Source organism: Narcine bancroftii, unplaced genomic scaffold (genome assembly GCF_036971445.1).
Source record: "Narcine bancroftii isolate sNarBan1 unplaced genomic scaffold, sNarBan1.hap1 Scaffold_165, whole genome shotgun sequence".
NCBI lineage: Eukaryota > Metazoa > Chordata > Chondrichthyes > Torpediniformes > Narcinidae > Narcine > Narcine bancroftii.
The window spans coordinates 781,163-853,251 of NW_027211900.1; the positions used below are offsets into that span (position 1 = coordinate 781,163).

Below are 72,089 nucleotides of genomic sequence, written 5' to 3' on the forward strand. Positions count from 1 at the left end.
TCTGGTGTTCCATAAATGGAAGAGAGGTATTTCAGCCCCTGAATGCTGCTGTCCTGGTCAACCTGCCCGAAGGGCAGTGCCCACAGAACACCTGTGTAGGATTCCACTATTGTCCTGGGAGTTGGGGCTTAATGGGTTAGAGAAGAACACATTGTCGATGTTGACCACGGCATACCAGGGTTTGTCGCCCCTGCCCGTGATATCCTCCACCAATTTAACCACATCGAAAACGACCGGAGCAAGAGTGAGTAGGGGGGGGGGTGGGGGTGGGGGGGTGGGGAGTGAATTTGTCCAATTTACAGTATCATACACCACGTGCCATTTTTATTACAGACAGGCCAGATTGGGCTGTCTTATCACACCCCCTCATAGAGGAGGGTATCAATCACTTCCCCGATCTCCTTATAGCCCCCTGGCACCCGATCCAGGTGGGTGCAGACTACCTGGGAGGGAGGGGCAATGACAAGAGGAGTCCACCTGGCTGCCCCGACAACAATGGTTGGCGGGAGACCCTCAAATATAAACTGCCCCTTGAGTACATTCATTCCGAGAATGTGGGGGGGTTGGGGTCTCATTGTGACATCATAGCGAGAGAGTAAATATTGGGAGATTGCCATGGTTTCACTTGTCTTTCTGTATTATTGTGTAACAATAAACCCATTGATGACATCACACAGCCAGCAAACCCAGTTGCTGAGACTGCAGTCGTGTTCATTGTGAGGGTTGAACGTGGTGCGAGCGCGTGGCACAGTCTTTGCCGAATACCAGGGCTTTTTGGCCAAGTGAGGCTCACGGTGGTGACGTATTTGAATTACTACATCACACGTCACTGGAAACACCTCGCGTGTGACTTGCAGGAAAATGGGCAATGCCTTGTGCTGTCTACGAGTGGCACGAGTGGCTGGGGAAGAGGAGCAGAGTAGGAGATCCCTCACTCCTCGGAAAAGAATGACGTGCAACTGCTGCAAGAAGATCAGAGGCAGGTGGTTTCATTCCCGAGTTGCTGCGGAGGAATCGTCAGACTTCAATGTCGACCGCAGGGAAGAAAACACGCAGCAGGTACTCTCGGTCACGTGTGAACCCTTCTATGAGGCAATGTCGAAATGAACATAAGTTGTACTGTGTGCACAAGGTTCATTACTCACGTAAACATCAGACACTCATCCTATAAGGAGAGTTTGGTGTTTCGCAGCTAATTACCTCCAATTCAGTGTTGGTAAATCAGTTATGCTTTGTCTTATCTTTTTCCAAAGCATCTACAGATTGGGTGCTTCATTTATTCTGAAACTTAAACAAGGTCATCAACAAGTGAATCCTACTTGGAATTTATACATTCCTACTTAATAAATGGGTCCAGATAGTCTTATTTTTGTAAATTAAAATGAAAAACATTCTCTTTCCTTTCACAGCACAAAGGATCCCCAAGGTTTAAAGTGTAAATGATAAAACTGGAATTACTGGATATTTCAATAAGAACAGAAAAGGCTGGAAACTCCCAGCAAGTCAGGAGGTGACCAACCTGCTGACTATTTCCAACATTTTCTGTTGTTACATTTGAAGTATAATTATTTTTAATATTTCTTCTGGGAACAATTGGCTGTCAAAGGCAGGAATTAAATTCTCTTTATTGTTTTGGAGTAGGGAGAGTTTAGTGCTTTTTTTAGGAAGGAATATATGGGTTGGCACAACATCAAGGGCTGAAGGGCCTGTACTATGCTGCAGTGTTCTATGTTCTGTGTTTCTGCCATGGTGATTTAAGAGTAAATATTAACCAAGGACCCCCAGAAGAATGTGCCCTTTCCTTTGGTTTCTGCCCTGGAAGAAAGACTGATGAAAGACTGGAGTCCTGGTTTTCTAGCTGAAATCAAAACAAGAGTGTTCTTCGTAAAGATGCACCAAGAATCTGTGGTTTGCCTTTCATCAAATTCAAGTCAGAAACCTCAGCCTTGAGTGTATAGGTGTAAAATCTGAATGTCTCTGGGGATTGACCCTGTGCCATGTGTTCAGTTGCAATGCCTTCAGCAACCCTTGAACCAATGTTCATTGGGCCAATCCTGAAAGGTGTTTTGCCTTGCTTTTTCCAGATACTTTTGTTCTGTTCACTGCCATGGTTCACATGATGAAGATAATGCTTTGCAGTGGATTTGAAAATAGTCATAAAGTTTTAACTGTGACTTTTACCTTCACGACCACATGCTTGTTCTTGGTAAAATGTTTTTATTGAGTTTAACATATAAGCATACATACAGAAATCTGAAAACCACGTGACAATTCATTCCATTACGAGTAAGGACACGCGAAGAAAACAAAGTTAATGAAACTACATTCAGGATGACTTGTTAACCTCCAAAACAATTACACTCCAACTCCAATCATCCAAAATCAGATTCGCTGAAATCCTCATTTATCCAAAAGTTTACAAAAATTCAAATAAATGAAGATATCCAAAACAAATCAGGAATCTGCATTTATCTGAAATATTTTTCAGAGACAAACTAACCTCTCAGGTTGAAAAAAAAATTATTGCACGTGAAATTAGAACATCGATTGTTCTCGTTTCAGGTAACTCCCTCCCCTCTCTTTTTCTATTCCTTCTTTACCTTCCCCTATTGACTTTTCTCTCCAACTCTCCCATCAAACTGCACACCACTCACTCCCAGCAAGTGGTTGGAAGAATCCTTTGTCCTGCCGTCATCCAGGAGAGCGGCCTCTCGGCAGCAGCCGGTTGGTCACAGCCCTTTCAGATAATCGGAGTTGTAATGTAATAAGAAATAATCTATATGGTGAACCCATTTATTGAAATAAATTGTACAAAACAAAAGAATAAAAAGAAAAAGAAAACAACTCGAAAAATTAAATCTAAAAAATACATCTAATCTAATGCCTCTCTCTAATCAAGGTTACCTTGCAGACAGAGTAAAATGGGGATTTTTGTTTAAGGTATTGGAAAAATTTAAATTTGGGCCACTCTTTATTGGTTGGGTGAAGGCCTTATATAAAAATCCATTGGCTAGAGTGGTGACAAATGGACAAGTATCTTCTTCCTTTATATTATCTAGATCAACTTGACAGGGTGTCCTTTGTCACCGGCTTTATTTGCTTTGGTTATTGAACCGTTAGCGCGAATGATTAGACAAGATGGTGATATTAAAGATATTAAGGCAAATGAGGAAGAGTATAAAATGAATTTATTTGCCGATGATGCTTTGATATATTTAACAAATCCTACGCAGTCGTTAGGAAGGTTACATGCAAGGTTGGAACAGTGTGGTGCATTATCAGGATATAAGGTTAATTGGGATAAGAGTGAAATGATGCCTTTGACAAGAATGGATTATGCAAACTGCAGATATTGTTACATTTAAGCGGTTGGATAAAATTAAGTATTTTGGGATAAATGTAGATGATAATTATAATCATTTATATGAGTTGAATTATAGACTATTATAGCATAAAATTAAATTAGATTTAAATAGGAGGAAAGATTTACTGATAACTTTAATAGGGCGATGTGGCGGCGCAGTCTCCCATGGTGTATAACGCCACATGGTGGAGCAGCCATGGGAAGATGGCGCTGTCAAGGTTTTCTCCCTGCCTCAAGTCACCTGCCCAGCGCACGCCTGGGGCAGCGATTCTGATATCACAATGCACGAGGTGACTGAGCTTAGGCTGCCCTTAAGCGGGCGCGGGCTGAATTTGAATAAAAACGTCATTAATGGCTTTCAATGTGGTGGCTGAGTCTTTCTTGGTTGTGTCCATCACGACAGTGTTTTAAAATGAATGTTTTCCCCCGTATTCAGTATTTTTGTCAATCAATTACATGTGGGATTCCTAAAAGGTTTTAAGGATTTCCATGTGCTGGGAAGATCTTTATTATGAACAGGTAAATTGGCAAGAGTATCTATACAAAAATTGACTTGGAGTTTTATAATTACCACATTTTCAGGATTATTATGAAGCGGCACAATTCAAGTTTATTAATAGAATGGTTGGATCACAACAATCTTTACGTTGGGCTAAAATCCAAATGGCTCAGCTTCATGAACAAAGAATGCAACAGTTTATTTATAAATGGAATGCTCAACTTTTCCAAAATTATCCTTTACCGGTGTTAAAACATTTCATGGAAATATGGTATCGGACCAACGTTGCTATTGGTGCTGAGGGCAAAATTTCGGCTAAAACCCTTTGTATTAAAATAAGCTTTGTATAAAAATAAATCACGTATTCCTGAATATTTGGGAAAAGAAAGGTATTATCTTGGCCGAAGATTGTTATGAAGCTGGAAATTTTGTTTCATATCAGTGATAGAATGAAAAAATGGATCAGGTCCATGCTTAGTAACTTTGTTACTAGATAATTTTGGACACAGTTTGAGATTACCTCGAAGGAAGAGATTTGAATGTTCAATTATTGAAGGAGGGGAAAGGGGATTGATTACACAAATGTATGCTTTATTACAAAATAAGATGCCTAAGTCGGATATTTATAAAGTGAGAAGTAAAAGGAAGAAGGATCTGTCGGTTTTAATTTCTCAGGATGATTGGATGACATTATGTGAGGACAGTGTGACTAAGCCAGTAAACGTAAGATAAAGATTCGTTCATTATAATTTTATTCATCAACTTTACTTAACACCTGAGAAGTTGAAGAGGTATAGATTTATCTCTTTGGATATGTGTTTTCAATGTGGGGAATAGATAGGGTCTTTTTTACATTCAGTATGGTTAGGTGATCAGGTGAAACCCTTTCTGAATGGAATTATGGAATTTTTATTGGGACATATGAAGTAAATTGGAGTTTGGAAATGAAATTGGATACATTTCAAATTGCATTTATTCAGTTGGAATAGGCAGTAGCGAGAAAATGTAAAGCTATAACCTGGAAAGATTAAATTGAATTAAGTATTCAGAGATGGCACATGGACTTGCAATCATGTATTCCATTGGAAAAGATAACTTACAATTTACGCTATGCGTCTACCATTTTTGTTAATGTGCGGGTCCCTCTGTGAAATGTATGGGTCTAAATATGTCATGGTTGATTGGTGACATCAAACCCGACTATGATGGTTTGTTTCTTTAGTTTGAGGTTGTAGAGGATGGGAGGGAGCTAAGAGAGGGGGTGGGAGGGGGGTATATATGGGGGAAATTTTTGTATGTTAATATGATGTATTTTATTGTGGATTTTGAATTTGATTTTAAATAAAGTATACAAAAAGGTTACTTTGTAGACCACATGCTAATAGTTCCTTTCATTGTTGTTCAATAACATCTGATCCTTTCCTGCTTCTAAACTGTATTTCTGTGAAATCTCCACACAGCGGCTTCTCTGTGTATTTCCGGCACTACCTGATCCAATGCACTAATTGATAAAGTGGTGTCTGCAACCTATCTTAAGGAAGGCTGAGACGACCACAGATCGCTAGTGATTGTTGTTTACTTTCAAGCAAAGTTGGCTCGGCCAAGGGTTCTTCTCAGATCTCTGAATGTGCAGTGTGACAAGAGTTTTAGAGGTAGCTTGGAATGAATTACTCGAGCAGCTTCCACACACACACATTTGAAAAGCCAGAATTTTAGCAGGATTATTGCATCCTGCTTTTTGCAAAGGAGCAACAAAGTATCCACATACAGCTTGCCTAGGAGAGCATGTGGCGTTAGCAGGCAGAGTTAGAACAGCTTTGCTCTCAGAGAGGGAGGGAGTGAGAGAGAAGGAGTCAGAGAAATCTGTTCCAGAGGGACAAGCTGCCAAACTTTGGAAGGCTGCCTGGTCAAAGGAGAAGACTGTAGGTCTGAAAGATGACCTGAAAGAAAAAGGATCATCCGGAGAACCCTGAAGGGGGCAAGTTCTGTCAGAAAGACAGAATTAAGAAGAAATCAGTTGCAGATGCTCTGGAAATGGAATCTCTCTCTCTGAAAACCAGCAAGAGCCCTTCTGAGTGGTAACCATATGTCTGTTAAACACCAAAGCTTGGTGAACTTTGTTAATGCTAATGTATGAGCACTGTTGCAAGAATTGCCTGCAACCAGTGAGATTGGACTGTGATCCAAAGAACTTTTCTAATCTTCAATACACATTACACTCACCTGCACTTAGTATTTGAGGGCGGATTAAGTGGGTTAGGTAGGTTAAGTAATAAGTTAAAGTTCAATTCTGTTTTCATGTTCAAATAAAATTCTAAACTACTTTTGTTTAAATAACCCTGTGTTGTCGTGCATATCTATTGCTACTGGTTTTTGGGGTCATCTGGACTCCGTAACATTTTATGGGGGCTCATCCTTTAGGATTTGAACATTGCAGTTTCATGATTTATTAGTTGATTGGGATGTTTTTGCAGGCTATTTTTACAAGCTTACAGAAAGCTTGTGTCTGGAAAAACTGCAGCAATGGATGTTGATACATTTTTGTTACAACCATCACCTGCAGAACTGCAGAAGGTGAGAAAATAGGAAGTGATGGCTATTTCTGAGGCATTGAAAATTGTTGAAGTTAAACATTGGATGAGAAAAGTACAAACGTAGAGGATTATAATAGTGAAATATTACATGTGAAGGAAAATTTGTTGAGGAAGACTCACAAAAGGACATTCCAGAATAATAGGCATTTTCAGAGAGCTCATGTGGACCAGATTAATAAACCTGTTCATAAGGTTAGGATGGAGCAGGATAGTAGGGCTGAAATAAAGTCTGGAGAAAATGTTCAGTAAAAAGATGAAGGAAAGGTAGGAAAGGACAGAACTTCTGTATTTATATGCCATTTGTGTAAGAAAGCTGGTCGTGTGACTGTCTAGTCTTGAAACAGAAAAGGTAAAAACAGGTTTAACCAGATCCATGTATACAGAAACAGTGGAATTTAAGGAGAGCAGAGGTGCATAACCTGATCAGTAGGTCATGGATGTTTTCAAGCCTTTTGTGTCAGAGGGCTTTGTCTCAATAAAGGAGGGAGAACCACAGGTTCCAGTTAACATTCTTAGAGATACTGAGGCTGCTCAGTCATTGTTGTTAGAAACCGTTTTAACTGTGGATCAAAGGACAGACACAGAGGAGACAACTTTGATTAAAGGTGTTGGAGATGAGGTAGGGTCAATATTGCTTCACAAGGTTGTGCTAAATTCAGAATTAGTCAAAGGAACTGTTGTAGTAGGAGTTACCCATGCAAGGTGTCTCGTTTTTGCTGGGGAATGATTTGTCAGAGAATAAAGTTGGGTCAGTTTTAAGATTGACAAATTGGCCTAGTAAGGATGTGGTTAGAGAGGATGGTGAGATATATCCTGCATGTGCGGTAACTAGGTCTGTGACTAAGAAAATGATGACAGCTGAAGATGATCCAGTTGGGGGAGTCACGTGATGGAGTAGTGGCCGGTCAGGGAATTCCAGCCCTCTCCGGAAAAGTTTAAAAAAAACGCACAAAATACAAAGGTACAAGATTAAAATTTAAAACAAAGTAAAAATAAAGGTGAGAAGAAAATGGCAGCGAAGAGAGAAAAGTCGAAAACAACGGGAAGAAGAGAAGAAGAAAGAACGTCGGAAGAAGAAGGTGAAGGCCTTACCTGTCCGAGGAGGCCCGCCGCGGAGAGAGAAGCCCGCTCCCTCAGGTCAGTGGAAGTCCCGGGCTTGGGACTACAAAAATGGCTCGCAGAGCCGAGTAAAGGTGCGCAACCGCGCAAGAAAAAAAACACACTGACGGGAGGGGGAAACAGCTGCGGAGTCGATCTCCACAGCTGAGAGAGACACCTGCAGCACAGCAGCTGGTGCAGAACAGAGACAATAACGACAACAAGAAAGAAGATGGTAAAAAGAAAAGAAGGAAACAACAGATGGTCAATCCAGAAGAAGAAGAACAGAAACAAGTGGAAGAAGAAGAGAAAGGCAAGACAATGGATGTATCTTTTTTCAAAGAATATATGGAATCAGTGAAAGAATGGCAATTACAAGAATTTAATGAGATAAAAAGAAGAATTAAGAATGCAGAAGAAAAAATGAATAAAATAGAAATGGTCATATCAGAGATAGGAAAAAGAGTGGAGAATGTGGAAGAACGAGAAATAATCGTAGAAATGGAAGTAGAGGACAAAAGAGAAATTAGAAGAATCTAATAAAAAAGTTAAAGAGGCACATGAGCTGTAAGCTCAGAAGACAGATATAATGGAAAACTACATTAGAAGAAATAATATAAAGATAGTGGGCCTTAAGGAAGATGAAGAAGGCAAGAATATGAGAGAATTTATAAAAGATTGGATCCCCAGGGTCCTAGGAAGACCAGAATTACAGGAAGAAATGGAAATAGAGAGGGCACATAGAACATTAGCCCCGAAACCACAACCGCAGCAAAAACCAAGATCCATTTTAGTAAAATTTTTAAGATATACAAGAGAAAATATATTGGAGAAAGCAATGAAGAAAATAAGAGAAGACAAAAAGCCACTGGAATACAAAGGTCAAAAATTTTTTTTCTATCCAGACATAAGTTTTGATCTCCTGAAGAAGAGGAAGGAGTTCAATACAGCAAAAACGATCTTATGGAAAAAAGGATATAAATTTATGTTAAAGTACCCAGCGGTACTTAAAATAGTTATTCCAGGGCAACAAAACAGACTATTCTCGGATCCAGAGGAAGCACGAAAATTTGCAGAACAACTACAAAACAAGCAGAGAGATGAAGACATGTAATGAGAGTAAAAATGACCACGAACTATATGTATGTGTGTATATGGGTATATGTATGTATATATTATATATATATATAATATATATATATTTTATATATATATATATTAATATATATTTTATATATATATATATATATATATGTAGATGTGTATGTATGCGTGTGTATACATGAATGTATACGTATTTAGAGGAAAATATATAGAGTATAGATAAGAATTAATAAGGGAATGAAAGGGAATAGAGGGAATAAGGAGGGAATTAAAAGAGTGACCTTTGTTACATATGAAAATTGAAATCTTTTCCGGGGGGACTGGTTGGGGATGAGTTACGGTCACTGCAAAATCAGTTGACATTTGCGAGTGAATTCGCAAATCCAAATGGAGAGGGGAGATGTGTTTGCCCAACAAGAGATAAAGGGCAACTCAGGAGGGGGAGGGGAGAATGGGGTTAAAGAAGTTTTAAATAGGAGAATAAGGAAAATGTTTGATGTTTTAGAAATGTTGTCTTATAAAGTGTTCAAAACAAGAAAACAGAAATGGATAAGAAGGAAAGGTGATGATGGAGAAACGGAAAGGGAAGATAAACAAAGTTTGAAATGGCTACGTTGAACTATATGACTTTAAATATTAACGGAATACATAACCAAATCAAAAGGAAGAAACTGCTAAATTTACTGAAAAAAGAAAAAATTGATATAACATTTGTGCAAGAAACACATTTAACTGAATTGGAGCACAAGAAATTAAAGAGAGATTGGGTAGGACATGTAACAGCAGCGTCGTATAATTCAAAAGCAAGAGGAGTAGCTATATTAATCAGTAAAAATGTACCAATTAAAATAGAAGAGGAAATAATAGATCCAGCAGGGAGATATGTAATGATAAAATGTCAGATATATTTGGAGTTTTGGTATCTACTCAATGTATATTCACCTAACGAAGAAGATCAAAAGTTTATGCAAGATATTTTTTTGAAGATAGCAGATACGCAAGGGAACATATTAATAGGAGGGAATTTCAACCTTAATTTGGATTCAAATATGGATAAAACTGGGAAAAAAATTAACAGAAAGAACAAAGTAACCAAATTTATAATTAAATCGATGCAAGAAATGCAACTTTTGGATATATGGAGGAAACAACACCCAAAGGAAAAGGAATATTCATATTATTCGGGTAGACATAAAACATACTGAAGAATAGACCTATTTCTGTTATCAGCTCGTATGCAAGATAGAGTAAGAAAAACAGAATATAAAGCTAGAATATTATCGGACCATTCACCCTTGATATTGACAACAGAGTTAGAGGACATCCCTCCAAGAATGTATAGATGGAAATTAAACTCCATGCTACTTAAAAAGCAGGATTTTAGAGAATTCATTGAAAGACAAATTAAAATGTACTTTGAAATAAATACGGAATCAGTGAAAGATAAGTTTATACTATGGGATGCAATGAAAGCGTTCATTAGAGGGCAAATAATAAGTTATGTAACCAAGATGAAGAAGGACTATAATCAGGAAACAGAGCAGTTGGAAAGGGAAATAGTAAATATAGAAAAAGAATTAGCAATGAAGGAAGATACAACTAAAAGAAGAGAATTGGCAGATCAAAAAATAAAATATGAAACACTACAAACATATAAGGTGGAGAAGAATATAATGAAGACAAAAGAGAAATATTATGAACTAAGGGAAAAAACGCACAAAATTCTAGCATAGCAGTTTAAGACAGAACAAGCTAAGAAAATGGTATTGGCATCAAGGAAAAAAGACAAACAAATCACATATAATCCAACGGAGATCAATGAAAACTTTAGAGAATTCTATGAACAATTATACCAAACTAAAAACGAAGGGAAAGAAGGCAAAATAGATGAATTTTTAACTAAAATTGAACTACCAAAATCACAAATAGAGGAATAAAATAAATTAACAGAACCATTTGAAATAGTAGAAATACAAGAGATAATAAAAAAAAACTACCAAATAATAAAACACCAGGAGAGGATGAATTCCCAATAGAATTCTATAAAACATTTAAAGATTTATTAATTCCTCCCCTCCTGGAAGTAATCAACCAGATTGACAAAACACAAAGCTTACCAGATTCATGTAAAACAGCAATAATTACAGTAATACCAAAGCAAGGGAAAGATCCACTCGCACCAGCATCATATAGACCAATATCATTACTTAACACAGATTATAAGATAATAGCTAAACTATTAGCAAACAGATTAGCAGATTATGTACCTAAAATGGTAAATCTAGACCAAACTGGATTTATTAAAAAAAGACGCACAACAGACAATATTTGTAAATTTATTAACTTAATTCATGCAGTAGAAGGGAGTAAAGCGCCAACAGTAGCAGTTGCTTTAGACGCAGAGAAGGCCTTTGAAATGAAAGGGGAGGGATTAGACGAAGGGGCCCGAGAAATGAAGGCAGTGTTAGGGAGACATGAGCAGGGAAATGATGAAGCGGAATTCTGTCGATGCCCGTGTGTGTGTATAGGAGGCTGGTCTTTAGTATTTTCCATCCTTTTCGTATTGATCCAAGACTGGGCAAGACCACGTGTTGCCCATGTGCATATTCCGATGAAATGGTGTGGAATGGCCACTGTTTATAAACAGGCATCTTCCACTCAAGTGGTTTCACATCCTCCTCAATCCCAAGGGTTTGCAAATAGATGAGGGAATATGGAATTGCTGCCAGGAAAGTACAACACGTCTTCAAACTAACAGGATTTTGCAATTTGTAGGAAACAACAGAAGATCACCTACAAAAACATAAGAAGACAGTAGGTGATCTTCTGAAATGGTTGGCAGTCGAGGGTCACTATGGAGTTCATATCACCGAAGACGAATTCTACGCATTAGGTGATGGTTTCCAGATGGAGGAAGAGGACGATGCGATGGGGTCATTTGCTGAGATGGGCGAAAGACTGAATGACCACCAGCAAGGCCTGAAGGTATGAACACTTCCAGGTGTTTTGGATAAGTGTATATTCGAACAATTGTAAAAATATTTTGGATTGGACTTTTCATCAGAACCTCTGATCAGTACAGATTTGATGAAAGGCAACTGACTAAATTTCACTTAAATAATGACTAACACAATTTCCAAATAATGTTGAATTGAATTTTGACGATCTTCTCCCAATCCTATTCAAAGATCTAGCAGATCCTCTTTCTAACTCAGTCCTACTTTCTGTTCTTTGCTCTGGCCCAGTCACGCAAGTGATGAGAGATGACGGGAATATGATTAACTCACTAGTGAAGGGGCAGTGATTGACAATGGTCACATAGCCCCTTCACTAACAATCTCACCATGGCAGCTTCTTAACAAAAACTCTTCACCTCAGTAATGCTGTATTCTCAGATAATGTGGATCTTGATGTTGTAAAGGGAAGAACCTCCTCCCCTATTTTGATAACTCCAGCACCCACTCATGTGATTAACTCTTTATAACCCCTTGAATGGGCCATGCAAGCTATTCACAACCAAAAAGGGTTGAGGAAGCATACACCACCGGAATGAATTCTGGCGTAGCAACGTCACTGTTCGTCCACTCAACCAGGCCAGATCCTTGTGCAGATCTAGGGATTGGTTTGGAAAAGAGAGTGAGTAAGGCTACACCCCCTCACTACCACAATTTTCCTGTTGTTGAGGCAACTGTTGGTGACAGCAGGAGCAGAAAGACTCATCCCATGTTTCTCCAGGGGCTCCCTCAATTCTGATGTGTGGTAGCACCATTGTGCTAAATGGGATAGATTCAGAATAAATTGACAGCTGGAATCACAGTGGCCAAAAGGTACGATGGGCCTTTAACATTTGCAGCAGGAAAGTGTTACTTACCATCGTTAGTTCTCCCATTACAACCAAGACAAGTCATCACCATGGTTTAATAGGGAATGCAGATGCACATGAGGTGCCAGACTGATAATCTTACAACACTGGACAGTGGGCAGGCAATGCAGAAAAAAAAATAACATTCCAAAGACAGAATTAACCGCTGATGAAATTTGAGCTCTGTCGTCCTTCCGGCTGGGTCATGAACAGTAAACAGGAAAAGAGGGACCAAGGGTCTCCTCATTCTCAGTGGTGGTAGGCCTCAGCTTCTGAATAACAATGTTGGGGTTAAGACACTTTCTAGCATGTTCCATCAGGTTCTTCCGACACCATCACAGAAATCACTTTCACCCTATTTGATTTACTTAGGAACACCAAGTGCAGCAGACAAATAGGACCAGACTCCATCACATTCGAAGTACTGGAGAAGTTCAGTCTAGATTTTTTTGCACCTCTTGTCACAGTTGATCCACTGACATCCTTCTGACAAAGTGGCAAATTCTTCAGGTATCTGGTCCATCTACCAAAAGCAGGACAAAGCCATACTTTATTTAATCAGCTGCCCGATGGAAAGTGTGTCGCACACACTGTGACATAAAGTGGCATTGTTCACCAATAACCTGCATAATGGTACTTCAATTGGGTTTTGTCACATGACTCCAGGTCTCCTTCTCACTGTGGTCCTAACATGGACCAGCCACTTTGAGTACTGTGATAACTAAAACAGATCAGAGGCTACCTGTCAAGCAGTAGGTGGCGAACCTTTGCTCCGCACTTGACAGAATGAGCACAATTCCCAAAGGGCCCAAGGACCTCAACAGCAGAGCAAAGCAGTTGGCTTGATTAGCCCTCCATTCATTCTCTCCACTGAGGTAGTCCTGTATTCTATCAACGGAGTGAACGACATCTACTCGACTCCAAGAATATGTCCAAAGAGGAGCCTTCTGACATGGAGAGGGACATGCATTAGGTCCGTAGGAACATTACTACCTGCTGATTCCCCTCCACACTCCTCTCCCTTCTAACTGGGAAAGATATTGCCGTTCGTTCAGTTTGGGCCCTGGCAGGGACACCTGCATCTTGAAGCACTAATGTGAAAATGATAATTACCCAGAATGTTTTCACTAAAATGGGGATAGATTTTCACGTTTGTCATTCCTTAATATGCAGTGCTCAAGTCAGATTTTCATCGTTAAAAAAGAGCAAAGATCTTTAAACATTTACCAATTGATGTTATCTTCTTTTCGTAAAGCATTGCTTAACATGTATGCAAATTATTGCCCTGTGTGTGCTTGACAGCCTGGTTTGTTTTGGAATAAGGCGACTTGAATAAAGTCTTGAAAAGTCCAAAGGATGTTGAACAAAATGCTAAAGATCAATACAATAAAGTCACCGTTATGTCTCTGTGTGGGAGGCTTCTTAAATAGCAGAAGTAAAATCTCTTCTGCTATTTGAATCTTGCATCTTCTTAGAGATGCAAGATTCAAATAGCAGAAGAGATTTTACTTATTGATGCCTTCCACCATGCCAGGAAATGTTCATACTCACATAGACATGCACCCCACATTGGTGCATGACATTTACGACAGTGAGAAGGGTGTGTTATCTCGTCAGGATCATGTGAACTCTTTTGTAACTTCCTAGGAATACACCCTTCTCACTGTGGTAACCGTCGTGCACTACTGGGGGGCACCTATACATGAGTATGAGTGTGAACAGTTTCCTGAGATGGTGGAAGGCATCAGTAAGTAAACTCCCTTCTGTTATTTGAATCTTGCATCTTTAAGTTATTTAAGAATCCTCCCAGGTAACACGGAGACAGAACATGTTGGCAGTGGTCGGTCTAAGAGAACAAGAATAAAACTATAAAATTGATTGGAAGTGACTGAAATCTGAAGGGGAAGAAGAGAAAAAGTACACCTGGAAATGAATGGCTGGTGCAACAGCAGTTCACCCAGTGATGGACGGGAGGCTGAAGACATTGTTGAATCGTTGAAAACGTTTCAGCAGATGTACAATTTAGCAGTTAAAAGCTATTTTAAAAATGCAACAGCGAGGAGAAGGTTAGTTCTATACATGTCTGGACAGGGGAGCCAGGCCGTGACTTATTTAATAGCTGAGAGCTTACGGGGTGGAGAAAAATGATCCAGAGCAGATATTTGCAAAGGTTGTTTCTCACCTTGAACTCAGCTCTAATCCTAGACTTGAATGCAATGAATTTCAAGGTTTTGTGTAAGAGACTGATGAGACTGTTACTAACGTCCTTACTACACCAAAAATTAATGCTGCAAAATGCAGATGGAAGGATATAGAGGAAAGATTAGCTGATCCACTAATATTCCCATCCTGAAGTGCAAAAGTCTCTTATAGGGAAGGATAGCTTGAAACTGGCCAAAGATATAGAAACAGGCAGAGTCTTCGAATCCACGAGGACGCAAATGAAATCCCTATCAATGCAGACCCACCCACAGCAAAGAGAAGGAAGGGTTGATGCTATAAAAAATACAATCAGAAAAGTGCCACCCCCAGGACCTGTAGGAAGGGCAGCGGACAACACCCCTCCGTGACCAAAATGATTGCCCCGCACACGGTTCTGAATGTGGAGCCTACGGCATAGCAAACCACTGGGCGAAGATGTGCAAGTCTGGCGTGAAGGAAACAGTGATACCAGTGAAGAAAAAAGACAAGAAGATCCACCATCTCTTAAAAATGTTGACACACTCATATACATAGACATCCACCCCACAGTTACTTCAGTGAGAAGGGTGCATTCTTACACAGTTACAAACTAGTTCACATTCTCCTGACTAGATCACAGTCACCTCTCGTTAGATTTCACGTGTTCTCTTTTACGTCATGAAAGAATATTAAATCCCTGAATTGAAAGTTAAGGATGAGATCATTCAAATGACAAAAGTTTAATGTGCTTAAGTTTAAATAAAAGTACGTCTGTTTGACAGGGAAGGGACTGTGTACAAATACTGAAGGAGAGGATTTATTTTCTTGTCAGTCAAATTAAATATGTAATATATTCTACTCCATCTCAGCAGGATTCATCCTTTGACACAAGCAAAGAATTGTAGATCAAGGTAGTTGATTAAACCTCCGAAAGCATAAAACCATTTAGATTTCTGGACTTGAAGTACGTTTCCTGTGTGTATTTAAGGGTGTTTTGGTACCCTGATTTTTAATAAATTGGGAAACCTGAATATTTTATTTCAATTGCAAATGCAATAAATAGAAACCTTACCTCCCCCAAGACAACTTGGAGCAATAAAAATGAACCTAGGATTGTTTCTTTTCTAGGAACATCGCCAAAAGTTGTCCCAGAAAGAGCAAGAGTTGGTTTTGGCCATAGAGGCAGCTCAGACTTTCCTGGAACAAAATGTCCAGGACCCTTTGCGAGACGAGGAAGTTGCACTGCAGGAGAACTTGAATGTCTTGATGGAGGAGTACGAATCCGCTTTATCAAGTGCAGATTCTCAATTAAACGTGATTGAGGATCTGCATCTAGAACTGCAGAAGTTCCGAAAAGGTGAGGGAAAGTATTCATTTATTTTCCAGATTACTATAAAATACTATTTACTGAGAGTTAAAAAGAATTCTAAGTAAGACAACTGAAAGCTACATGTGGTTTGGAATAACCCCAACTTGTAATTATTACAGGATCCTGTCAATGTGTCAAAGTCTATATAATCTGGTATTATTTGATCATTTTGATTATTTCACCATTATATTCCTTTAAACAGATCATGATGAATTTGAAACATTAATGATTCATTCAGAAAAGGAACTACGAAAAATAAAAGCTGAGGAATTTGACTCCACGTCATTGACATTCAAACTTAAGAAGCAGAAATTCCTCTTCAATGATCTTCAGTTTCTCAAAGGGGATCTAAGATACCTCAGACGATCTTGGAAAAGTCTCTTCGATGCTGCCTTTCTCTTTGAAATCAGGAATGCAATTGAAAGCTACAAGATCCCAATTGATCCTGATGCCATAAGCCAACGTGTGGAGGAGACGGTTGAAAGCGCCGATGCTCGCTTCAACGCACTTCGATCAGAAGTATGACATATCTCCTTTTTTTTGACTAATAGCATTTAAACTCCAATTTTACTTTAGATCAGTAACATGAGAGCATTTTGATAGACTGAGCAACTTATGTAAGTTTTAGTCTTATAAGAGTGGCTCTAGAAAAGGTTTGCGGCTGTGATTAATAATACCCATGAAGAACAGGAACAATGATCAAATCTTTCCAGTATTGTGGAGCTCTCTTGGTGGCCAAACTCACTCGAGTTGGACAGAGACCACTGCAGAAAATAAGTCATGAACTCATTTCTTTTTAATAAAATCAAATGTCGAACAGATCATAATTGGTGAAGATTTTCCAGACTGGCCTCCCACGTGCATTTGTCACTGAACACGGTGTAATGTGTCCAATCCATAAAGGTCACCTCGCTGGCTCAGTATGTCCTAAACCCAAGGGTTAGGCTTGAATGGCATAACATAAATGCAGAGTGTTCGGCTGGAACAAGCCCAGCCCCAAAAGAATTTCTGTCTAATCTTCACTGACACACTAAATTTGTGAAGGTTTTCAATGCTTCTGATATATTCCTGACCATCAGTTTATTTTGAAAGCAAACTCAAAATATTAATTAAAAGATTTATTGACATAACAAGAAAATGGAACAGTACGGCAGGGTAACAGGCATTTCACCTTTGGTGAGGAGTTAACATTGCCTTTTTGTCTGTGACCCTCAAAAAACTTGATGCAGGGAACAAAAAAATGATAGTTGGCATAAGTAATGGACCAGTAATGTATCGCTTGACCCATTTTGGATCGATTGGACACTCGATATTTGATCGCATCACAAAATCGTACATTTTAAAAATCCACATACTCATTCATTTCTTTCACTCTATAGTGCATTGGACTTGGAATCCGTCTTAGCACCAAGGTATTTGAACAATGGCAAGAGAAGGCAGATGAGCTGCGTTTGTGGCTAGAGAGAGTAGAAAGAGAAAGACGAATGGTTCAGCTGGAGGCCATCCCTAATCCAGAAATCTTGCAGCAAGAACTTGAAAATATCATGGTAAATTAAAGTTGTTATTTCATAAATCACTGTGTAATGTTGCTTATTCTAATTTACGAGTAGAATGATGAATGCTTTGAAATAATGATAATGTGCACATCCAATAACAGTGGTTAAGGCCACATGGGAGGTTGTAAGTTTGGCACCTGAAATAGGAAGTTGAGCTCCATTCATTCCAACTTGATCAGGTTTTAATGGGAGCCTGATGAAGATCCAACAGCCAATTTGCTTCCAGATGGTGGGGGCGAGATTGGAAACTGTAACAAAGAAGCCAAACAGTTCTGCTCTCATTGTGTGTCTATTTTCAGTATGGGTTTCCTCAGACCTTATCCATGTTTAATGGGGGCCTAAGAAAATGGTGGCAGAATTTTGGACGACCTCCAAGATTATAACAGCAGAGCAAAAAATCTCAGCAAATCATTAATGGGATCATCAGGTGAAGAGACGATAACTCCATAGATGGGGGTTTCAGGAACAGGTTAAGGGGGGTGGGAGGAAAGTGGTGATTTGGAGCACATTTGGAGGTAAGATTTGTTTGCAAAGTGGCAGAGATTGATTTATTCCAAAGAAGTATTCGAACCATAGAACCTTACAATATTACAGAACAGAAACAGGCCCATTTGGCCCTTCTTGTCTGTTCCGAACCCTTTTTCTGCCGAGGCCCTCTGACGCACCTAGTCCATAGCCCTCCATACCTCTCCCATCCATGTACCAGTCCAAATTCTTTTCAAATTAAAAATTGAGCCCACAGTCACCACTTCAACGGACAGCTTGTTCCACTCTCCCACCTCTTCACTCTGTGTGAAGACGTTCTCCCTCATGTTCCCCCTAAATTTATCCCCTTCACCCTTACCCCATGTCCTCTGGTTTGTATTTCACTTGCTCTCAGTGGAACAAGCCTACCTATATTTACTCTGTCCTCCACATCATTTTAAATCTCTCTCTCAATTCTTCCCTCATTCTACACTCCAGGGAATAAAATCATAACCTGTTTAACCTTTTCCTACAACTCTGCTCCTGACGTCCAGGCCACATCCAAGTCAATCTCTGCACAATTGCCATCCTTCCTGCAGTTAGGTGATCCAAACGGCACACAATAATCCAAATTGGGTCTCACCAATGAAAATTATACTTTATCCTTTGATTCATCAAGGTCAATGTGCCAAAAGTTCTCTTTGCAACCCTATCCACATGTGACACCATTTTCAGAGAATGAGGTGTCTGTATTCCCAGATCCCTCTGTTCTATCGTACTCCTCACTGCCCGACTGGTTACCATGTATGTCCTTTCTTGGCTTGTCCTTCCAAAATGCAACACCTCACACTCATCTGCATTAAATTCCATTTGTCAGCCCATGTTTCCAGCTGGTCCTGATCCCTCTTCAAGCTTTGAAAACCTTCTTTAGTGTCCACAACACCTGCAAGCTTACTCATCCAATTTACCCCATTATCATCCACATAGCCTTCCTGGTTTCTTTCTTGAGGTTTTTTCTTGCATTTTCTATACTCTTCAAGCACCTCATTTGCTCTGTGATGTCTATACCTGCTGCACACCTCTCTTCTTCCAAACCAGATTCCTAAGCCTGCTAATCTTGACAGGAACATGAAAAGTCTGTACTCTCCAAATTTCACCTTTGTAGGTCTTCCACTCACCCCGCACATACTTTTCCAGGTCAACACCTTCTCATTCCTTTCTAATTTCCTCAAATTGGCCTTTCTCCAATTTAAAATCTCAACCCGAGTCCCAGACCTATCCTTCTCTATCATTAACGAAACTAATGGCATCATGTTGACTGGAGTTGATGTTTGAGGAATTGGAATTTGCATCAGAAAGACAAATCAGAAAGTTTTGCTTTATTGAGGTGGAGGGCATTTCTGGTCTTGCAGTCAGAGAAAAATCGGACCATTTATTGCAATAATGGCCTGGGATTGATGGTCATGGAGAAAAGCTGTGGGCCATTAAGTGCTCGAGAGAATAGGAGTTGCAAACGGGTCGGATTGCTGAGGGAGAACACATATTTACCTTTGAAGGATGATGGATTGGGGAGAGGGGTCATCTGGAGTAAAAGTAGACAGGCAGAAAAACGATAATGCAGAATAACCCTCTGCAGCCAAATCTATGTCCATTAGTGGTGAAAAGCCAAATGAGTTCTTCAGCATTATTTTATCAATGCTGATGTAAATCTAAGTATCAGAACATTTTTAAATATTTTCTTGTGACCTTGATGGTTTGCAAGGGGACTTCAGGGCCGGTCAAGAGATGTAGACAAGATAAAGATGATGAGCTCAACAGCATCAGAAGATGCTCAAACATCAGGCATATTAAATACCTCGAAGCATTAATGAGTAATGAGTAATGATCAATAGAAAGTTTGATCTGGTTGTTTGAGAAAATTCCAATATCCTGTGGTTATTGGGTCCTTGAAAATGTTCGCCTCCTCACCCCAAAGCAGGCCAGAGAGTTGTTGGTATTTATGATAATTTATAGAATCGCCTTCACAGGCTGTTTATCTCCTTGACCCAAAGACAATATCGAAATTAACCAAGGCATCGGCAAATCTAAGATATACAGAAATAAATATTAATTTTATTGTGAATGAGTCATTGTGTCATTTTGAAATCACAGGTTCTTCAGGGAGAAATTTCTGAACATGAAGATGGTGTCGAAAAGTTACAGGAGGCAGCAAAGTGCCTGCTGAATTTGAGCAATGACGTTGTTCCAAATATAGTCCAGCTTCGAAAGACCACAGGTACCATTTCAACATTTGATGTTTAGATCAAAAGGTGGTTCTCTAATTCCAACAAATACAAGTGATGCTTCCAGCTGGTAAATTAGACATTTTCAAATTGTGCAAATTACCAGTGGGGACCCACCAACCTCTTTGAACCATTCTAAAATATTTCTTGCAATTGATTGGATTTCAAATGTTGAATCATCTTTACCTAGCACGTCATAAATAGGCTATCATTTCATAAACAGCTCTGAAAATGACCATTTACTAAAGAACTGTGCACACTTCAATGTTTGAATAAAATGCAGTATTTAAGAAAGTTCAATCGAACTTTCTCCACTGAATTGTGGTCAGTGATTCAGACTCGTAGGCCAGAATCGCAATAGTATTGCAAAATGTGTGTTTATTGAATGAAATTTCTGCTCGAGTGGTGCATCTTAGAAGTGTTGGGTCTTATAAAATTGTTGCATTAAAGGTACTGAATTGAGAACCATATTTGGAGCGTTGGAAATGAAAATGGCGGCAAATGGGAATTCTTGCAGTGAATTCGTTGAAAGTGATGCTCTGCGATTATTTAATAAAGCAGCCAGGCTCCAGTCATGCATACTTGTCCGTGGCTCATCAATTAAAGAGAAGATTGAATGATTGGAAACCAGACAACTTCCAATCATAGAAACAAGACTGGAAATAGGAAACATATGTTAAAATATGCCAGCAAGGCGGTGAAGTCACGAGCTCCATCGAAATGTTAATGTTGCTTTTCTTTTTTCCAGATGCTCTATCAGCTCATTTATTTTTATACATTTTTGTTTCCTTTCCTAAACCTCAGAAATTCTATATTTTCCGTTTGTCTTGTTGATCAGTTATTAATAGAAATAGAGGGTATGTAGAAATGGTAGAAGGTTAAGCAGCGGCCATTTACCAAGTGTGAACATCTGGCAAACATGCAGCCAAGGAAGTGTTTAGGGCTGTGATGTCTCAAAGACCCCCCAATGAGAGGGGATTTCTCATGCTGTGCTGGGAGGGCACTGAAGATCCATGCATCTGAGCACCTGAAGGGCGGGATACAGTTCTGGTGAGAACGGTTGCAGCTGCTCTCAGAGTCTTCTCTATTCAGCAGGGTATTCTTTGTTGTTCCTGCTCCTCCCCGGCCCCAGCTCCCCCCCACTTCACCTGCTCCTCTCGATGAGTAAAAGGCCTTGAAGTCAACATGTTTTCAACAGAGTTGCACAACTGTCCCTCTCTTTCTCTCTCCATTTTCTTTTGCAAATGTCCCTTCCTTTTCACTGTTCTTCATTTCACTTGTCTGCTATTTCACGCTGATTCCCTCCAAACTTTTTTCATTCCTTGCTCACCTTTTCTCTCGTCATCTTCTGTTCTGCATTGCTTTAAATATTACTAAACCCACAGTTCTCTCTCCAAAACAAAAAAATGTGTTTCTTGGGAAGAAAACACCGGAAACATGGTAAATCTTTGAAGACATTTTTAAATGTATGTGTAACAGAACCTTGTGTTCATTTTAGCTACCATCGAACAGAGATTCCAGTGTTTGCGTCAGGAAACATCAGAGCAGAAGAGGACGTTGGAACGGACAAATGTCCAAGTGGAAGATCTTGAAGGTTTACTTTTACCTGGCACTTCTCACCACTGCGATTTTGGAAATGTTTTATTTCTGGATTGATGAAGCAGGGTCGTTGACCTAGTTGAGAAACATTGCTATTTTGCACACATAACTGGTCCCTAATAGCAATGCAGGAATGACCTAATGATGTTGATTGCAAGATAAATCTTGGCTGAGACAATTACAGTCCAGATACAGGACATCTCGGCCCCTCGAGTCCACACCGATTTAAGTGGGCTCCTCTAGCCCCACTTACCCACTCCCTGTCTATAACCCTCCAATCCCCTCATATCCATGCAGCTATCCAACTTGTTCTGAAATGACACAGGAAGTTACATCCCAGACCCTGGCACCAATCTGTTTCCTTAATCGTATCCACAGAATCCCCAATTTGTCATCCTGACCATCGAATCCCCTATAACTATTACCCTCCTCTTCCTTTCCCTACCCTTTTGGGCAACAGAGGTTGACCTTGTGCCAGAGATACAGCCACTGATTCCTTCCCCAGCCTGAATGCTCCTCAAGGAGGTGTACCATTTGTTGAGTGCTTCAGTCACAGGTGCCCCCTCCTGTATCTGTCTCTTCCCTTTCCCCTCTCCTAACTGGAACCCACTGATCCTCCTCCTGTGGCCCTGTTGAGACCACCTGGCTATAGCTCCTATCTATGATGGCCTCACTCTCACTGACCAGGTCGAGGTCATTGAGCTGCAGCTCCAATTCCCTAACACGGTCCCTGAGATGCTGCAGCTCAGTACACCTAGTGCAATCGTGGATGTCCAGGAGGTCGAAGACTCCAGGACCTTTCACATCTGACACTGAAAAGAGCAAACTGCTCTCACACTCAACCCTTCTCTCTTCCCCCTCACCTTAGAAAGATAAAATAACAAAAAAATATAGTCTTACCTTAATCTAGATACACTCGACCTCAGCCTCTACTCGCTGAACCCTCTCAAGCCAAAGCCTCGAAACCCCACTCTTTCACCAGGCCACTACTCACTGGGCCACTCCTCGCTGGCCTCTCCTTTGCGTTTCCCTCCTTTTATCGGCCTTGACCAATTAAACCTGTCACTCTCAACTCGCTCCACCTCCGAACACTGCCCAAACTCTGGTCTCCGCCTCCTCCGACTCACTGCTCGAACCGACTAGGCCCGAGGCCGGGTAAAGAACAGAATTTATTGTACGATAGAATCTTGTATGTTCTTTAAAAACCATATAGGATGTGGTTTAAGGTCTCATCCAAAGCAATTGCATCCACTCATGCAATTTGATTTCACTACTTCCCCAATGTGCCATTTAGAAATGCACAGAATGACGTGGATGTTGCTTCTCTTCACCATCTGAAACAAGTAAATGGGTTCTTACTATTAAAGCTTCTGCCTCGCATGTTCGAAGTTTGAAAAAGATCAAAGCTGGTGCATAGTTTCATGCATCCACAAGTGTATAAAAAATGGGTTGTGGCAAATCATCGGCAATTATCCATGCCTGCTGCATCCAGGTATATTTGAAGATTGGAGCACGACTGCAACGCCATGTCAACTGTGGCGGATTAACTACCACTCCAGGCTGAGCTTTAGTAAAGCCCCCCTAACCTTGCCTCCCTGCCCCACTCTTTGCTGAATCGAATAAAGTGACATTAAGTTACTTTAAATAACATATTAGGGGTCTCCAAAGTGGTCGATATCGACCCTTGGTGAAGGGGTGGGGGGGTGGGTTGGAGAGGCAGCAGCGTGACCCAGATGTGTGGGGGGGGGGGTGAGACAGCAGCACCACTCACGTGGGCAAGGAGGGAGATAGACGGCAGCGCGACTCGGGTGGATTGGAGAATGGTAAATAGAGTCCCCTTGTTTAAAAAAGGTAATAGGGAGAATCTTGGGAATTAGGGTTAGTCTTACATTATTGGTGAGTAAACTAATGGAAGGGATTCTTAAGGATGGGATCTATGAAGATCTGGAGAAATACACTCTACTCAAGGATAGTCAGCATGTCTTTGTGAAGGCAAGCTTGGGCCTCACAAATCTAACTCAGTCTTTGGAGGAGGTTACAAAAGAAATTAATGAGGGTACGGTGATAGATGAGGTCTACGAGGATTTTAGCAAGGCGTCTGAGAAGGTCGGTCACAGGAGACTCCTTCGGAAAGTCCTGAGTCATGGGATGAGCGAAAAATTACCTGCATGAAATAAAAGCTGTCATGTCGGAAGAAAGCAGAGTGTCGTAGTGGAATGAAAGTATTCTGCCTGGAGGTTGGTGCCGCAGGGATCTGTTCTGCGACCCCTGCTCTTTGTGATTTTCATGTCACCTGGATGAAGAGGCGGATGGATAGGTCAGTAAGTTTGCGGATGTCACGGAGGTTGGTTTGGAGGAGTTGTGGATGGAGATGAAGGCTGTTAAAGGTTACAAAATGATGAAGGTGGGATGCAGAGTTAGGCAGAAAAGTGGTGGATGGATTTCAATCCAGATAACTGAGAGTTGATGCATTTTGGAAGGACAAAGCAGAAGGCTGAGTCCAGAGTTAATGGTCAGTTACTTAAGAGTGTGGATGAACAGAGGAACCTTGGGTTGCAAATCTACACATTTCTCAAGGTTGCCGCACAGTTTGATAGGAGAGTGAAGAAGGATTATGGTGTGCTGAGATTCCTTCATAGGTGGTTTGAATTCAGGAGTAGAGTTGTCATGTTGCAAATCTATAAATCTTTGGTATGACTCACTTAGAATATTATGTTCAGTTCTGGTCACCTCATTATAGGAAGGAGAGGGGACAGAGGAGATTTACCAGGATGCTGCCTGGATTGGGAAACAATTCTCATGAGGCAAGGTTCGCAGAGCTGGAGTGTAGAAGGATTAGAGGAGACGTGATAGAGGTCTACAAGATCTTCGACATCCTTCCGTGAATTCAGGGACCAGAACACTACGTAATATTCCAAATGCGGCGAACCAAAATTTTATACAGCTGTAACTTGACTCACCAACTTTTACACTCAGTGCCCCAAATCATGAAGTCCAGCAGGCTGGATGTTTTTTTACCATCCTCTCCACCATGTTGTCTCTTTCAGGGTGCAGAGAGCGTTCAGCTCAAAATCCTTCTCTCCATCAATGCTAGAAAGGATATATTGTAGACTTTCCCTTGCATTTGACCTCCCCCCCTCCCAAATCCAGCACCTCACTCAGGGGAGGGAGAGGGGAAGAGGAGGGAGAGGGGAAGGAGAGGGAGAGGAAAAGAGAGGGAGGGAGTGTTGTCGAGGAAGGGGGAGGGATATAGTGAGAGGGTGAAGGGAAGAGGAAAAAGAGAGAGAGTGTGGAAGGAGAGGGAGGGAGAGTTGTCAAGGAAGGCGGTGGGATAGAGGGAGAGAGGGTGAGTGGAAGAGGAGGAGAGGGAAAGGGGAAGGAGAGAGGAAGAAATGTCGAGGAAGGGGGGAAGGATACAGGGAGAGTTTGAGGAGAAGGAGAGGAAGTGGAGAAGGAGAGGGAGAGAAAAGGATAGGGAGGAAGAGTTGTAAAGGAAGGGGGAGGAATATAGGGAGAGGGTGAGGGGCATAAGAGAGGGGAAGGAGAGAGAGAAGAATGGAGTGGGAGGTAGACTTGTCGAAGAAGGGGGTGGGTTAGAGGGGAAGAGGAGAGGGAGAGGCAGGGAGAGTTGTCAAAGAAGGGAAGGGATAGGGGAAGTGGAAGAGGAGAAGTCGATGGATAGGGGAAAGAGAGGAAGAGGAAAGAAGAGGGAGGGAGAGTTGTCGAGGAAGGGTAAGGAATATAGGGAGAGGGTGAGGGGAAGGAGAAGGAGAAGGGAAAGAGGATGAGGGATAGTTGTCAAGGAAGGCAGAGGGTTATAGGGAGATTGTGAGGGGAAGGGAAGGAGAGGGAGGGAGGGAGAGTTATTGAGGAAGGGGGAGGGATATAGGGAGAGAGTGGGGGAGGAGAAGAAGATGGAAAGTGGAAGGAATGGGAGAGGGAGGGAGAGTTGTCGAGGAAGGGGAGGGATAGTGGGAGGGTGAGAAGAAAGAGAGGGAGAGAGGAAGGAGATGGAGAGGGAGGGAGACTTGTCGAGGAATGGGGAAGGATATAGGGAAGAGTGAGGGTAAGAGGAGAAGGAGAGCGATAAGAGATGGAGAGGGAGAGGAAAGGAGAGAGGGAGAGTTGGTGAGGAAGGGGGAGCGATATAGGCTGAGGGTGAGGGGAAGAGGAGGAGAGGGAAAGGAGAGGGAGAGGAAAGGAGAGTGAGGGAGAGTTTTCGAGGAAGGGGGAGTAATGGGGTGAGGGTGAGGAGGGGAAGGTGAGGGAGGGGAAGGAGGGGGAAAGGGAGAGGGAGGGAGAGTTGTTGAGGAAGGGATAGGGATTTTGGGAGAGGGTGAGGGGAAGAGGAGGAGAGGGAGAGGAAAGGAGAGGAGAGTTTTTGAGGAATGGGAGGGATATAGGGAGAGAGTGAGGGCAGGAGAAGGAGAGGGAGAGGGGAAGGAGAGGGAGAGGGGAAAGAGGAGGAAAGGGAGGGAAATTTTTTGAGGGGAGGGATTTTGGGAGAGGGTGAGGGGGAGAGGGAGAGGAAAGTAGAGGGAGGGAGAGTTGTCGAGGAAAGGGGAGTGATAGAGGGAGAGGGTGAGGGGAAAAGGAGAGGGAGAGGAAAGGAGAGTTTTTGAGGATGGGGAGGGATATTCGTAGAGAGTGAGAGTTAGAGGGGAAGGAGAGGGAGGGAGAGGGAGGAAGAGTTGTCGACGAAGGGGGAGGGATAGAGGGATAGGGGATTAATGGGTTTCTATTGTCTCTGAATCTTTACGAAAAAGTGAAGATGATTTTGAGCTGAAGACCATTGGTCGTCTTCGCGTGATCTTCCTCAACTCTGTTCATCTCTTCCCTTGAATGACTTTTGTTTCCATTGCTTGTAGATTCGTGAAGCGCAGAAGGGAGGACAACAACTTGTGCTGGAAGTCGAGCTGGTAGCAGGACCAACTGTCAATAAGGCAGCCACACTTGGAAACACAATCAACATGTTCAGGTATTTCTACATCCAGTCCTGGAGGATCTCAACAAAGTTCAAGCGAGATTTCTGCCAACACCTAAAAATTCGACAACTCCAAAAAAATGTAGTGAACAGATCCAACCTTTGTACACGTCATTCATCACCCACACCAAAGCCTTTAACTCTGCATCAAGGAAACAACTATAGGACACCCCTTCTAGTATTAGATGAACAGAAATGGAAGTACGGATCCTGAGGCTCTTCAACAAAGGCATATTGGCCACAGTCGTGGTCAACATGAGCACTTGGGAGCCTTTTTGCATGAAGTGAAGAGTAAACAAGGATCTGTGTCAGGTCACTCGCCTGAGTGCTACTGGTACCATGTAACCCAGTACTACCTGTTGCATGGTCGAGTGGTCGGCGACTAAACCGGCTCCCCCACCAGGCTTGCCTGGTGAGGAGGGTGGCTAGACACCCTGCAGGATGAAAAACAAGACCTGTCAAAGGGTGGATGAACCATGGACAGAAAGGTCTGGCAAACCATCATCTGAGAGGGAACAGCAACCTTTGAAGCCAGCAGATGTGCAGAAATAGAAGAAGATGAGAGGAGAGGCCGTACCAACCCAAGCCTGATCTGCCATCTGGAACAACCTGTCCTGAATGCAGAAGAACTTTCAAAGGCAAGATTGAACACAGAAGCCACTTGATAGCAACGAGGAGGAGAACTTACTGACAGACAGCGCAGAATTCAAACTGAGGTCCAGTCCTGACCACTGGCCATGTAAAGGCATTGCCCTAACCACTACATCAACCGTGACACCCTGCTCAGAGAAGCCGGCTGGAATCTCGAGCGTCTGGAGGAATCGATGTGTCAGGCAGCAGTGGGGAGGGGTCGGGGATCAGCGGCGGCAGTGGGGAGGACTCGGGGATCAGCGGCAGTTCCTACCACACCCCCACACACACAAACCCTGACGCACACGCACCACACACACACACATACACACTCGATTCTTTGAAAGATTTTATTTAATATTCTCAAATTACATAAAGAAAATCAAATACACATAAAATAACTGTAAACTACATCCCCTCCCCCTTACTAATACAATAAAAACCAAAAAAAGAAAAAAATAACCAAAATAAAGAAAAAAAAACAACCTCTCCTCCCCCAAAACCTTAGAGAAATGTATCAAATATTCCCTGATTGGTCTGCCAACATTACAACATTGATTTAATTTCTATAGCCATGTGTTTCAAATATAAACACCACATATAAATAAAAAAGAGTAATTACTTACATTATATGTTAATTTTTCTAAATATAGACAAGAGTGCAATCCGTTATGCCATCTTTGCAAGTTTATATTCTTCCATGTGACAGCTATATATTTTCTCGCTACTGCTAACCCAAATCTTAACAAAGCCAAATATGGTTTAGGCATTTTGAATCAACAAATGGAACATTAACATAACCCAACAAACATATTTTTGGATCCATTAAATATCCCTTTGAAACAAATCCCTCAAAAATTTAATAATTTCCTCCCAAAAATGCTTAATTTTATTTCACGACCAAACAGAACGTACAAAAGTAACTTTCTGCTCTCTACATCTAAAACAGAAATCTGTTAAACTGAATCCATATCTCTTCAATTTCTCAGGGGTTGAATATAATTGATGCAAAAAATTCTAATTGACCATAGTATACCTCACATTAATTAACTTGCTAACACCGTCAACACACAGTTTTGACGATTCCTCCCATGTCAAAATAATATTTAATTCTTTCCCATTTGTCTTCTTCCATTTTCTCCTGCAACAACCTATACATATCAGAAATAAAGCATTTTTCACCTTTATCTGCAATTAATAATTCAAATTTCTTTTGACCTGGTAAATTTATTTCCTTCCCATAATTCTTCTTTAAATAATCTCAAAGTTGGTAATAAACAAAGAATTTGATGCAATACCATATCTTTCCTGCAACCTTTTAAATGAACAAAACCTCCCTGCTTCAAACAATCTATTACATTCACTAATCCTTTAATTTCCCAATCTTTTAAGTAAGGATTCTATCATGAAAAGGGAATTAATTTATTCTGATATAATGGTGATCTTATCGAAACTATTCCGATAGAATCAAGAATTAAATTGCGATTTTACCAAATATTCATTATATGTCGAAAAACGGATAATTTAAATTCTTGTAACAATAAATGATTCCATTTATAAATGAAATGATTAATATTATTTTCCAAAATCTGAGCCATCTTTATCTTTGCCCACCTAGGAGATTGTTGATTATAAAATAACCAATTAATAAACTTCATCGGTGCCACCTCATAATAATTATAAAAACAATGTAATTGCAAACCACCCAATTTATAATGCCAAGTCCATTTTTGGAAAGAAACCCTCGATAATTTACCTTTCCATAAGAATAACCCAACTATGCAAGGAATAAATTGAAAAAAGTATTGTACTCCAGCATAAATGTTCATCTTTATGCAATTCACTCTTCCTATTAAGGTCAGTGGTAAATCTTTCCACTTATCTAAATCAATTTTAACCTTATTTAATAAAGGTACATAATGCAAAATAAATAATTCATGATCATTTTTATTTACAACTATTCCTAAATATTTAATTTTATTTGACCATCTAAATTTAGTAATTTGTCTACAATCCATAAAATCTTCTTCTGCTATTGGTAAAACCTCACTCTTTTCCCAATTAATCTCATATCCCGATAATTTACCATACTTATTCAACAAGTCCTGTGATAATTTTAGTGAAGTTTTTGGATTAGTTAAATATACAAAAACATCATGTGTAAATAAGCTAATTTTATTTTTATTTTCTCTCACTTTAAGTCCTCTAACACCAAAATCATGTCAAACAGCCTGAGCTAAAGGTTCTGTCACCAAAGCAAGTAAAGCAGGTGAAAGATGAAAACCCTGTCTTGTAGAACAAGATAAATTAAAAGATTTTGAAATCTCACCATTCGTTATTACCCTTGTCGTAAGTTCTGCATATAAAGCCCTAACCCAACCCCTAAAAAATGGAACAAAATTAAATTTTTCCAATACTTTAAACAAAAACTTCCACTCAACTCGATCAAATGCCTTCTCAGCATCCAAAGATATATCCGTTGGTTGATTATCTTGTTGTTTTTAGCATTAATTAATGAAATCAATTTAACTATATTATCTGATGACAATTTAACTATATTGTCTTTGACAAACCCTACCTGATTGCTACGTAAAAAAATTTGGCAAATAATTCACTAACCTATTATCTGAAACTTTTGACACCAATCTATAATCAACATTTAATAATGATATCGGTCTGTAAGGTGACACTTTTAAAGAGTTCCTTTCTTTTTTTAGGTATAACTGTAATCAATGCTTTTGAGAAAGATTCTGGAAATACATCCATTTTAGTTGCTTGTTTCAAAACATCTTTATATAATGGAAATAATAAATCATTAAATTTTTTATAAAACACCACCTTAAATCCATCCTCTCCAGGAGATTTCCCATCAGGCATCGATTGCAAAGCTTCTCTCAATTCTAATTCAGTAAATAAAATATCTAAATTCTTTACCTCAAATTCATTCAACACTGGCAAATTTAAACTAGATAAAAATAAATCAATTTGATCCATTTTTTGATAACCCTCTGACATATATAAATTTTCATTAAATTTTAAAAATTCATCAGTATTCATTTATGTAATTTCTCCATTCTTCCTAATAGCATTAATTGTCCTTGATACTTGCTCAGTTTTACATTGCCATGCCAAACCATATGCACTCTTTCTCCCAATTGATAATAACATTGTTTAGACTGCAAAATCATTTTCTCATATTTATACGTTTGTAAATTATAACGTAATTTCACTTTAGATAAATTTATCCTTTCATCCTCTGTATAATTTTTTTTAATTTTCTTCTCCAAGCCTTCGATTTCCTTTTCCAAATTTAAACTTACGAATAAATAGTTTTTTTCTCTCTTAGTTGTATCGCTAATAGTTTGTCCCCTCAAATATGCTTTTAAAGCATCCCACAAAATAAATTTACTTTGAACTGAATTTTCTTTCATTTGTAAATAAAAAAAAATTTGATCTCTCATCTACTAAATGAAATCTGGTCTTCAATAACTTTTCATTAAACCTCCATCGATAAGCTGTCTCAGTTAATTCAGTCCCTAAACATTTAATGAAGGATATGAGAATAACCTACTTTTATATTCTGCAAAATTAAATCTACTTGTAAATGCACAGAAATCAAAAATACATTTATTCTAGAGAAAGAATTATGCCGAGCTGAATAAAGTGAATAATCTTTCTCAGTTGGATTTAATTTCCTCCAAATTTCCACTAAATTTAAATACTCCATCATCTTAAACAGTCTTTTTGCCATTTTAGTTCTTTCAACAATTTTTGGAGATTTGTCCAACAAGGGATCCAAACAACAGTTAAAATCTACTCCGACTAACACATTCCCATATGCCTGATTCGAATTTAAAAATGTCCCTGAAATAAATGTCTGATCATCTTCATTTGGTACATAAACATACATTAAAGTCCAACTTTCAGAAAAAAATCTTCCAATTAACAATCAGTACTCTTCCAACATTATCAAAAAAAAAATCCACAGCAAAAAGTTTTTTTTTTATTAACTAATATCACCACGCCTCTAGTTTTAGAGTTTAATGAAGACAAAATGACATGTCCTGACCAATCTCTCTTCAACTTCAAATGTTCTTTTTCTGTCAAATGAGTCCTTTGCAAAAATACAATATCTACTTTTAGCTTCTTTAAATTTTTATTTTTTCTGCCTTTTTCTCCTTTGATTGTAATTCAAAAGATACATTTTTACGTATCAAAATAGCTACATCTTTAGCCTTAGAATTAAATGAAGAAGAATATACATGCCCAACCCAGTTCCTTTTTAATTTCACGCTTTCCATCACATTCAAATGTGTTTCTTGTAAAAAAGCAATATCAATTTTCTTTTTCTTAATATATGCCAAGACCCGCTTACGTTTAATCTAACTATTTAATCCTCGAACATTAAAAGTAGCAAACCTCAACTTTGACATATCTACTATTATTACTAAATACCAATAATATCTTTATATAAAAACTCAAATTAATGTATATAGGCCCTCCAATAAAAAAATCACAAATTAAAAACTACAAAAAAATTAAAAAATAAAGAAAAAGGAAAAAAAAAGAAACCCCCCCCCAAAAAAAAACTACCAAAAGGTAGTAATCCCCTAAACAAAAATTCGGTGTGGGTCACCCACCAGTGGCTGATGACTAGTAAAGAAAGTCCAAATCTCTCCTTGCCCAGCCAAACAGTCAGTAACATCAAAATATTATAAGAACAAAAGAAAAAATAGAATAAGAAAATTCTTTTAACCCAAAAGACTCCAATGTTGAAAATCCCATTTCAGAAGTTGGACTCTTTCCATTCCTGTTTTTTTCCCATTTTTGCCATTTCTTCCTTTTCCAGAGCTACCAAAGTTTTCTTTAGGAAATAATGCTGGACTATGTCTTTGTCCTCTTATATCTGGCCATGAGTCAGCAAAAATCATTGCTTCACAATCAGTTTCAAAAAACCAAAATTGATAGACTCCGTAAAACACCTTCAACACTGCAGGGTAACGAAAAGTAGACTTATAACCTTTATGCCACAAAACTTCTTTAACTGGATTGAATCGACGTCGACCTGATGCATTTCCAACAATGGAGACATTTTCCTGTGTGCTCCCTCCATTGAAATCAAAAGGCTTTCTACTTCTTGGGAACACGCACCTTCTTCCGGGGAATGGGTAATTCCAGCGCCATCCTTCATTTGGTAGCAATAGATTTTTTTTCAGCCCGCACAGGAAATCTTTGGGGTCTAGGCAATGAAGAAATTGAGCCAGGGGCTGTTTCAGGTCGTCTAGTCCCCAGATCCTCAGCACTTCGAAAATGTATATTCTTATGAACTTGAGGTTTAATCTTTTTACCATTAGTGGCCATAATAATTGCTTGATACTTTAAACTAAAATTTAAAAAGTTTAAACTTGAAAACAAAGGGTTAAAAAACAGGTATTTAAAAATCTGGCCAGAGAGGTCGAGATTACATGTCTAGACTCTACGCTATCTTGCCACAATCCCTACTTTTAGCTTCTTAATATAATCTATCACACATTGCCTTTTTATTGGGTGATTTAAACCCTTAACATTAACAATTGTAAAACTTAAATTACTTATTACAACTTACACAATGGCACCCAATCTTTCACAATTAACTTAAACAAAAACCCTCAACCAACAATGAAAAACACTAGACCCCCCCCCTGAAAAAACTGCAACACACTCAAGACACATACCCCAGACACATACCCCAACAATCACACACCTCCCACACACACACCCTACACACAACCCCCAACACACATCCCCAGACACACATTCCACACATACAAGCCCCGACTCACAACCCCCACAATCACACACCTCCCACATGCACACCCCACACACACATACACATCCCAGGAACACACCCTCACGCTCACAAACTCCCACACATACACTCTGCGCACACACACACACATATCCCCCATACACATACTCCCCCAAACACAACCTCTGACAGATATACACAAACACCCTTCGACACTCATACACACCTTCCACACCCTCACTCCACAAACACCCAATGCACCCACAGTCCCCTTCCACACACCACACCTACACATATACCCCGACGCACAACCCAGAAACACCGCCCACATACACCCCTCACACACACCTTCACACATGACCACCTCCCACACACAACTCACAAAATCAACTCCCAGCCACACATCCCACACATAAACGCACACTCACACTCACCCGATACAACCCCTGGACAGATAAACCTCCCACACACATACCCGTACACACATCCTCTCACACTCAGTCCCCCCCACACACACCCACCCACACCCCATATACCTCTCACACACACCCCCAAACACACACACACCTTCACACTTGACCACCTCCCACACACAACCAACACAAAATCAACACCCAGCTACACACACACATACACGCACACTCACACAATACAACCCCTACACAGATAAACCTCCCACACACATACCCGTACACACATCCTCTCACACACACAGTCCCCCCCACACACACCTATCCACACCCCATATACCTCTCACACACACACCCAAACACACACACCTTCACACTTGACCACCTCCCACACACAACCAACACAAAATCAACACCCAGCTACACACACACATACATGCACACTCACACAATACAACCCTACACATCTGCCCCAAAAAACATGGCCCCAATGGACATCCCCCACTCACTCCCCACATACACACCCCACACAATCATAACCCTACAGACTTCCCCACAAAAACAATAACATACCCGTCCCACACACACCCAACACAAACCACACACACACCCATTCATAGACCTCCACCCATCCCCCAAACACATACCCCACATACACACCCAGCACATGGACGCCCCTCCATATTCACCACCGCATTCACACCCCTGCACACACAACCCACGCACAAACCCATTCCCAATCATGCCCCCTACACACTCCCTCCCTCGCATGCACTGCCACACTTATTTCTCCGCACACACACCCTTCACACCCTTGACACAAACATTGCCAGACAAATCCCACCATGCACACGCACTAATGCGACCCTGCACAAACACCTTCCCACACAAGTCCCTCACACATGCACTCCCACTCACATGGCCCTACACACACATCCCGAACCACATACCCCTACACACACACACCCCATAAATACACCCACACACACACTCCCTCATACAACCCCCTCACACACAAACCCGCAAATCCACCCACCCACACCACCCCACACATATTTCCCCCACACTCATGCGCTCACACATAGACACACACACATTCCCTCCATGTATATCACACACACACACACACACACCAACCCTCCATATGCAAACCCCACACAAGCCACACATCCCATACCCACACACACACTCTCTATATTCAAATCCCACACACACACAAACCCCACTCATAAACACCACACAAGCACAAAACCCCTAACACACACAAACTCACACACAAAAACACCACACAAACACAAACAACCCCCACACTCAAATCCACCCCACACACTAACCCACCACACACACTAACCCACCACACATACACACCATACTCACATCCCCAAACATCAGAGACTTACCCAAATTCCCCACACACACAAACCCCAAAATAGCGCCCATGGTGGAAGTGAGGGCATTGGTGCAGTCGCTGACCCATGGGGAGGTGTGGGTGAGGGCATTGGTGCCATCGCTGATGGAGGGAGGGGGTGGTGCCGTCGATGATGGAGGGAGGGGGGTTGGTGCCTTCGCTGATGGAGGGAGGGGGGTTGGTGCCGTCGCTGATGGAGGGAGGTGGATTGGTGCCATCGCTGATGGAGGGAGGGGGGTTGGTGTCATCGCTGATGGAGGGAGGGAGGTTAGTGCCATCGCTGATGGAGGGAGGGGGGTGGTGCCATCGCTGATGGAGGGAGGGAGGTTGGTGCCATCGCTGATGGAAGGAGGGGGTGGTGCCATCGCTGATGGAGGGAGGGAGGTTGGTGCCATCGCTGATGGAAGGAGGGGGGTGGTGCCATCGCTGATGGAGGGAGGGAGGTTGGCGCCATCGCTGATGGAGGGAGGGAGGTTGGTGCCATCGCTGATGTGTCAAGGGGTGCAAGATGACGTCGTCATTGACAAGTATGGGGATGGAAGTAGCGCTGACAAGCGGGGTGGGGGGGCATGCAATGCTTGCCATGTCCTATATACGTTGGTGCCCCACACAGACACTGACACACACACTCACGCTGCCACACACACCCACTCACACATACACACCCCCACACACACCCCAAACCCACACCCTTCACACACTCCCCATACACCCATCCCCCACAAACTCACACCCCTCACAACCACACACACACCCCTCACACACACCACACATAACCCACACCCACACCCCTCATACACACACCCTCACACATGCCCCACAACACACACCCCTCCACACCATCTCTCCACCCATCCCACACACTCTCACCCCCCACCCACACATCCACACACTCAGACACCCCCACACTGCCCCCTACACTTCACAAACACTCATCTACACACATTTCCCACACACACCCCTCTCGCACCCATCACTCACACACACACCCCACACTAACACACTATACACACACCCACCCCCCACATACCCCACTCCCTACACATCCACCCTCCACAAACACACATCCCTCACAAACACACACCACACATAACCCACACCCACACCCCTCATACACACACCCCTCCACACCATCTCTCCACCCATTTCACACACTCTCACCCCCCACCCACACATCCACACACTCAGACACCCCCACACTGCCCCCTACACATATTCTCACAAACACACATCTACACACACTTCCCACACACACCCATCCCTCACACACACACCACATTAACACACCATACACACACCCACCCCCACACACCCCACTCCCTACACATCCACCCCCCACAAACACACATCCCTCACAAACACACACCACACATAACCCACACACACATACCCCTCATACACACTCCCACACACATAACCCACAACACACACCCCTCCACACCCCCATCCACCCATCCCACACACTCTCACCCCCCATCCACACACTCAGACACCCCCACAGCCCCCTACATTAATCCTCACATACAACCCACACACTCCCACTTACACACACCCCACACACACCTCTCACACACACCCACAAACACACTTCCCACACACTCAGACAACTCCCACAGTGACCCCACACACACACACATCCACACTCCAATAGAATCTCTTTTCTCCCTCTCCCCTTAATCCCGTCTCCGAACCAGATTCTTGTATTTAAAGTAGACTTTGTTCCTAGACGAATATAATATGGGTCTGGAAGTCGGGTTTTAGAATGAAAGGTTCTGAAAATCGTTCAGGATAGGTCCCCCCAATTATTTCGGGGCAAATTGGAAGATGTTCTTTTATATCAGCGACATGTTCTATCAGTGAGATAATTTTGTCGAGTTCCTTCCATTTGACGTCGATGTTGTGCTTTGTACAAATGTCTGCATATATTTGTTCACTTATGGAAAATGGAAAGAAGGAAATGCACACACGCACACATACCCACTCCCACACCCTACCACACGCACACATACATACACACAACCTCCCTCACACCCCTTCTTACACACGCCCACACACATACCTACCCAAAAGGACCCAAGCACATACACTCCACACATATCCACCACACAATCCTACCCACACACCCCACACACAACCCCTCACCCATTCCCTCCATAACCCCACATGCAGACCCCAAACACACACCCCAATCCCACAAAACTCCAGACACACATCCCAATGATTTTGGGGCAAATTGGAAGATGTGCTTTTCTATCAGGGACGTGTTCCATAAGTGAGTTAATTTTGTCGAGTTCCTTCCATTTGACGTCGATGTTGTGCTTTGTGCAAATGTTCTGTATATATTTGATCGTTGATATATTTGTATATATTTGTTCACTGTTCTGTAGAAATTCTGTATATATTGTATATATTCTGTATATACTTTTTCACTGTAAACAAAAGCCCCACATATCTGCACACACACCCTCACACACACACCCTCCCCCACACCCCTTCTTACACACGCCCACACACATTCCCACCCACAAGCAACCATGCACATATAACCCACACACATCCACTGCACAATCTCACCCACACACACCACACACATCCACTCACACGTTCCATCCAACACCCCAATACCCGAACATGCAGTCCACAAACACACACCCAATTCCACACAACTCCACACACACATCCCAAATCCCACACACAACCCCAACTATTTCGGGGCAAATTGGTAGATGTGCTTTTATATCAGGGATGTGTTCGATAAGTGAGATAATTTTGTCGAGTTCTTTTCATTTGACGTCGATGTTGTGCTTTATACATATGTTCTGTATATATTTGATCGTTGATATATTTGTATATATTTGTTCACTCTTCTGTATATATTCTGTATATATTGTAAATATTCTGTATATACTTTTTCACTGTAAATAAAACCCCCACATACATGCACGCACACACACACTACCACACACACCCAAATGCCAACAGACACTCCCACTCCCTCACACACACACACACACACACACACACACACACACACACACACACACACACACACACACACACACTGTCCCTCACACCCCTTCTTACACACGCTCACACATATACCCACCCACAAGCACCCATGCACTTATACCCCACACACATCCACTACACAATCTTAAAAAATCAAACAAAAGATGAGAAACATTAAATCGGACTGACCCGACAGGACGGAGGAACTAAGGTCGTTTGGAATCAGCAGATGCGATAGAATCGGCAATCTCCGTCAGGCCGAGGGACCTTGAAACACCACACAAGTACAAACTAAACTGGATGAGAGGGTCCTTGCAGAGAAATGGATTGGAGTCAATCCACAGGACCCTCAGAGCAACAGAGAGGATCACTGGAGTCTCCCTCTTCCCCATCAGTGTGATCTAGCAGGATCCTTGTCTGAAGAGGCCATGCCAAATCCTGGAGAAGCCCTTTGACCCTGCCCACAGCATCTCTCAGCTGCTCCCATCAAGGAAGAGAAAGGAGGATCAGAACCAGCATCAGCAGGATGAAGAACAGCTTCTGTGCAGGGGTCGGGAGAAGGTTGAAGCACCAAAGGAACTGCTCCCACTCACCATCCGAGTGCAAACAGAGAGCGCATGTAAAATGTTCAATGATGGGAATGTATGGACATGATACTAAGGGCTGAAAGAGACTTGGAACAGGGTTTTTTGTGGTCGATCATTTATTACGAATAAAGTCTTACACGAAAGGGCAAGAAGCAGCTAAGGTTCTTCTTTCCACACAGATCTACTGTTAGTCCTCTAATTCTATGGGAACTGTCGCAGGGTTGTAGCTCCCAGTTGTTGGGATAGGCTGACACAAAGTGGTAGGTCCAGGTACTAATGAGGATGCCATCAGGTGGTTCCCCACCCCCCACTCTCTCCCCACCACCACTGCCAACATCAGTTCTTTGTATTACAAATAAAGATGAGTGAAACACAGAAGTCTGCAGACGCTGTGATTATAATTACAAACACACCGACATGCTGAAGGAACTCAGCTATTCTTTCCAGCATTCAGGCCTGAGCCCTTCTTCAAGGAATAAACAGAATAACCCAGAAGCAGGAAATCTCAGAAAGGCTCAGAATTCCGGTTAGGGGACAAATCCAGCCCAACAAAAGGTGTTAATTGGATGTGATAGGGATGAGGTTTTTCATAGCAGGCCGAGCGACCATGTGGTCAGGCGGGCCGAATCGCTGTCCCAGTCAGTTGGTACAAGATGGCATAGGCCCCCCTTCCCTTCTCATGAGAAGCATGCATTTGGTGACACATGTTGCCTGGGAGGGAGATGTCGCCACATCCTGGTTGCAGCAACTCCGCAACGCACTGACATCACTCCCCTAGACCAGCGCACCCCAGAGAGGAATGAGGTCGTCCCCTAAAAGCAGCACGAGAGGTTCATATAAAGGCAGTTACTGGTTCACTTCATGCTGTGTGGAGGTGCTTCATTTCAGTAGCACCACCTTTTGCAGTCACGACAAGACCATGAACAGGCTGTCAGCAAGAGAATGGGATGGGGAATTGAAGCAGGTGGCCACTGGGAGATCCCCACTCTTGTGGCGGACATGGAGAAGTTTGTGTTTATAGGATAGCTATAAATTCCGATGAAAATACAACCAGTATAGGTTTTACTCACTCACAGGCTTCCAGAGTGGGTGAGAAAATACAAGTCTTTAGGCCAGCAAATCTTCCAGACAGGGTTCAATGATCAATTCTTCCCAACAGGGTCCCAACCTCCAAAAGGCAGCCCATTCATATATTGGTTTCCCGCCCAAACACAGCTGATTGAGTCTATTACCTATCAGATGTGAATTGTCAAAAGCTACAGTAAGCGTTCAGTAACCTTAACAACACCTTCCAGTGCCAGCTTGAAATTGTTTCTGCTCAGAGGTTTCGCCCACCATTGTTCACAGACGAAGGTGAATGATGCTTGTCAGTGACACATGGGTCTCTCTGGAGGTTGAACTGATCCCAGGGCACTGAGTTCTGGAGAAATGACCACACCAAATTTGATGTTGCTGAATGGAGGAAACACTTTCGTATGTCGCATGGCACCTTTCACTTCGTGCTGGAACTCTAAGAACCTCACCTGAAGCCGCATAGACCAGGCGCAGCAACCATGGAGCCGGGATTTCGATTAGCTGTGGCTCTGCGCTGGTATGCCACCCCTTGTGAGTATCGATCCATCAGTCCCATCTTTGGAATAGGCATCAGCACCGTGTGCATGGTGGTGCAGGTGGTGACGGCCGCCTTGACGAAGTTCCTCGGTAAACATCTCATGTCCCTGCCCATTGGAACACGTCTCCAGGAGACCAATGACAGCTTGGTGCAAAGGGGATACCCAATGTGTGCCGGTGCCATTGATGGATCACATATTCCCATTATTGCCCCCAGCTTGCATGCTGCAGCCTACTACAATCGCAAAGGCTGGCATTCAATGGTTCTGCAAGCAGTGGTCGACCACAGATTCTGGTGAGCTAAGCCTTTATTGGTCTTTATCACATCACATCTCAATGTCTATCACTTCACTGTGCTTTCCATTCACGTTACAGCTTCTCAGATGTGTTTGTTGGCCGGGCAGTACCCATGATGCCCGAGTGCTTGCCAACTCTCCTCTGTATAGAAAGGAAGAGGACCAGGGCGGATACCACTTCCCACCTGACGTGAGTGTTCACCCTACAAAGCTCCATGTGTCAATCTTATGTATGCTTATTGTGTCAACGGTCATGTGTATGAATTAACAACATTCTCCATTGTTGTGCCTGCAGGTGTCCAAGGATGTTAATGGAGTGGAGGTTCCAGCGCATCTTGTGGGTGATCTGGCATATCCACTACGAAATTGGCTGATGAAGGGGTTCACACAGCACCAAGGACTGGATCTGGATCAGCAAAGATTCAACAAGGCCCTTAATTCTGCAAGGATAGTGGTGGAACATGCATATTGCCGTCTAAATGGCTGCCGGTGGTGCCTGTCCAACCGTCTGGATATCTCTACCACCTTAGTCCCAGGTGTTGTGTTTGCTCGCTGTGTCCTGCACAATATATGTGAGATTAACAAGGAAGACTTTCTGTCAGAGTGGACGTTGGTTGAAGCAGATGGTCCTGCACCCATTAGCACAGATTGTCGCAATCAGCAGGCCCATGGGCACCAGGCCATCCATTCTGCCATTTTGTCCATCCTGTAAGGGTATGACCGTGCCACCTAGCTCCTAATTTCCACAACTTGTTCCCCCCTCCACCCTCCCCACCCAATGCGACAACATGAGCCTACTGCCTGGCATGTTATGTGTTCTCGTGAAGTAATGGTTGCATATAAATGAGACTTGTGTGCTTGTCAAAAATGTAATAAAAAACATTTTTTGAGAAATCTTATTGCTTCATAAATATCTGAGTTCGATATAGCAATGTAAACATTTCACATTATGTTTAAACTAGATGTAAACCATGGAACGGACAAATCACATTGCAAATACACTCCACACTTGAACACTGCAGAACAAAAACAAAAATGGTAAACACAACAAACACCTCCACCCGGCACCACAGCATTTCTGTGTTGTGCCGATTATCCCTCTCGGAGGAGGGTTACCAAGTTCATTTGGCAGGCGCATCCTGCGCATTCAGGTGGCCTTCCGGCAGCCCATATTGCCATTATATGCGGCTTTACAAGTGGGGCATTTGGCCACCTGAAAGTGCCTTTTCTAAGAGTTCCTGTATCTGGCTCATTCCTTGAAGAAGGGCTCAGGACTGAAATGTTGGGAATATATCTTGATCTCCTATGGACACTGAAAATCCGGGCTGAGCTCCTCCAGCTTAACGGTGGGTTTTTAACCACAACATATAGATGCACATCTCAAGACAAGGCCACAAAAATGTGCCACCTGGGAAAATTGCATAACAGGGGCATCTTGTGGTTCCACTTGGCTGCTTCTTACATTATTTGGCCAGGACTTTCTTTGCAAATTTCCCAACACCTATTCTGTGTTTTCTCCAGCCTGTCAATTCAAATACACTTGTTTTCTTACTTCTCCAGTTCTTGGTTTCTCTGCTTCCTGACCTGCTTTTTCCAGCAGTTTTGTATAACTTATATTCCAGCAGTTGCTGTGGTTGAACTTTTACTGATTTAATGAATTGTTTTCATCAGAATCTAAATGTGCTTGAGTCCACGGTCAGCCATGTAAGCATTGAAATGGGTGGCCACAGGGAGATCCACCCTGTTGCAGCAGACAGAGTTGAAGTTCATTAAATGCACCCAATGATTTGGTCACTGCAGCCACCAGTTAAAAAATTCAAGAGGTTCTGCAGTCTGTGTGTCAAGAAATCCCTCTGCACCTCTGTTTTTAGTGGGAATCCTTCAACCCTGAAGTTGTGCTCTCTCGTCCTTGACTCCTCTAACATGGGAGATAATTTTACCAAATCTACTGTATCCAGGCTTCTCAACATTCGAAGTGCTTCTTAGGACCCCTACCACTCATCATTCTTCTGAACACCAAGGAGTATAGTCCAAGATCCATCAAACCTTCCTCATATATTAATCCCTTCATTCCAGGAATCATTCTTGTGAATCTTCTGCAATGCCAGCACATCCTTTCTTCAATAAGGAGCCCAAAACTCTCTCCGCTACTGCAGGTGCAGCCTCGCCAGTGCCTTCTTAAGCCTCAACATCACATCCCTGCTCTTATATCCTATTCTTTGTGATATGAATACCAACATTCCAATCAGCTGATTGACCACCAACATGGAAGTTAACCTATGGGGCATCCTGCACGGCGATGCCAAGGTCCATCTCCCCCAGAATTTTCAATCGGCCCTTTTATTCCTTCTCCCAAAGTTCATGACCAGACATTTTCCTACTTTGGAATTCACTGGCCTCTTCTTTTTCCATTCTCCTAATCTATCTGTCTCTCTGCAGCCTTGCTGTTTTCTCCCAGCTACCTGCTGCTCTGTAACGGGTGAAGAAAAAGAGATGGCCCCCAGAATTGTTTCCCAGCATTTCTGCACACCTGCAGAAAGCCACATAACACAGCAATTGCCTTCTGGTCGTTCCCCCTGATAGTACAGATTCTAACACCAATGTGTATCTGTCCAGAGTGTACTTTAGGATGACTGTGATTGGCTGAGAGTGTAGCCACACCTACTGGCAGGTCTTAAAGGATTTCTCCTAGCCAGACCAGGTCATTCTGGACTGGTCGACCCACTTATGATATGCTCCAGTCTTTTAGTTAATAAAAGTCTTGGTTTGGATCAACAAGTGTTTGGTTCTTTCGACGCACTCTGCAATGTTCCCCCTTCCTGCACCTTTGCTCTCTGAGATGTGTCACCAGCAGTGTCCTTTCCTTCTGTTCCTCAAAATAGATACTTTATTTTCATATTTCAATATGTGCGCAACTCGGAGTTCACAATATTAGCCAAGAGCTGTTAAAATTCTCGGGAAAACATTGCAAATTATAAAATCTTCTCAAACAATGAAAAACCATGTACAAAAGTGAAAACAGTGACTCCTGGTGGGCCAGGTAAAAACTATCGGGAGATACATAAAAAGGTGCCTTTTTAGAATCTTTTTCTGCTCATGTAGAGAGGGTTTTGAAGGTTAATTGGAAACTATTTTCAGAGGCTTGGACATGGATGAATTTTTACGGACTGGATGAAGATGATGTTCACTTTGTTCCTGATGCATTTTTATATTTGAATCAATCAATGAGAATATTATGGTTGGAGGAGATTTTAATTGTTGTTTGGATCCGTTGTTGATTAAATCTCCAAAAATTGTGAAAAAAGACAAAATGGCAAAAAGAATAACTGAGTTAATGGGGGTTTTAAATTTAGTGGAAATATGGGAACGGAGGAATCCGACCAAAAAGGATTTTTCCTTTTATTCTGCACGTCATGATTCGGTTTCAAGAATAGATTTTTTTGGTATCAGCCCATTTGCAGGATCGAATCAGACAGGCTGAGTATAAGAGTAGGATTCTGTCAGATCACTCATTATTGTTAATTTCACGTAGTATCGCTGAGATGGTGGAAACTTGTTATTGTTGGTGATTTAATGAAACGTTGTTTAAAAAAAACCTGAAATTATTACGCTTGTAAGAGATCAGATTAGGTTTTTTTAGAAACGAATGAGGGATCAGTTCAAAGTAAGTTTATGTTATGGGATACTTTAAAAAAGATATTTACGAGGTCAAATTATTAGTTATATAGAACAAGTGAAGAAACAATATATAGCAGAAATTCAGGGCTTAGAGAAAGAAATTGCAACATTAGAGAAGACATTTAAGAAAAATTCAACTGAGGATAATAAAATACAGTTGTCCAAATTGAAGCTTTGTTACAATACAATTGTGAAAAAATAATTCAATGATTGAAACAGCTCTACTATGAGTTGAGGGAGAGAGCACATAAGGTTTTAGCTTGGCAATTGGAAACTGAACAAGTGTCTAGAATGCAGTTAGGAGAAATTCAGAGATAACATAAACCACAGGATATTAATGATGAATTTTGTACATTTTATCGGGACTTTATCTGAAGGGAATTCGGATATGGAGCAGATTGATTGTTTTTTGTCAAATTTAAATTTACCTTTATTAGAGGAAGTGGATATTAAGACTTTGGATGGTTCATTTACTGATTTGGAACTTAAGGAGGTGTTACAATCTATGCCAAGTGGAAAATCACCTGGAGAAGATGGATTTACATTGGAATTTTAGAAAGAATTTTATGATTTGTTATTTCCGGAATAACAAGCCACTGATACAGGTTTATTTCCAGAGTGGTTTTCAAGGGCATTAATAACAGTTATCCCAAAGAAAGACAGAGATCCATTAAAAGTTGTCTCATACAGACTAATATTAATAAATATTAATCTTGAATGTATATTACAAAATTGTAGCAAAGGTTTTAGCAAACAGATTGGCTAACTTTTTACCGCAATTAGTACATGTGGATCAAGCAGGATTTATCAAGGACAGATGTTCAGCTGATAATATTACTAAATTAATTACAATAATTAATGCTTCAAGACAACTCAACCAGACAATGATATTAGCGCTAGACGTGGAAACGGCTTTCCACAGTGTGGAGTGGAATTTTTATTTAAGGTGTTAGAAAAATATAAATTTGGACCACTCTTTACCAGTTGGGTTAAGGCATTATATTCTAATCCTTTGCTCGGGTGGTGACGAATGGACAGATTTTGAAGGCATTTAATTTGTTTAGATCCACTAGACAGGGTCGTCCGCTGTCACTAGCCTTATTTGCATTAGTTATAGAACCAAGCAATTAGGCAAGAAATGAATATTAAGGGAATTACAATTGGTGGGCAAGAGTATAAAATTAATCTGTTTGCAGATGATGTGTTGATATATTTGTCTCAACCTAAGAATTCTTTAGAACCATTACAAAATTTGTTGAAAAGATACGGGGTAATGTCAGGTTATAAAGTAAAGTGAGATATTACTAATATCAGATGGATATTATTCAGATTGTAAACAACTTATGAAGTTTAAATGGTCAAATAAAATTATTTGGGCATTATAATGGATAAAGAGTATCAAAATTTATACAGCTTAAATTATGTACCATTATTAAATAAGATTAAGTTTGATTTAAATAGATGGAAGGAGTTACTGCTAACACTGATTGGATGGGTAAATTGTATTAAAATGAATATATATCCTCGCATTCAGTATTTGTTTCAATCTATTCTGAGTGTTATACTGGGAAAGATCTTTCAGGAATTAAATAAAGCAGATTGTTTCTTTCTATGGAATGGTATGTTGTCTCGAATCTCTATGCAAAAGTTAACATGGAGGTATGTTTTGGGAGGTCATCAATTACCACATTTTCAAAATTATTATCAAGTAGCACAATTAAAATTTATTAATAGAGTGTTTGATATTGACCAACCTCCGATGTGGGTGAATGTGGAGAGGGATCAAATACAAGAAAGAACAATACATTATTTTATATATAAATGGAATCCTCTGCTTTTGCAGTAGTATCAACTGCCAGTATTGAAACATTTGATAGGAGTATGGTATAAATGGAATCAGTTTATAGGATCGAAAGGTAAGATTTCAGCTAAGACACCATTATATCAGAATCAGACAATTTCATTTTCTATGAATAATTCTTATTTGAACGATTGGGAATCAAAAGAAGTGATATTATTGGAGGACTGTTTTGAAGTCGATTCACTTCTTTGGTTTAATAGACAGAGAGAAATTTGGAATATCGCAAAATACTTTATTTGCTTACTATCAAGTACAAGATTTATTATTGGAATGCTTTGGTAGAAATTTAGTATAACCTGGTCAAATGAAATTTGAGAGATTCATTGTTGATAAGGGGAAAAAAGGGATTTGTTTCTGAAATGATGTGTTATTACACAAAGAGATGAAAAAGGTAGATATATTTAAAATAAAGGATAGATGGGAGAAGGATTTATGTGTTCCTATTTCTGTGGATGAGTGGTCTTACATGTGTTTGGTTAGTGTTATGAAATTAATTAATGTACGATATAGTTTAGTTAATTATAACTTTCTGCATCAGTTATATTGAACTCCTGAAAAACTGACAAAATATGGATTTAGTGGGTCAGATTTGTGTTTTTGATTTGGTGATCAGACAGGTACTTTTTTTATACTCAGCGTGGGAATGTTTAAAGTTGAAGCCCTTTTGGTAAAAAGTGATTAAATTTTTGCGATTTCTTTTCAAATAGATTTATATGTGGATCCATGGGTATGATTACTGGGATACATGAATACAATTATGGCAAATTTACGCTTGGAGAAACCTCAAATTGCATATATTCGTTTAGAATTAGCAGTGGCTAGAAAATGTATAGCTGCAACTTGGAAAAATGATGTCGAATTGAGTATTTATAGATGACACAATGAAATTCAATCATGTATTTACTTTAAGAAAATAATGTATAATTTGCAAAATAATTATTCTTTTTTTATAAAGATGTGGAGTTGGTATTTGGAATGTATGGTTTGAGATTTTAAGTAAAAGCCTTATACGTGTTGCAAGATGTAAATGGATGGCGCACCGTAACAGCCTGTTATGAGACGATGTCATTCAGTTTTTTAATATAAGCTCTGTAGGGGTGAGGGTTATAGGTGCTTGGAGAGATGGGAGGGGGAGGAGGGAGGTAGTAGAGGGTAGTTATAGATTACACTTTGTATTTTTTCCTCTGGGTACTGATGTCCTCTCACATCCCTCAGGTAGGTGTAAATGGCACCTTGATGACTGATGTGGATTGTTTTATATTTTAAATACAACATCTATGTTGTACATGTAATGACAATATCATTCAAAGAATTAGACTCAACTACAAAACTGGGAGGAAGGATGTGAACCTGAAAGATTTAGTTATGGCCACTGATTCTTAAACAATTTGGTGAGAGGACACACACATGGTTACCGGGATGAACTCAGGCATGAGAGGTTTCAGAAAGGAGAAGAGACTGTTCTTGATCAATCAAGAAATTTTAGAGATCACCCAGTAAATGTTATGAGAAGGCACATGCGCACGTGATGCCATAAAAGGAGTTACGTTTATATTGCATATTCAGTTAATTTTTAATTTAGACATACAGCACGGTAGCAGAACATCTCATGCCCTGAAGCCATGCTGCCCAATTTACACCATTAACCTACACCCCCTGCACATTTTGAATGGATCATGGAAACCAGAGCCACTGGGGAAAATCCACGCAGATACAGGGAAGACTTTCAAACTCTTTATAGACAGTGGAGGACCTGAACCCAGGTCCGGTCCCAATCACTGGTGCTGTGATGGTGTTGTGCTAATTTCCACACCAACCATGTCATCCTTTAGATGCCATCTTATTCAGAATAAAGAGTGTTTACTCTTTCTCTCTTTTAACCATCTTGAACACAATGTCAAACTGTTTCATTAACCTCCAAAACAATTGATCAGAAATAATCTATAGAACACCGTCGAACCTGTTTACTGAAATAAATTAAATGGAAGGAAAAAAGAAAAAATTAAAAGCTAAAACTAAAAAAAACCTAAAAATTAGGTCTAATCCAACCTCTCCCTCTAATCAAGGTTACCTTATGTAATGAAGAAAAGACCAATCGTGTGGAACAGCTGGCAGCCCCCAGAGAACAGGCAATGAACGGCCAAAACACACATTTAGTTCCTCCAATTGTAGAAAATCTAAGAATGGGCCCCCATTATTTCATCAATTGGAACTTTCTATCTTTAATATTAGATATGATTGTCTCTAAACTTAAAAGGACATTTCATCATGTAATCACTGTGTATGGGTCAGGGAAGAATCATCTTTCCATTTCAATTACATTGCTCGTCTGGCTATTAACGTAGCAAAAGCTCAAATTTTTTTTCCTGAGCTGCCGACAATGGTTTATCTGGATCACGAGAAAAACCAAACAGTGCAATTAACGGACAAGTTCAAAATTGATAGTAAGAACCATTGATAAAGTTTGAAAAATGCCTTTCCTGAATTTCTCTAAGTTTGGGCATTCCAAAAACAGAGGAATTAAAGAGACTTGGAAAATTTTAAATTTCTCACATAGTCAATCAACACCTGCATACAAGCGAGATAGTTTCAGTTTGGACATATGTATTCCTGTACCATCTTAAATTGTAAAAATAAATGCCTAGCATAAAGTGAAGAGTCATTAATCCGATTGAGAATAGAATACCAAGCTACTTCTGGAAATTTTATATTTAAATCTCATTCCCAACTGCTCTTAATATTGGATTTTAAACCCAATACATTATTATAAATACATGCTATTAATCCACCATGAACATAATGCCATAAATTTAAAGAAATAGAAGAAGAATATTAGTCTTATAAATTCACGGAAAATCCAACATCTTAGGTTGAAGAAAATGTCTAAATTTTCAATGTCCAAAAAGAGTGATTACTAAGTTCAAAATTTAGTTGATAATTGTTTGAATGTGGCAAAATTAACTGAAATAAAGGGGTAATTGAAACTTTGAATATCTATTCTATACAATCCTTGAAATCTACATCCAACAAGGATGGTGGAAAAAGATGGTTATCTATCATAGGGTTGCCCAATGTAAAACTATTTAGCCCAAAACAGTTCCTAAATTGGCCAAAATTCTCTATCAGTTTTTCAATCATGGATTATGTGTCAAATTTGGAAAATGGTGAAAATGATCCTATTGTAGAACTTTTTTGGAAAACTGTAATTCCGTCATGGCCCATGAAGGGCGATTCACTGATTTTTCCAAAATTATCTAAAGCAAGCCTGATCCAAATGCTATACTCTTTCCATTTATTACATTCCCAGCAGAAGTTGGGGAATTACAACTAGTAACAAGGAACTGGCTCTGTTATCCCCTCTTCACACAGGCCATAAAGTTCATAGTTGGAGCAAAGGTCTATCTTGGATCAAATGAACCGATAAAAACAGGATCCAAAGCAAGATTTAATTTGTTATTTTGGCCCAGTATTTAATGGCAGAAACTTGCTGAGCAGAGAGGGCTTTTATAATAGATATATAATATTGAAATATTACAGACCTGAAGGGTTTTTATGTATTCATTAAATAAACAGAAAAGGGTTTAAAATAATCAGACAATAGTCCAATTTTATAAATTAGATCAGGGTATTATATTATAAGCCCAAAGTTAGGGTTGTACCTAATGGACAAATGTCCTCAGCATTCCCATGAACCAGGTGTAGTGGGCAGGGATGCCCATTATCTCCAGCTCCCTTCATTTTGATTCGAGAACCGTTGGTGGAAGATATTCACTGAGATCCAGACATTAAAGGATCGTGGGTAAATAAACCAGGAAGAAGATGAGATTAATCTATTTGCAGATGATGTCCTGATATGTTTGACAGACCCAGCAATTTCATTGGTAACACTACACTTTAAACTGGAAGATCATGGGAAGATCTTGGGATATAAAAGGACCAAAATAATCAACTTCCACGTATGTAAAAGGGAATTAATCAGGTGAAACTCTGGCCTGTGGTAAATCAGACATTTGTTGTTGTCCAGGTTTTCATTCTCTCTGTAAGTCACAAAGATATGAACCCTCATGATTTCATTATTAATATATTTAAGCACTGATGTACTATCAGGCCAAAACTCAGAATCTGCTAACTCCATCTGTAATTCTCTTCTTAACATAGTGTCCATTTTGCTCACCGTAGTAGCAGCAGTCAATTCCATTCAAGGTCTGGTGACTGACTTTAATGGAGTAACTCTGGCTTTTCCCATTACAAATCCACCATGTACTCGCACTTGGTTTTCACAGGACTCAGTAACTGACAGGATCAAAATCACCTTCACTACATCAGCAAAATGGTGTAACAGCAAACGTGGCCACTCCAAAGTCTGTTGACTTCAAACGTCCAAGTATTTGAAGACACTCAATCCAATTTCTCCAATCTTGTGCGATGGATTCTGAGATAGTTTCATCCCATCCAAATTTTCTTCTGCACAATTCTTGAAGAATTTTCTTTCATTGAATATTTTATTTAAATCAACATATATATGAAAGTTATAACAATTAAAAATCAAATCACAATGTTACAGAGCTTACAAATATATGTTGATAATATATAAAAAAGAAAAGAAAGGAAAAGAAACTAAGATACTACAGTAGCGGCAGCTACAACCAGGCAGGTTGAGTTCAGTGAGCAAAAATTCCTTTATTCAGGTTTGCATGGCTGGTCTTATGTTCCCAGCCCAGACTTGGCTGAGAAGCGTACCGGGGGGTCACGTGGGCCGCAGTTCACGGGCTTCTGAGCCTGGTGCCGAGGTAGGGGAGAAACCCGCGACGGTGCCATTTTGGACGGCTGCCCCACCGCATGCATGACATGAGGGGCTGGATCACATGCCTAATGGCATGCGCCACACAGCCCCCCCCCAGAACCGGTGCCAATGGCCTTTTTTGTCGGGCAGCCTCGCTTCTTGGGTTGAGCCGCGACCGCTGGCTCATTGGGGTTGAGGTGTGCTGGCTTTAATCTGTCCACAGTAAACAGTTCCCTCTTACATTAATGTCTGGTGTGAAGGTGGATCCTGAATGCTGGATGACTCTGTACAGTAGAGGTTAATGGTGATGTATGGGAGACTACGTAGATACGTTGATACTGGGCTCAGACTGGGAAGAAGGTTTATTGGTGATGTATGGGAAACTGAGACAGTTACTGTGATACCGGGTTAATAGTGGGGAATATGTTTAACAGAGCTGTACGATAACCTTTGGCGAATATAGTGACACCAGGTTCACAAAAGGGAGAATGTTTAACGGTGATTTACAAGAAATTGTGGTAGATGCAGTAACACCAAGCTCACATTGGGGAGAAGGTTTACTGGTGATGTACGGTAGACTTTGGCAGACACTGTAACACCGATTTCACAGTAATGAGAAGGTATAATAGTGATGTACGATAAACTGTGGCAGATACAGTAAAACTGGTCTCACAATGGGGAGAAGATTTACTGGTAATCTACGGGAAACTGAGGCAGATATTGTAACACCAGCTTCACAGGGGGAGAAGGTTTAAAGTAGATGTACATCAAACTGAGGTAGAAACTGTGAGAAAGTTTTCACAGTGGTGAGAAGGTTTAACAGTGATGTCAGACACTGTGACACCAGGTTCACAGTGGGTAGAAGGTTTAATGGTGATGTGTGGTAAACTTAAAAAAGTAACTTTCACACCAAGTTAACAGGGGGAGGAGGTTTAACGTTGATGAACGGTAGACTGAGGCAGAAACTGTGAGACAGCATTCAGAGTAATGTGAAGCTTTAACAGTGATTTACTCCAAACTGTGTCAGCTACTGTGACAAAAAGCCACCTTCCCCAGTTAGACTATAAAATGGTCAATTTTTAAAGTTGTAAAAGTGATTAAAATACTGTTCATAGACGTTGGAATAGTGAACTATCAAAACGGCTGCAAATGTGAAAAAAATCGAAAACTCAGTTACAGAAGAAATTACCTTACAAAAGTGTTAAAGAATTGAGGCCTACCTATCAAGTTGAAGCAACAGAATCGTCGACTGGAGTCTCCAAGCCTCATAGAACTCCTGCCCAGCTAAGTATTACACCAGTTTAGCATTGAGTTTGCCCAATTTCGAATCGTGTATTCGTGAACCCGGGCGCATGACAGGCCCGCGAGCCCACAGCATTGCCTGGTGGTCCGGGGATGACGCACCTGCGTGTGGGTAGACCTACCGGGCAAGCGCAGTGCGTCAAGGGTCCACGGACCTTTGGAGAAGGTGTGGGCTGTGGGGGAGCCCAAGCGACGGTGAGCTGATGAGGTTGGCACACTGTCGTTGGGTGTCCAGACCTGCAGCCGCACCGGAAGAGGACCTACTGCTTTGGAGGAAGAAGAAAGCTCAACTTCATTAGAGTTTGAAGAACTGGGTCTGAGGGAAAAGAAGGTCGGCCTCAAGGGAGGTGATCGATCCTGGACTGGATTCTGTGTTTCCAATTCTGGAAGGGATCGCTCAGCTCATGGACGATATGTCAAATATGTCAATGCAGATGACTCATCAGATGACTCAAGGATTTTCGGAAATGAAAACTAAAATGAACACTGTTTGTGAAGAAGTAACTTTTCCGAAGGAAGATATTAATGCAGTTAAGAGTGATGTTACGAGATGGACACCATCAGTGGATACTGTGCAAGATCATTTTAAAAAGATTGAGGAGGGTTTCTTGAATGCAAGAGTCAAGTGGAGCGTCATTAGTAAAAAATGGAAAAAGTGGAAGATCCTTTTGTAGATTGGGGGATTCAGAAGAAGGAATTATTGAAGAAGTTTGACTCATTGGAAAACCAAAGTCGAATAAGTAATGTTAAGATAGTTGGTCTTCTGGAAGATATGGAAGGTTCGGATCCGGTGAAGTTTTTTAAGAAATGGATCCCGGAAGTGTTGGGCTGGGAATTCTTTCCGGATGGACTGGAATTAGATCGAGCAAATAGAGTGTTAAGGAAGAAACCATTTCCAGGCCAATTACCACCAGCAGTTTTTATTTGCTGTTTTAAATATCAAGACAGGAAGATGATATTTCGATTGGCAGTGCAGAAAGCACGGCAAAATCAGGCTCCAACGATGGTTCAAAATAATAGGGTTTTTTTTTAATGCAGATCTGAGTCAAGAAATTATCAGAAGATGCTGAGAATTTAATTCGGCTTAAAAAGTATTGTGGAGAAAGGGATATAAATTTGCTTTTCATTACTCGGCAGTATTGAAAGCTTTTTATGGGAATTTTCAATCTCAGTTTTTTGAAAATGACCATGATGCATTATTATTTGCTGATTCATTGCCAGATGTACAAGGAAATGGGCGATCGTCACCAATGTCACCGAAGAGAAGGGTCAATGGTAATGGAAATGGGAAGATTGGAAAATATGGAAAGAATATGAAAAAGTTGAATTGACGCAAAGTCTTCTCGATATTGAAGATCCGGAACAATCATTGGGACTGGAATCACTGGGTTGAATGTTTTTGTTTCAATACTTTGTGAAAGTCTGACTGGGGGAGTGGGTGACACTGAGTCCTTTAGTCACCTGCCACTTGTGGACTTTACCACACCCAGATTTTTAAGGAGCTACTACTTTTGAGTAGCTCGTTTGGGGATTGATTTTTCTCTTTTTTTTGGAATCTTTTAAATAGGTGGGGATTAGAATACTGTGAGATTTAGAAGGGGAGCATTATTTTATAATAGGATTCACATTCGTGGGAAGGTTTAACAGTGATATACTATGAAATGTGTCAGATACTGTAACACCAGGTTTACATGGGAATAAGGTTTAACGGTGATGTATGGTATGTTGAGGTAGATAATGTGACACCAGGAGTACAGTGGGGAGAATGTTTAATGGTGATGTATGGTATGTTGAGGTAGATAATGTGACACCAGGTGTACAGTGGGGAGAAGGTTTAACGGTGATGTATGGTATGTTGAGGTAGATAATGTGACACCAGGAGTACAGTGGGGAGAAGGTTTAACGGTGATGTATGGTATGTTGAGGTAGATAATGTGACACCAGGAGTACAGTGGGGAGAAGGTTTAACGGTGATGTATGGTATGTTGAGGTAGATAATGTGACACCAGGTGTACAGAAGATAGAAGGTTTAACAGTGACGTATGGTAGGACTGAGGCAGATACAGTGACACCAGGTTCACAGTTGGGAGAAAATTTAATGGTCATGTACGGAAGACTGAGGCAGATACAGTGACACCATGTTCACAGTTGGAGAAGGTTCATCGATGATGTACGGGAGACTGAGACAGTTATTGTGACACTGGGTTCACAGCAGTGAGAACGTTGAACAGTAATGTCCGATAAACTGTGTCAGATACTGTGACACCAGGTTCACAGTGGGGAGAAAATTTAACGTTCATGTACAGTAGACTTTGGCAGATACAGTGACACCGAGTTTACAGTAGTGAGAAGGTTTAACAGTGATATACTATAAACTGTGTCAGATACTGTGACACCAGGTGCACAGTGGGTATAAGGTTTAACGTTGATGTACGGTAGACTGAGTCAGATACTGTTACTCCGCATTTTCAGTAATGAGATGGTTTAAAAATGATATACAATAAACTGCGGCAGACACTGTGAAACCAGGTTTACTGTGGGAATATGGTTTAATGGTGATTAAAAAAATAAACTGTGGCAGATAAAGTGACACCAGATTCACAGTGGGTAGAGGTTTAATGCTGATGTATTGATGACTGAGGAAGATATTGTGACACTGGGTTCACAGTAAGAAGGAGGTTTAATGGTGATGTAAAATAAACTGTGGCAGATAAAGTGACACCAGGTTCACATTAGGGAGAGGTTTAATGGTGATGTACGGAGGACTGAGGCAGATACTGTGACACCGGATTCACAATGCGGAGAAGGTTTAACAGTGTGGTATGATAAATTCTGGTATATACTTTGACATCGGTTCATATTGGGGAGAAATTTTAACGGTAATGTATGGTAGAGTGAGGAAGATACTGTGACACCATGCTCATTGTATTGTTCATTTATCTTAATTACAATATCTAATTTATATGCTCATTTCTTTTTGTGGCAACTTCTGAACATTCCATAAACTTCAATTCTAATAAGATTTTGTTCATTTAAATAGGTCACCACTAAAAGCCGAAATTGTTTGGTCTCTAAAGTACGCTGCACAAAATTAAATTCTTTACTTGGGTTTGGTTGCAACAGCTCTTCAGTCTGCTTCATTATTTTTTCTGTCCCTTGTTTTGTACTTTCTGTTTTGCCCTGCAGATTCGCCAAATCATCCAACACTGTCTTCTCAGCTTGACCCAACATCCCCTCTGTAAACTTAAGCAAACCAAGGAGACCAAAGTTAAAATTTTCATATTTGCATTTTCAAAAACAAAAATGGCGCTGTGACTTGCAGTTTTACATCATAATCCCACTTGCTAAACTTGCAAGGAACTGCACCTCATCCTACAGCTGGAAAATTGCATAGAACTGCTTGGTTAAAGCAAAGATTCCACCCAGTCACCCCATTAAAGGCCTCCAAGTTAACAACAGATAGCAACCTGAAAGTTAAACACAAAGATCTGTATCAGGAAAATTAACGGGCTTTAAAAAAAAAATCATTTCCACTATTGAAAGAAAACTCATCAGGGAACACCAGGTTCTTGTTGAACCATTCCTGTTGTATTCATCAAAATGGTTTGAATCTTGATTTCAAGCAGAGTCATTTGGTGAGATTGTTGGTCCAGAACAAACCCTGCCTACACACTCCCTTAAATACCTGAAAAGTCCCGGCTCAGCTCTGCTCCATTCTTAAGCTATCAGAGCTTTTCTGAAGAGATAACGGACTTCAGATGCTGGTACGTTGTCAAAAAAAACACTAATGCTTCCCTGAACAACTCTCTCTGAAAACCAACAAGAACCTTCCGAGTGGTAATCATTCACCTTTAGAGCACCAAAGCCTGGTGAACTTTATATATGTTAAATTCTATACACAGTATAAGAATGGCCTGCAACCAGTGAACTTGGAGGAATGAGAAGTGAGATTGAACTGTGAACCTAATAACTTTTCTGAACTTACAGACATATTACACACACGTGCACTTAGAATTAGAAGGGGGCTAAGTTAGATAAAGTAAATTCAAGTAGTAAAATAGTGATCAGTTAAAGTGTAATTCTGTTTTCATGTTTAAAGATAATTAAAATCAACTCTTGTTTAAGTAACCATTTGTCTTGGTGAATATCTATTGCTGCTGGGTTTGGGGATCCTCTGTTCTCGTAACACAGCACCAAGCTTCAGGTTATGATAATTGTCCATAAATGGGCTCCGGCATCTTTTGAAAGTTATTATTTGACTCTTTAATAATTTTTTGTAAATTTCAACAGACATAATATCATTTAATTGTTGTTTATGTGTCGTTGGAGAATTACCTTTCCATTCAATCAGATTTAGAGTTTTGGGTGCCGTATTTGAGAAAAGATGTGCTGGTGTTGGGGAAGGTTCAGAGATGATTTACTGGAATGATATCAGGAATGAAAGGGTTAGTGTATGAGGAACATTTGTTGACACTTTGACTGTACTAGTTGGAATACAGAAGGATAAGGGGGACCTCAGAGGCATTTCAAATGCTGGATGGCCTGAGCAGAGTACATATGGCAAAGATGTTTCCCATGGTAGGGAATTCTAGAACAAGAGAGCATAATTTCAGGATAAAAGGGTGTCGATTTAAAACAAATTTTGTCAGTGGGTCGTGAATCTGTGGAACTGAGGTCATTGGGTTTATTTAAGGAAGAAATTGACAGGTATTTGATTAGTCAAGTAATTATGGGTTAAGGGGAGAAAGTTGGGCAGTGGGGCTGAGTGGAAGAATGGTGGAATAGACTCGATGGACCTACTTCTGCTCCTATATCTTGTGATTTATATCATGCGGAAGACCAAGACAACCTCTTCTGCATCATGGTTTTATGTTATGTGAACCCATTTCCGAGTGAATCCCATGTTACGTGGCCCACACTCCTCCGGAATATTTGCTCTCATGTTATGCCATTTTAACCAATTCAATAAGATCGCTAAAGACCGCTGCGTTTCTCTCAATGCAAATTCTACATTGACAGAATTACAGCTTCCTCATTTAAAAAATTAGTATCGAGCAGCTCAAATGAGATTTCTTGGTTCTTTTTTGAAAGGGTTAAAATAGAATCAAATAAAATAGGAGAGTGAAAAGCAGAAGAATTTATATAAAAGTGGGAATTGAAATTAATGGTTGGTGATAAAGATACACCATTGTTGAAACATTTGATTAATATATGGAATAAAATAAATGATGAAATTGGTGTAAGTGGATGTACATCACCCAGAATAGCTTTGATTCAATATCCTCATTTCTTTTTCAAAGGATCATCAATTTCTGGATAGTTGGTTTCGTAAGGAGATTATAAACATGGAAGATTGTTATGAAAGGGGTCAATTAATGTCCTTTGAGCAATTGAGAAATAAATATCGTATAACTCATAGCAATCTTTTTTTCTATTTCCAATGAAGAGCATATTTGAAGGATAAGTTTGGACCAACTATGTTGTACTGAAATAGAAATTCCTTATAAAGACGAATTGTTAAAAAATTTACTTCTCTGATGTCCTGTTTATTATAAGTAGGAACTTTTAAATGAGGAGTTCATGAGTCAAGATAAAGGTGGGTAATGGATCTGAATATTGTATATGATTGGCTAATATGGGCAGATCCATATAAGGATCTCAATGTAAGAAATAAATTGGTTCAGTATAATTCTTTATACATCAATCATTTATCAGATGTCAGCAAGGATTTTATCTGAAAGCAGCACCTGGAGTCAGGTGACTCAGGCAGTTGGATTTGAAAAGATCTACAGGAAGCTGATTTGGCAATAGAGATCACGTGATCCAGGGGAGTTTATTCATTCACTTCAACTCAACAGTCTGGAACGATTGACCAGCGTTCCACATTGCAGCAGTGAAGAAGGAATTCACAACTAGTTTTTCTTCTACAGTTTCTGTGGAACTCACTACATAGCAAGTTTATACTGTGGAACTAACTCACATAACAAGTTTACACTGTGGGAATCTCGCACATAACAAGGTCATACTGTCGAACTCACTCACATACCAATGTTACACTCTGAGACTCATTAACTAAACAAGGACGACACTGAGGAATTCACTTCCATAACAATGTAACACTTTAAACTGATTCACAGAGCAAGGTTAGTGTAATAACCAGGTTACACTCTGGAACTCACTAACATTACATTTTCAATATCGAACTCACTGACACAACAATGTCAAACTGTGGGACACAGTCACATCACCAGGTCACACTGCGAAAATAACTCACATAACAAGTTTACACTGTGGGACTCACTAACATAACGTTAACAATGTGGGATTCACTAAGAAAACAAGATTATACTGTGGAACTCACTCTCATAACATTTTCAGTGTCGATCTCACTGATATAACAAGTTCAGAATGTGGGACTCACTCACATAACAAGGTTAGAGAGTGGTTATAAATCACATCACAAATTCATTCTATGGAATTGTAATGGAGGATTTCGACCAGCTTATGCAAGAATGTATACATGTGAATCAGAAGACATGATCTAAATTCCACCATGAGGCCCAGAGATGCAGTTGTCTTTTGTTGGTCACAGACTGTCAGGACACCTTGAAGATAATTAAATCAGTTATTCAAAGAGATAAGCTATAAGTAAACAAACTTTTGGGTAATATAAGCCATGGTCCCACTGCTGAGATTTGAGACTCTCTGAGGGGTGGAAATATCTCTCAGCAAGAAGAAGAACTTCTAGACTCCAACCAATGTCTCAGTCGGGGGAGGTGGAGAACCTGCTACCGGCGCCCCGACAACCTATTACAAGTGTGCAGTCGTTGCCTCGCTTCGGATGTTGGGACCAGTCCAGGTGTTGAGGGGTTGGGGAGGGGAACGGGCAGGGGAATGAGGAGGGCTACGGAGTAGAGGAAATGGGAGGTGAATGGAGGAAGGCATCCCTATCCCCTCCCTCACCACCTGTTCCCCTGCATTTCCCCTGCCTCTCCTCTCCTCCTTGCAGAAGAAGCAAGGCCTCATTGCAGCCAGAACCTCCCTGTGGTTCCAGAGCCTCCATTTCAGGAAGTGCCTTCGATGCTCGCTGCTGGACAGACGTCTTGTCTCTTGATTCATTCTGTACCATTGTTATTAAATTAAAAAATGGGTTGGCTTTTTAAAGCTTGAACACAAAAGGCTGGTCCAGATAGACAACACACAAACAGGCCCTTCGGCCCCTCTCTCCTGCTGGCTAGGCTGTTGTAATCAGTCCATATTCCTCTCCCCTTTTTCATTCTTTGCTCCCATCCAGCTCATGTTGCCTTGTCAATCTCACGGCCTGTGAGAAGAAGCTATTTCCCTGCCTGGCTGCTCTGCTTTTATACCTCCACATCTCCTTCCTGATGGCAGGGTGACAAAGATGCTCTGTGCTGGATATCTATGAGTCTTTTCACAAATCCCATTCCTGCAAACAATCAGGGGACCCTTGTCTTGAGGTTCCACCCATGTTGCCTCTCCCTTAGCACCCTCTCGTCGGAATACAACTGCACCCTCCTTCCCCTCCTCCACCAGGTCTCAGTACCCCGCTGACAATTCCAGTCAGCTGCCATGTCTATACCCTTCCCCCCCTAAACCGATGGATCAACCAGCGCCTTCCCTCCTCAAGAGTCCGAGGAATCCACTCTCTCGCAATGTCCTGCTATCGAATGACCTGCATCCTCCTTCCCCCTTGGTTTCCTCCCGTTACCAGGCACCTGGATTGACCCCAACCTGTTGAAACTACCCGTGTTCGCTCTGATCTCTCTGTGCCTCTGCCCTCCATCCAGGGGTCTTGGTTGTCATGTGGGGCTGGTGGAGAAAAATACACCAACTCAAGGAGATGGTGAGCACTTTGGAGACCCCCAGCTCCAGGAGACCAGGAGCAGTACAGAGACCCCCATATCCAGGAGACAGCGAGAACCACAGAGATGCCCAACTCTATCAATCGGCGAAAATCTGATAACCAGGTGCCAGGTGCAAGGTGCAAGGTGCAAGGAACTCTCGGTACTGCTGCACGTGGGGCAGGTGTGGCCCATCCCCACACCTTCACCCTGGCAATTCCCAAAACAGTCTTCCTCTTCATGTGGGGGTCCAAAATGGGTAGAGTCTGGAGAAGGACCATGTTCGTCATCAATCAATGGGGGCAAGAGTGTAACCGGCATGGCCATGATTGTGTGTGGCTGTGCGTGGAACCAAAGAGCAAGGGCACCAAAAGCTGCTATGTGCTGAGGTTCTACCTGGTTCAGGTGTTGCGAAAGATTTGTCTGGCCCTGGTACCACACAATGTCCCAGTCAGCAGGACTTTGCCACATCACCTTCCTGGGAATGGTTTCATTGACAAACAATTTTGACCAAAAGGGCATCAGGCAATGGTCAGCAGAGAATTGCTGACATAGAGAGTCTAGGATTCGATGGGATACATAGGGGTGGTTCCCTGAGCAGAGCATCCAGAGCTGCTGGAAGACCAGAAACTCGGTGAAAGATGCCCTTTGGTCTGCCTGAAATCCAGATGGGGGTAGCAAACATGATGAAATTTGCCCAAAGCAAAGGGAGGAAGGTTTAGGGTAGATATCAGGGGTATCTACCCAGAGTTGTGGGAGCCAGGAATGCCTTGCCAGGAGTGGTGATGAAGGCCAAACATTAGGTGCTTTTCAGGGGTTCTTAGTCACATTGAGGGACTGAGACCAAGGAGGATATTCTCCAACAGCAGAGGGTGGCAGTAACCACAAGGTGTCAAAGTGGTGGCAATGAAGCTAAACAGAGACCATCTAAGGTGACTGTGCGCCCGTCTGCAGGAATTTGGACTAACTATAAATCTTGCTTAGTGCCAGTTCAGGCTGGAAACTTTCAACTTCTTGGGGCGTCAAATCAATAGGCACATAACTAAACCCCTGCTTAAAAAGGTAGAGGCTGTTCTGTACTTCCACAAACCTCCCCCCACAGTGAAGGGGTTGCAGGAATTCACCGGTACGATTAATTTTTATCAACGATTCATATCGTTAGTGGCCCGCATCTTGTGGAGAAAGGTAAAGACATTACCTGGGACAATGAGGATTTGGAGGGGTTCCTGAAGGCCAAGGACGCACTGGCCAACACCACCCTTCTGGTACACACCAGGCTAAAAACACCCAAATTCTCACAGTAGATGCTTCCAGCACACCAGTACGAGGCACACTGGAGCAATTCATCGAAGGGCAATGGCAGCCCCTGGCCTTCTTTAGCAGACACCTCTGGCCACCTGAACTCAACTACAGCACCTTTGGTTGAGAGCAATTGGTGCTGTACCTGGCTGTCAGGCACTCAGGTATTTTTTGGACGGTAGACAATTCAGAGTCTTCATGGACCAGAAGCCGTTAACTTTTGCCTTCAATAAAGTGTTGGACCCGTGGTCGGCCAGGCAGCAGCGACTCCTCTCATATGAGTCTGAGTTCACGACAGACATTCAACACATCGTGGGTGACGCACTACCTCACCTCGCAATCAAGTCTGTCCAGGCCCTGTCCCAGGGAATAGACTATTTCGCCCTAGGCAGGTGATGGCAGGAAGACCCTGAGATCCTTGCATGCAGCACAGCAGTTTCAAGGCTCAGGCTGGAGGATGTTGCCATCGACCCTGATAAGTAGACATTCCTCTGCGACATTTCAATGGCAAACCCTGCCTCATCATGCCGGCAGCATGGAGATGACAGTTTTTGATGAGATGCACAACCTAACGCACCCAGCCATCAGTCCTGTCAAAATGGTGGTCAGTAGGTTTGTCTTGCAGAGACTCCGGAAACAGATTGTCACTGGGCCAAGACCTGCACACTCTGCCAGATGACCAAAATGCAGACATACGTGAAGGCATCACCCCCAGACATTCAAGTCAGCACCACATAGTTTCAGCCACGTCTACATTGACATTGTAGGGTCATTACCGGCCTCCCACGGGGCCTTCTCACCATGATTGCTTGCTCCATGAGGTTCCCCGAGGCGGTCCAGCTGGCTGACACAACACTTATGTCCTCTATTAAATTGGAAGCAGTAATAAAGATGAAGGAGCGATTGATAATAAATAGTCTCCCTTGTAGTTGGGGTACAATGTATTTCTTGAGATCAGAGGAATCCAGGAGCCAGACAAAGTGATCCTGTGTTTCCCAATGATTTGATAGTTGGGGTAGTAGTAAGTGGAAGGGCCGAAGGGTCTCCTGCTCCTTCGACTGCCTCTCTTTTCTGTCTTGCGATGCTGATTGGGTGTGGCTGTGTTGTATCGCTCGCTGATTGGTTGCTTCAGTTGCACAAGCCAATGGGCTGATTCGGTGAGGCCGCTATTGAATTGGAAGCTGAAGTAGGGTTAGATTGATGGGCGTGTTCGCGTGCTGATTGGCTCTTGCTGTGAGGAGGCGGGAAGTTGGCGGTGGCGTCTTCTGCTCGGGGTCCGTCGCGTCACAGCGGGTCTAACGGGAAGAAGTTAGCGGCGGCGCCGGGACCTTCCTCAGCCGCGCGGTCCAGGGAAAGCGGGCGACCCGCAGCCCGATGGGACCCACCCGTGAGAGGCTGGTACCGACAGGGTGTTTGGGTGGAGCCGAGGCGTCGGTGCGAGGCCGGAGGCCGCGGGGTAACTGGCAGCGGGAGGGGGCGGGAGAGGGGTAAGAAGGAGATTGGAACGTCTTTGGTTGGCGCATGCGCGATGGGTTCGCCACTTGGCGTTCGGTTTGCGCATGTGCGGCTGATACACATGTGCCAAATGACGGCCACAAAGCGAAAGCTTAGCGCAAGCGCGAACTGATGACTCGCGCATGCGCACAGAAATTAAGATGGCTGCCCCCAGCCGATGGACCCCGAGACACTGAGTTACAAACTCAATCCGCACATGTCTCTGTTCTCATTTGGCAAATCATTTGATGTTAAAAATAGGCTCTTAGACTTCAGGGCTCCTCACACGGGGGAAATCTCCGACTTGCGACCGTTTTGGAATCTGACTGATCAATCGGGCTCCATGACGGTCGCAAGTCGGGTCGCTTCGGAAGGGATGGAAAACCAATCCATTTTTCTTTGCTTCCCAATGCTCATAGAATGTGTCTGATTCCATCCGTTTTTCCTGATGTAGGATCACATTCTTCATCAAGATAGATGATATTTTTTAAAGTTGTGTCACTTGAACAATAATGTTCCTCCCCTTCTGATCCTGACTTACCGTGTGGGAAGCAGAAGTATCTTCACAGAATTTGCTCGAGACAAAATTGAGAACAAAGATCTTTATTATACTATTACAACAATGCAAAGTTGGGTGCTTCCCCTTACCCTGGGAATACACACAGATACTGAGGCAGACCCAACTTTTATACATTTCATTTCAGTACAGAGATACCTTCCCCCTAACATTCTTCTGCCTCCTGCATTGGTTTAGCATTAGGTAGTTCCACCCACGTGGATTCTAACTTCTTATCAGTTTATGTGCCTATCTGCAAACTTGTTAGCCAGGAAATATCATGTCTTTGTTCTTTACTCATTAACCAATCCCCAAGACTTGCTAAAGCTATTTACTTGCTATCCTGTTTTGAAGATACTTATTTTATTATACTTTTATAACCCTTCCTAACCCTTCCTCCCATTCCAGCATCCCTTCACCCTGATTTAACCCATAAAACTTCATTTCTAATGAGCACTTGCTTGATTCCTCACATTCCAGTATCCCTTATCCTTAAGTTAACCCATTATACTTCATCCTTATTTAGCACTTGCTTGACTCCTCACATTCAAGTATCCCTTACACCATGTGTTTAAAATGTAATGTTTCTCAGTTACTTGTCCGAATGCCTTGAAAAATAGAGGGACTTTGGTGTTAACAATACAGCGTAAAGATTTCACCACCTTTTAAATTTATGATCTCTGAATTTCTGGTCATGTTTTCTATTTTGGTTGGTGTATCTTGCAGACCTATTTGGTTGCAGCAAGTAAGAAGTTATCACCATGTAGCATCCGCTGCGGCAGCGCTACCAAATAAAGAGACGTCCACACAAGGTAGTGTAAAACAAAGACTGGATTTACTGGTTTAAATTCCCCACATGTGCTTGCTGGCCTGGCCACTTCTGTTGACGTACCCTTTGACTTCCAGCAGACTTGCATCATTACGTCACTCTCCGGCCGGCTGGCCGCTACACGAAGTGAAGGACTCCTCAGCCCGCACATGGTGCTAGACGCGGGCTCCTTCTTGGCAATGAAGGGGTGTCTGTGCCATCTTGGACTGTCTGAGTGTTGCAGAGATTTGGCCTTTTTTGCTTGCCCCGTTGCTTGGCACTACAATGTCTGTGTTTATAAGGGGGAAATTATTTCAATGTTTTATTTACTTTTGTTACAGAATTCTTCCTAGATTATCTGTGTAACATTGAAGGTTTTGGGTTTTCATGAACAGCGATCATGATTCTACTCATAATTTGGTGACAAAATGGATGGGACACTTTTTACTAATGCCCCATGTGAATCAAAATTAAAATGAAGTGACAAAATTAGGAAGGTTTGTTTCCCCTTCTTTTTAAGCAGGATGTCAGGATGATTTTCATCTTGCTTGCTGAATTAAAATGTGATTTGTCTGTTCTTAATGGGAGCTGCCATATTGGCATTGCAAGGAGAGATGGGAAATGGGTCAGGTCCTTGGTGGTCCCAGTAATGCAATGCAGAAAGATGTCACGGGGCTGAATGTTGTTTAGGGAGGGAGAGGGTATTAATTTTTAGGAAACATGTGGCCAGCCACCTATCAATATTTTTTCTCAAATAGAAACTCCTGCTAGTAGAAGCCATTTCCTACTTTGAACAGGCCAAATTGTCATTATCTAAGAAGATATTGTTACAAGTCCAAAGGACCCCAAAACCCAGCAGCAATAGACATTCACCAGGACATGTGGTTTTTAAAACAGAAGTTCTTTTTAATCAACTTTAAACATGAAAATAGAATGAAACTTTTAACTTAACTAACCCAAATTAACCCCCTCCTAATTCTAAGCACACATGTTTGTAATGTGTTTAAATTTTATGAAAAGGTCTTTGTTTCACAGTTCAATCTCTCTTCTCCTACTTCCAAGTTCTCTGGATCCAGGCAATTCTTCTGCTGTGCACAGAATTGATCATGTATAAATTTCACCAGGTTTTGGTGCTCGAAAGGTAAATGTTTACCGCTCAGGTAAAGGTTCTTGTAGGGTTTGCAGAGAGTGATTTGTTGTTCCAGGATTTCCACAACTGAGGTACCACCATGAGTCACCTCAATGTCTCGCTGATCAAACTTGCCCCGTCAGGGTTTTCCAGATGGTAACTTCTTTCTTTAAGCTACCACAGAGTTCCATTCCTCTTATTCCAAACAACAGGAGTTCTTTCTTCTGCTCAAGCTGTTGTTAGATAAACAAAACCCAGGAGTGACTTTCCTGTAAGCACCCTGCAGAAAGGTACTTGCAGCCATCCTGGCTCCATTTCCAAACAATGGTCATTCATTTTATGACATCAGTTCGGTTAACACCTACTTGTGTATGTGCATAAATCTTCAATGTTTCAAATAAGATCTGTTTTAAAAGGTATGTATGTATGTATGTAACCTACACTAAATCTTACCAAAATCGCAAATATTACCAAATTCTCCAAATGTATTTATTCATTACAATATCACGTAAGGAGCATTTAAGTGACTCTTAGACAGGCATACATGGGTGAAAGAAAAACAGGTTGTAGAGGGCGCCACCGTCAGTTCACAGACTTACCTGACACATTGTGGGCTAACAGTGCTGGACGCCAAAGTACAGCCAGTGGATCAGATGAAGGCCCAGGGCTATAAAGCTGATAGCTTTAACGTGATGGTCCTATGGACCAGCAGTTGTTCGCCAATGAGCTCATTAACGTGCAGGGAATAAAAGATCTGTATGTCTGCAATAAACCAGTCTTGAGTTGACTACCTTTGTTTGTGTTTGCCCTTATTTAGTAGCCGCTACACATTGGTGATCCCAAAGTTAAGATTTAATGAATTTGAATCATTATGGAAAAGGAGGACATTTCAACAGCAGGAACAACTGCTGCCGCCATGACAGTTAATGCAGTTGGGCTTCATTTGCCTCCTTTCTGGACACATCAGCCACAAATTTGGTTTCTTCAAGCTGAAACCCAGTTTCATTTTTGGGGTATAATGGCGGAAGACACAAAATTTTGGCAAGTCGTGATTACATTGGGCGTGGCCACTGCATTGCCAGTAAGCAAGTTTTCTGCTCATCCTCCAGCAGAAGACCAGGGCACCAGGTTCCGGTAGTTTCTTCTTGACACATTGGAACTTACTTGATGAGCGTGGATTTGAACGTGGGAGGCCAAACTGACAAGAATCCATCATACCTGATGAATGAGATGCTGGCATTGTCAGATGGTCCTTCCCATTGTCTGCTTTTTTAAACCTTATTTCTGTCAAAAATTCCCGCTCACGTGGCCATACACATTGGTAACATGGATTTTCACCATCTCCATGACGTGGCTCAAGAGGCTGACAGGCTCTATCGTACTCCGACACAAGAGTCTGCCCCAATACATCCTGTTTCTGTTGCAGAAGCATCTCCCGCATCCTACCAAACTCCAGTATCTGCAGTCCAAACCAAGAAAGAGGAACATGCTGATGTACATCGAGAGTGGTGATTTTACCATCGCCACTGGGGAAACTATGCCCATAAGTGCATCCAGCATGTACCTACTACAAAAAGAAGTCGGAAAACAAGAGCGCTGGAAGCTGGCATATATACAGGCCTATTGTATCTTCAGGACGATGCAGGTAAGCACAAATTTCTTGTAGACACAGGTGCTGAACTTAGTTTTCCGACCTATTTTGAAAGGACTCAAAAAACAGCACTTGACCCTGAGAGGGGCGAATGAAACTGCCATTCCAAGTTTTGGCACTAGATGAGTCGGAATAGGTGGAACCACGTTACATTGGAATTGTGTCCTCGCTTCTGTCGCTCAACCTATTTTGGGTGTGGATTTTTTATGTTCCCACAACTTATTGGTAGACATAAAGCAGAGTAAACTAGTTCACATCACCATCTTTCAGACATATCCACTGGCGTGCATCAAGGGGAGAGTTTCACAGCTCGGAGTACATACGTTACACATGGATGCATATACTGGTCTACTCCCTGAATTTCCCCATATTCTCACCCTGAACTCCAATGCCTCAAGAATAGTCCATGGTGGGTCTCATTACATTGACACATCAGGCCCACTGGCCCATGTCAGGGCTCAGCGTCTGGTGCTTGATAAATTGTGGCAGAATTTAAAGCAATGGAAGAATTGGGTATCATCCGATGCTCAAAGAGCCCTTGGACCTCACCTTTGCATATGGTAGTCAAGGAGACAGGCAGATGGAGACACTGCGGCAACTACTGTAGGCTTCATGATGACACAACACCTGACAGATACCCAATTCCACACATACAGCATTTCGCCGCCCATCTACATCATTGCCGCATACTTTCAAAGATTGATTTGGTTAAGGGATATTATCTGATACCAATTCATGAGAATGATATGACCAAGACAGCAATTATTACGCCGTTTGGTCTTTATGAATTCCTCAGAATGCCATTTGGTATGAATGCCATGCAAACTTTTCAGTTGCTTATGGACGCTCTTGGCAGAGATTTAGACTTTGCGCTTATTTATTTGGACGACTTCCTTGTAGCAGTCAAAATGAGCAAGGTCACCGCCTCCATTTGCGCTGCCTTTTCCAATGGCTCCAAGACTTTGGACTGACAATTAATCTTGAGAAGTGTCAATTTGGCAAGTGAACCATAGAATTCTTAAGGCATAAAATTACAGCAGACGGCATATCTCCATTATCAGGCAAGGTAGACGACATCCATAAAATCTCCAGACCTGTCACTGTCAAACGGCTGGAAAAGGTTTTGGGAATGATAATTTTTTAATCACAGATTTATTCCTGGGATTGCTGACATCCTGCAACCCCTGTTTGACATCATCTCTACTCCAAACAAAAACATTACTAGACCTCAGAGGCAGAGGTTGCATTTATGTCCGCCAAATAATTATTAGCCAAAGCAGCAATGCTTGCGCATCCAAATCCTGAAACTGCATTGATGCCTCAGGAACAGCTGTGAGTGCAGATCTGGAACATACGTCAATGGCCATTATCAGCCCCTTGCCTTCTTGAGTCGTCATCTAAGACCAGCAGAAATTAAATACAGCACCTTTGATTGAGAGCTATTAGCACTTTATCTGTCTATAAGGCACTTTCGTTATATCTTGTAAGGTCGACATTTCACCATATTCACAGACCATAAACTTCTAATTTTCACCTTGAGCAAATTCACAGATCTTTGGTTGGCAAGACAACAACTACATTTGTCCTACATTTCGGAGTTTACTACGGACATACGTCATATTTCAGGAAGGGACAATCTGGTCGCAGATGTGCTCTCTAGATCAAGTGTGTGCCATATTCAAGGTGGAGTCAACATTGCTGAACTGGCTGCGGCACAATCTGCGGATCCGGATATACAGGCACACAGTATAGCTATCACTGGACTCGACATTCAACAGGTGGCACCACAACATGACATTCACAATCTATCACACCCATCCATCTGGACTTCAGTCAAAGTAATGTCAAATAAGTACATGTGACATGGGCTGAAAAAAGACGTCACTCAATGGGCCCAAACGTGTATATCCTGCCAATCTGTGAAAATTCCGCACCACACCAAGGCACCCCTGCAGTCATTCCCGACAACACGCAAAAGATTAGTGCATGTGCACGTGGATCTGGTTGGACCATTACCAGTATCACAGGTCATGAGGTATATTCTCATGGTAGTTGACCACTTCACACGCTGGCCAGAGGCCATTCCATTACCAGTCAGTAATACTGAGGCATATGCGAGAGCATTCATCTTAAATTGGATTGCTAGATTTGGAGTGCCGACATACATAACCGTGGAGCACAGTTCACTTTGGCATTATGGGCTTCCTTGGCTCATTTTTGCGGTACACAATTGCACCACACTACTGCGTACCATCCGCAGTCCAATGGCCTGGTGGAACGTTTCCATCATCAACTTAAATCTTCACTGAAGGCCTGAAGCACTGGCCCCAACTGGGTCGATGAACTACCTTGGGTTCTATTAGGAGTATGAACAGCTCCAAAAGAAAATCTGTCTGCATCATCTGGAGAATTGATGTTTCGTCCGGCCCTTATGGTTCCAGGAGATATTCACTTTAGAAGCAATTCAGACATGGACATCCTTTAACAACTCCGCAAGGGTATTGCTAACAGCAAACCATCCTCCACCAACTGGCATGGCAAACCTAGCCAACAAGTGCCCCAATCACTATTAAACACTGAATTCGTATTCATACGAAGACAGGTTCCACAGGCACCCTTATTAAAACCACATGAAGGACCATTTTGTTTCATTAAGAGATATGGAGTGGTATATACATTGGACATCGGGGGGCATCCACAGCTATTCAGCATGGACAGACTTAAACCCGCCATACGACCCTACTTCATCAGTTCAGTGCCATCAACCCAGGCGACATGGACGTCTGCCTAAATCAAGCGTATCTGGCATCTTAAGTTATAGTGACGATTTTGGGTGGTGTGATATAGCGAGCGCACAGCGCGGTATTACGAACCGCCACTGTCAATTCATAGACTTAATTGACAGATCGTGGGCTAACAGAGCTGGGTGCCAAAGTACAGCAAGTGAATCAGTTGAAGCCCCTGCATAAAGGTGCGGGGCGCTAATGGCTCGTAGCTTTAACCTGTTGGTCCTGTGGACCAGAAGGTATTCACTAACAAGCTCATTAACAGGCAGGAAATAAAAGGTCTGTGTATGTCTGCAATAAACCAGTCTTGAGTTGACTACCTTTGTGTGTGTTTGCCTTTATTTAGTAACATCTACCGCAGTAGCCGCTACAGGGTATTATTTTTTTTGTTAGAAATATCTAGATCAGCACAACATTTTGGTCCAAAGGGCTTGTACCGTCCTGTAATATTCTGTTATTTCAGTTATTGCTTGACTTTGAATATCTGTTGTAAGCAATGTGAGACTTCAATAATGTAGCAAATGTGCACAGCAACATTGCAGTCAGGAGTTTGTATCTCCTGGTTGACTTGAGCTTTGTGAAGGTTTGTATCTGGATTTGAGTCATTTGACACCCTGTCCATGGAAATTGTGGCTCAAAAGCTACTGAAGTATTTGGAAACATCGTCATCGGTCCTCTTTCAAACTCGTCTGAATTTCTTGGATGAAGAAACATTGCTCTGAAACTTACTCTGTGAGAGTTTATTTTCCTCTCTTGCAGGAGGTTTCCGAATCTCTTCCACATGATGAATCTGTTCTCTTTTCAAAGAGAGAGTGGAGTGGCTATTTTCTTCCACAATGATTTCATAAACCCAGTCAAGGACTGAACTCAGTCACCATTTAAAAATGGTTATGTTGCAAATACAAGATCACTTTTACTTTATTCTTCAAAAGTGGCCATTTCCATGGACACAACGAGGCTGCCCTCTTGATCTCAAAGAGACAGAAGTGGTCTTTCTCCTTAAAATCCACTTGTAACTCCTGGTCAAAGGAGAAGACTATGTAACTGTACCATCTCTGATGACTGTATGTTCAATCCTCTCTTCCCTACAGGATGGACAACAACTTCTGCATCTCGTTTGTAATGTTTCTCCAAAATGTCTCATCACATGACATGTGCCACCATTTCTTCCTTTGAAGTCCACTATGTCTCTTCAAAAGGATGAATCATGAGCCAACGGACTCCAGCCTGTCTGCGCAGGAACTTGAATCAAGAACTTGCTTATTCAAACCGCTGCCATCTCTCAGCACTCTATTGACTTAGTTTCAATTTTAAAAAATACACCTAATCAACAGATGGTCTCTCCGTTTGACCAGCAGTCTTTCCTTCCTTCACAAATTCTTCAGGTTTTAATAAAGCAAACATTCCATTGTTCTTAGTATCTCAAGAACCATTAAAACTTGCATTTTAAGTATGAGCTGTTTTGTGAAGTGTTTGTGTTTGTGACCTACACAACTCCTACAATCCATCTATTTCAAAAACATGTCAATATACAATTTTTAAATATATAATCTGTCACTGGTCAGATGGAGCATAGGAGTTGTGATAAAATCAATGGTGTCCTTGCAAAGGAAAAGGGGGATGAGATATAATCCAGGTAGCTCTGGCAAGTTGAGTTTGTAATAGTTTGAAACTTGAACGTCTCTCTCTATTTCAGGAGACAATTTACTGTCATGTAATTAAAAAGTGTCATATCACACAAAATTGCTTTTTTCCTGCTGTGAGGCAGACAGATTCGCCATTGGCAGAGATTGCCTGAAATGCCTTTTGCAGTCAGAGAAAGAAGCAAAAGAGAGTCGTGCTCTCCCCCTTCCCCTCTTCCACCCCCCCCCCCCCCACCCTGATCCCTGGGCCAAGTCACTGAGGGCTTGTGGATTCTCTTTCAATGCTCATAGACTAATCCAAGTCATTGGCAATGCGTGCTCCTGTTTTGAACCTCTGACACGATTAGGAACCAATTCTTCTTTGGCTTGGCTTCGCGGACGAAGATTTATGGAGGGGGTAAATGCCCATGTCAGCTGCAGGCTTGTTTGTGGCTGACAAGTCCGATGCGGAACAGGCAGACACGGTCGCAGGGGAAAATTGGTTGGTTGGGGTTGGGTGTTGGGTTTTTCTTCCTTTGCCTTTTGTCAGTGAGGTGGGCTC

At 41.6% G+C, this 72,089-nt stretch overlaps 2 protein-coding genes across 5 annotated transcripts; both read left to right on the forward strand.

Annotated features, from left to right (window-relative positions):
• Positions 1 to 692: 692 nt before the first annotated feature.
• LOC138750550 (microtubule-actin cross-linking factor 1-like) lies at positions 693 to 30,860 on the forward strand. 4 transcript variants are annotated; one of them, XM_069912644.1, is made up of 8 exons: positions 693 to 1,059; positions 11,435 to 11,644; positions 15,831 to 16,059; positions 16,274 to 16,590; positions 17,451 to 17,618; positions 20,244 to 20,367; positions 21,873 to 21,968; positions 26,842 to 30,859. In XM_069912644.1, the coding sequence occupies exons 1-8, from the start codon at positions 862 to 864 to the stop codon at positions 26,847 to 26,849; spliced, it is 1,350 nt and encodes a 449-aa protein (XP_069768745.1). In that variant the 5' UTR covers positions 693 to 861; the 3' UTR covers positions 26,850 to 30,859. The 4 variants fall into 4 exon arrangements, with proteins under 4 accessions (XP_069768745.1, XP_069768747.1, XP_069768746.1 ...); XM_069912645.1 differs by lacking the exon at positions 693 to 1,059 and adding an exon at positions 4,327 to 4,586 and having other exon boundaries at positions 26,842 to 30,860; XM_069912647.1 differs by lacking the exon at positions 693 to 1,059 and adding an exon at positions 5,868 to 5,941 and having other exon boundaries at positions 26,842 to 30,860.
• Positions 30,861 to 40,503: 9,643 nt separating this feature from the next.
• LOC138750542 (uncharacterized) lies at positions 40,504 to 41,590 on the forward strand. The gene is made up of 2 exons (XM_069912631.1): positions 40,504 to 40,886; positions 40,992 to 41,590. Exons 1-2 carry the CDS (start codon positions 40,539 to 40,541, stop codon positions 41,406 to 41,408), a joined length of 765 nt encoding a protein of 254 aa, XP_069768732.1. The 5' UTR covers positions 40,504 to 40,538; the 3' UTR covers positions 41,409 to 41,590.
• The last annotated feature ends 30,499 nt before the right edge of the window (positions 41,591 to 72,089 follow it).

Excerpts from the sequence above, each read along its gene's own strand:
- LOC138750550 (XM_069912644.1), top strand. The coding sequence starts at position 862 with ATGGGCAATGCCTTGTGCTGTCTACGAGTGGCACGAGTGGCTGGGGAA. Across the intron at positions 11,645-15,830 it reads ACCACCAGCAAGGCCTGAAG|GAACATCGCCAAAAGTTGTC; the intron begins GTATGAACACTT and ends TTTCTTTTCTAG. Across the intron at positions 16,060-16,273 it reads ACTGCAGAAGTTCCGAAAAG|ATCATGATGAATTTGAAACA; the intron begins GTGAGGGAAAGT and ends TCCTTTAAACAG.
- LOC138750542 (XM_069912631.1), top strand. The coding sequence starts at position 40,539 with ATGACAGCTTGGTGCAAAGGGGATACCCAATGTGTGCCGGTGCCATTG. Across the intron at positions 40,887-40,991 it reads GATACCACTTCCCACCTGAC|GTGTCCAAGGATGTTAATGG; the intron begins GTGAGTGTTCAC and ends TTGTGCCTGCAG.